Below are 70843 nucleotides of genomic sequence, written 5' to 3' on the forward strand. Positions count from 1 at the left end.
ATACGCCTAAATATTGGTATCCAATGTATCTACTGCAATTTCACATTGGATTGCTGGTTTGAAATTTACTTTCATTATTATTTTTAATAAACATTTATGTTAAAACTTGTCTGGTGTTTTATTCCTTGTTTTTATATTCGCCAATTAAAACATAAAAATCAGACATTTGGTTAACTGCTTTATATGACAATACGTGTAGGTACACCTCATGGACACTTCAATAGATACACTACACGAGGTAAAAAAATAAAATAAATAAATAAAGGGTTAATTGCACAATAAAGGGACATTTAGGTATAACCTCACACCTGGGATCGACCCATGTTCTTACCGCATAAGAGCCCGTGTCATTAACCAGTCAGCTATTTCGACTTGACAGCACGTGGTCGTCTGCACTAGTGATGTGCATTCCAGTTAAGAACTCATTTAGAATCGGTTCACTCAAAATATTTGTTCAAAAGAATCGTTCACCGAATCGTTCGCTACACTTTCTTATTTATTTATTCTTTTTTTTTTTTTTTTTTACCTCGTGTAGTGTACCTATTGTAGTGTCCATGAGGTGTACCTAATCCCAGGCCACTTCGTTAGGGAAAAAGCTTAAGTGAAAGTGAAAAGTGCCACACCCGCCCTCACCCCCACCTCCTGATTGGCTGTTTGATCTGTGACGTCACATGGACACTCCATTAGGTACAGCGCCATTTTCAAGTGTACCTAATAACAGGCCACTTTATTCGTGAAATATCATGGTCAAAGGTCACAGGTGTCAAACTCTAGTCCTCAGGGCCGCATTCCAACATGTTTTCCAAGATTCCCTCGTTAAACACACCTGCGTGAAAAGATTTTGGACATTTTCACGTTCTGCAGGAGCTAAAACTTTTCACGCAGGTGCGCTTAACGAGGGAATCACACGGACACTCCATTAGGTACAGCGCCATTTTCAAGTGTACCTAATAACAGGCCACTTTATTAGGGAAATATCATGGTCAAAGGTCACAGGTGTCAAGCTCTAGTCCTCCGGGCCGCGTTCCAACATGTTTTCCAAGTGACCCTCGTTAAGCGCACCTGCGTGAAAAGTTTTAGCTCCTTTCACGTTCTGCAGGAGCTAAAACATTTCACGCAGGTGCGCTTAACGAGGGAATCACACAGACACTCCATTAGGTACAGCGCCATTTTCAAGTGTACCTAATAACAGGCCACTTTATTAGGGAAATATCATGGTCAAAGGTCACAGGTGTCAAGCTCTAGTCCTCCGGGCCGCGTTCCAACATGTTTTCCAAGTGACCCTCGTTAAGCGCACCTGCGTGAAAAGTTTTAGCTCCTTTCACGTTCTGCAGGAGCTAAAACATTTCACGCAGGTGCGCTTAACGAGGGAATCACACAGACACTTCATTAGGTACAGCGCCATTTTCAAGTGTACCTAATAACAGGCCACTTTATTAGGGAAATATCATGGTCAAAGGTCACAGGTGTCAAGCTCTAGTCCTCCGGGCTGCGTTCCAACATGTTTTCCAAGTGACCCTCGTTAAGCGCACCTGCGTGAAAAGTTTTAGCTCCTTTCACGTTCTGCAGGAGCTAAAACATTTCACGCAGGTGCGCTTAACGAGGGAATCACACAGACACTTCATTAGGTACAGCGCCATTTTCAAGTGTACCTAATAACAGGCCACTTTATTAGGGAAATATCATGGTCAAAGGTCACAGGTGTCAAGCTCTAGTCCTCCGGGCCGCGTTCCAACATGTTTTCCAAGTGACCCTCGTTAAGCGCACCTGCGTGAAAAGTTTTAGCTCTTTTCACGTTGTGCAGGAGCTAAAACTTTTCACGCAGGTGCGCTTAACGAGGGAATCACACGGACACTCCATTAGGTACAGCGCCATTTTCAAGTGTACCTAATAACAGGCCACTTTATTAGAGAAATATCATGGTCAAAGGTCACAGGTGTCAAGCTCTAGTCCTCCGGGCCGCGTTCCAACATGTTTTCCAAGTGACCCTCGTTAAGCACACCTGCGTGAAAAGTTTTAGCTCCTTTCACGTTCTGTAGGAGCTAAAACTTTTCACGCAGGTGCGCTTAACGAGGGAATCACACGGACACTCCATTAGGTACACCGCCATTTTCAAGTGTACCTAATAACAGGCCACTTTATTAGGGAAATATCATGGTCAAAGGTCACAGGTGTCAAGCTCTAGTCCTCGGGGCGGCGTTCCAATATATTTTCCAAGTTACCCTCGTTAAACACACACAACCGATTCTAAATTCTTAGGAACTGGAATGCACATCACTTGTACAAAACAGTGCAAGTGCTTGTAGGCTGCCGGTCGAAATAGCCGACTGGTTAGTGACTCGGGCTCTTGCTCGGTAAGAACTTGGTTCGAGCCCAGGTGCGAGAATATACCTAGATGTGCTTTTGTTGTGCAATTAACCCTTTATTTATTTATTTATTTTTCTTTTAACCTCGTGTAGTGTACCTATTGAAGTGTCCCTGAGGTGTACCTACACATATAGTCATATAAAGCAGTTAACCAAATGTCTGATTTTTGTTTTAATTGGCGAATATAAAAACAAGGAATAAAACACCAGACAAGTTTTAACATAAATGTTTATTAAAAATAATAATATTGACAGTAAATTTCAAACCAGCAATCCAATGTGAAATTGCAGTAGATACATTGGATACCAATATTTAGGCGTATATATGCATACACGTTATTTAAAAACTACTATAAGTGTTATAAAATCAACATTACCCCAAGAGAAGCATAATCTCCCCGTTGTTGCATAACGGGCACAGTCCGTCAGTGGTATGTGGGGAGAAATTTGAGAAATATTACAAAAAAGATTCTAAATAAGATCCTCTCTAGTACCTTTAAGACATGTGACCAATTATTTCAGGGGTATAATTAGTAACCAAGTAAAATGTTACCAGCTGGCTTCTAGAGAGCAGCGCATAAACCTGAATGACATCACAGTCATGCAATATGGTCCATTGGTCCCTTTGTTCAGTGGCTTTAGGTTGTTGTTTTTTTAGGTCTGATAAAATTCTGTGGACCAATAAAATAATTGTGAATATGAAATGCAGGAGTCCTTTAAATATTTTTAATCTGTGCAGATTTACATATTTTAAATCATTCAAAATCATCTGAAGCACGATGACATGTGGTACAAAGACGTCACTTTTAGCAGTAATTACAATATAAATGCAAGCCCTGTAATAAATAAGCATAGCCTTTCTATAGGTACAGTGCATTTTGACACTTCTTTTGTAATATTAGTATAAGAAGCACAACATATAAAAACTTCATGGACCACCATTTTGTTCATCAGTAGTATGTGACGTCAGCAGTGCTTCTTTTTCACCTGGTTTGCATACAAACATTTGTTTACAACTTTTTGAGTATTCAAAATACATTTCTTTATGTTTTTTTGTGTTTAAGTCCACTAGAACATGAATGTAAACGTGTGTTGTTGCTGGTGATGGTCCAGTTGGCATCGTCTATGCCTTCCATTCGGAGAGCCTGAGAAGAAACGTGTGCTTGACACCAAAGTGCATATTTGTTGCTTGGGTTTTTAACTGGAGCACCATCCTCCGCGGTGTAAACAGCAACTCAATCCAGGTCCAAAACACTGACAGGATAAATCCCGATTGGCTCCTTTGGAGCAGTAATGGCAGAGGCGGCATTCAGGATCTTTTACTTCTCGCCAGCGACAAACATCAGCCATTTTAAACACTTGCCATAGTCAGAAAGGTTTATCGATGACTGCAACTCCTGTACGCAGCACAATGAGCAGAGTGGGGTTGAGGGTGGCGGAAGGGAGTGTGCACGTCAGATTAAATAAACCTTTTATTATTTGTGGGACGAAACAATTGCCAAGAGCAACTACAATTGCCTGGTTGAATCATTTAACGCTGCAACTCCAATAAACACATTCTGAGTGTGAAGTTAAATAAAAACGACTTGACTAATCTAAAAGTATCAATGAATGTCGACGCTCCAAATAAAGACTTTTTCTGGAAGGTAATAATCTTATCGTCGTGGTGAACGCTTACGAGGCGGCACGTCAAAGTATTACGCTTGCACCTGTAATATAACAGAAGAATCAAATGTCTTTCATATGCTTTATTTTACTTTTCAAAACGTAATGCCCTATCTCAAATAAACATCATTTGAAGTTTGAAAGTACTTATTAGATCATGAATAACAATTAATCATGTCAGGGAATTTGAATGAACACCTTATTAATAGTTATTATTTCAATTTCAAAATTATTATTTCAATAATTGACCACTAGAAGAAGTGAAGAGATGAAGTTTCTCAAACAGCAGCACCAGTCAGAAACAGGAAGTGAATAAAAGCTGTGTCTCACCGGCATAGCTGCGTCCATTGCTCATGTTGGTGGGAACGAGGCTCCACTTGTCCACGGCCGGGTCATAGAACTCCACAGAGGAAAGGTTGCACGAGCCGTCGTCACCTCCGATCACGTAGAGCAGACCATTGATTGTGCATACGCCTTAAAAACGGACACGCACGCAACAGTGCAACAATGCTACATGACAATGTTTATTTAACATTGTTGTGAGAGGACACCGTCGTCTCACCGGCATTACGACGACACATGTTCATGTCGCACACGGGCCTCCACGTGTTGCTGGCTGGGTCGTAAACCTCCACGCTCTTCCGCACTAGGGGCCCGTCGTGGCCGCCGGCCGCATACAGCTGCCCTCCCAAAACCCCCACGCCTGCAAAGACATGCGGGTGTGTTCATATGTTTCAAGTAGGATGACATTGTAGAATACACATGCAGTTGACGTGAGTGAATGTGTGTGCTTGTGACTAAGTTGGTGTTTTACCTGCTCCACTGCGGCGTGTGCTCATGTCAGCGACGTAACCCCATTGATCAGAGACAGGGTCATATTCCTCCACTGTACTGAGACACTGACGTGAAGCTCCGTCGTAACCCCCCACAGAGTACAGCTTACCTAAGACGCGTGCTCACACATAAGTTATGTGATCTCTCTCTCTCTGAGTCACACATACGCACAGAGAGGTGTTCATACCGTCAATCACGCCGACACCAACGCTACTACGCCGCGTGTTCATGGACGTCACGTACGTCCATTCATTATTTTTTGGGTTGTACACTTCCACTGTGGACAGACCTGTACGCAACACATGAGGACATGACACTGGACAACTTTCTAAAAGTCTACTACGCATGAATCTTGATGTCGGAGTTGTGCGCCAGTCACTACTGCTATTCAAAAGATGTTTAGTGACCACATGATAGTGAGTGAGTGTGCGTGCCTGTGTACCTATGCTTCCATTAAAGCCTCCCACAGCGTAGAGCAGCCCCCCCAACATGGCCGACCCCAGCGTGCTGCGTCTCTCCTGCATGCTGGCTACAGGGCTCCACTGATCCCTGGCGCCGTCGTACACATCCACCGTCCTTTCGCGCAGAGAACTGTTGAAGCCGCCAACCGCGTACACTCTGCCTGCTAGCGACACCACGCCTGTACATGCCCCCCCACCCACACACACACATATATCTTATCTTTTGGATCTATATATATTTCTTAGTTTCTTATTTTCAATCAGAAAAAAAATCTTAGAATCACTTTTTTTATACATTGTCATAATAGGGTACAGTGTGGAAAGTTTCCGATGAATCCTTCTTGTATTCGCAGTGGAGTCTATGACTACGTTCACACTGCAGGGTGTGATGCCCAATTCGTATTTTTTGTTAAAGCCAATATTTTTATGTACACATTGACTTTACGCAACACACCCACACACAGACACACACCTGCTCGGCAGCGTCTTGACGGCAGCTCGGCAACTTGATACCATCGATCTTCTTGGACATCGTAACATTCAACACTACGGATGGCTTTGGGAGCCTGGCCGCCCACCACCATCATAACCTGGCCACACACAACGGTAAGCGACAGATATGCACACATACATGCACCTAACTGGGCTTGTGTGAGCACCTTGGGGATGCTGACAGGTGTGCGTGGTCGCGTCCTGTCTGTCTTGATGAGGTGTCTCTGTTCCGCAGGAAGGAGGTGGTACTTCATGGCCTCAATGAGGAAATCCTTGCAGATGTTGTTGTTCTTGATTAGTGCCTCTTCTTCTACTATCTGAAAGGGAACCATATCTTGGCGAAGGACGCGATAGTCTATTTACATTGTTTGATTGTTTTAGAAGAGAAATGCTGTGATTATTTTTTGTTTCTTCATTATCACCCTGAACATTTTAAACAGGCACTACACAGCCACCTCACCCTGGCTGCAAACCCCACACTTTAAAAAACGAGTCTTTGGTCAAAATAATAAAGATGTAATGATTTCCACATACATTTAAATTTTCAATTCAGCTATTAATAAGCACAGGCCACATAACCTATCCAGCAAAGGGGGAAAATTTAAAAACATCAAGTGAAAATGGTTTGTCTGGTCATTCACGCTGCGCAAACACCTCATTTCTAGCATGGAAAGACTTCTGCTAACTGTGAACGCTGGGCTTTGACCCCTGAGTTGGACCTGCTGAGTTGGGTTGATTAAAATTCTGACAGAGGTACGAATTCCCTAATTTTTGGTGGGAAATGAACACATCACCAGTTACATCACCAATTGCAGCACAACATACGGCTATGCAGGCTCGATGGAAGAGGAACTTTTTTTTGTGTTTGAATATTAATTTTGGACACAAAAAAAAGAAAAAAAAATAGGAATACAAACAAAATAGGACATATTGTAAAGAAAATGTTTGTCTTGACTTTCTCTTTAACATAACTTCAAAACCCATACCACAAATGTATCCTTAAGAATAAATGGCTTACAAATTATTTGATCTTGTAGCAGAAAGTTTCTCCTAATAGCTCTTGTTTAAACTTAGAACCTCCCCAACATACAAAGCTTGTCTCTTAGTGTAAGGGGTATCACTTCAACCTATTTTCTTCACACCAACCTATTACCTACTGAGGGAATATCTTGTGGCATTTTAGGGTATTTCAGAAAGAGTACCGTATTTTCCGCCCTAAAAGGCGCACCGGGTTATAAGGCGCACCTTCAATGAACGGCCCATTTTAAAACTTTGTCCATATATAAGGCGCACCGGATTATAAGGCGCATAAAATAGAAGCTATACTGCATCAAACGGAGGTTGACTAGGGTTGCGGTATGCATCCACTAGCCAATAACCAACGAGCCCTCTGTAAACAATCGCGTTTCTCAAACGATCTCCTATAAAATGATCAGAACTGACTAAAGTTCGATCTAACGCATTGGTACTACTTACCTATGTTTCCCTTCCATATCGATCCGTAGATGTACTCGAAACATTAACAGAGCAGCCTATTTTGACATGAAATAGCCTGGTACGTATAGCAGCTATCGCAATAGCATTAGCCATCCGCAAAGTCTCACGAGCCTCAGCTCGCAATCTCCCATGAGCCTCAGCAAAGTGTAAACAATCGCGTTTCTCAAACGATCTCCTATAAAATGATCGGAACTGACTAAAGTTCGATCTAACGCATTGGTACTACTTACCTATGTTTCCCTTCCATATCGATCCGTAGATTTACTCGAAACATTAACAGAGCAGCCTATTTTGACATGAAATAGCCTGGTACGTATAGCAGCTATCGCAATAGCATTAGCCATCCGCAAAGTCTCACGAGCCTCAGCTCGCAATCTCCCATGAGCCTCAGCAAAGTGTAAACAATCGCGTTTCTCAAACAATCTCCTATAAAATGATCGGAACTGACTAAAGTTCGATCTAACGCATTGGTACTACTTACCTATGTTTCCCTTCCATATCGATCCGTAGATTTACTCGAAACATTAACAGAGCAGCCTATTTTGACATGAAATAGCCTGGTACGTATAGCAGCTATCGCAATAGCATTAGCCATCCGCAAAGTCTCACGAGCCTCAGCTCGCAATCTCCCATGAGCCTCAGCGAAGTGTAAACAATCGCGTTTCTCAAACGATCTCCTATAAAATGATCGGAACTGACTAAAGTTCGATCTAACGCATTGGTACTACTTACCTATGTTTCCCTTCCATATCGATCCGTAGATTTACTCGAAACATTAACAGAGCAGCCTATTTTGACATGAAATAGCCTGGTACGTATAGCAGCTATCGCAATAGCATTAGCCATCCGCAAAGTCTCACGAGCCTCAGCTCGCAATCTCCCATGAGCCTCAGCAAAGTGTAAACAATCGCGTTTCTCAAACGATCTCCTATAAAATGATCGGAACTGACTAAAGTTCGATCTAACGCATTGGTACTACTTACCTATGTTTCCCTTCCATATCGATCCGTAGATTTACTCGAAACATTAACAGAGCAGCCTATTTTGACATGAAATAGCCTCGCGGGTACAACAGCTATTCGGTGACGCCCCCTGACTACAGTTGCCGTAATGCTGGGAAGCGATGCGACCTTGTAATTTACTAGTCGTACTAAAACGTACTGAAACATTTTGGCAGAGCACTGTGTACAACCAGTATGGATCAACAAATTCATCAGTTGATCCATATCAAAGTCAAAGTCAGCTTTATTGTCAATCCCTTCATATGTCAAGACACACAAAGAAACCGAAATTCCGTTTCCTCCATCCCACGGTGACGAGACATACAAGTAGGCGACACAAAACAAAAACAAGAAGGCACAAACCATAAATAATAAATAATAAATAAAATAAAATGAGCGATGAATAAATAACAGACCCAATAACCCATTAAATAAGAGGGGCAAAACCGAGCCAGTGTGCAATATATAAGGCGCACTGGCCTATAAGGCGCACTGTCGGCTTTTGAGAAAATTTTAGGTTTTTAGGTGCGCCTTTTAGGGCGGAAAATACGGTACAAAAAACTCAAATAGTTCAGTGTTTCACAGAATAGCTAGGATAGGTTCCGCAGAACAATAACACCACTAGTTTAATTCACGAGTAGTGAATCTGGAATTTGCAAAAACGCCAACTGAAAGACCTTCTGTTCATATGTTTGAAGGTGTGGATGTTGTGTTGATGTACCTGAACCAGATAGTCCCTGGAGAGCAGTGGCAGGCGAACATGCTCCATTAGTTTGGGCATGTGCTCCACACGGGAGCTGTCTTGTTTGATCCACAAGATCATCGCTTCAAACACCTACGACAACCAGCAGGGGGCGACCAAGAAGAGCACAGCTAAATCAGTAAAGAGTTCTATATAAACAGGTAAGGGGTTTCAATGTAGGGTTTAAAGTATGGGCGTTTCCAGTCTATGCAACCCTAAACTGAGTCGCATCACCCCTAAAAGTTAAGATATCCAAAAAAGCTGTGTGTCCTTTTGTAGCAACTCAGAACAGTGTAAACCCATAAAACTGTTTTTGGAAACACGGCTCCCTGGCCGACTGCATCAAAATGCTTTTGCTCCATCGAATCCCTCCCGCCACGCACTCTATCTGCACAGAGCATTACGCTGCCTTCCACTGTTATGGCGTGAGTAAAGCTCATCTTTCATTGATTCATTCATGAATCCCCAGGCCGGCTAGTCAGCCTCCATTTTATATGATTTTTGTGTGTGTGCGTGTTCTCACCTTCTCTTCGGTGGGCACGGTGAGCTTGTCGCTGGAGAACAGGCTGCATACCTGCTGCAGAGACAGAGATGCAAACTCCTCACACTGGACCACCTCGGAGAAATGCTGCTCTGTGAGACGTAAAAACACAATTGATCAGATTTACAAGCGCATGATATGCAGTTGAAGCTCCAAATTGGAACCCAAGCCACTCTGACAGCAAATGAATAAATGAAAAATGAGCAAATAAAAATCAAACTACTCATGCACAAAAAAACAAAGTCAAAGAGAAAGGAAAAATACTGAAAGCAGTTTTGCAATGAAGTTGCATTTCTGGCTCCTTATTTAAAGTGACTTTTTTTAATGCATTTTTGGTTGTTTTTAAGAAGATGAGGTGTATTTCTTCAATATTGGTAGTACTGTGTTCTGTGGTCTACGTTGAAAATTCCATTTGTACACAAGTAGCTCACCGGCGTATGCGTGCGCCTGTCCAACAAGCTGCGTGCATGTGTGCACGTCTGCAAAGGCTCGGATACCCAAGCAGTTGGAAGGATGAAGCTCAGACTGCAGGAAGTCACAGCATGCCTGACGCACGTCCATCAGCTGGAGGAGGCTCGCTGCTGGCAGCAGAACCTGAAAAAAAAGAAAATCAAACAAATAAGAGCTCTCTTTCCACATGACGCAGAAAAATGCAGCATGTAGCTGTCATTGTGCTTCCTTTTCAGATTTTGTTTGTGTGGAGGTAGCACAAAATAGTGAATAGAATCCAAGGAGGAGCAAGAGGGCATCACAAACAACCACCAGACACTAATTGCATGTTAAACAAGGCCAAGTAAATAGGACGGCTATCCACTAAACACATTAGTGATGGAGGTGCACTCGCGAATGAGGCGCGCAACTAACAGTGGGAGGATTTCCCGTCTCGCTCCATGAGCACACTTCCTGGACTAATAATGACAGGAAGTGTGCAGGCTGCGAAGACGTGATCGCACGTGCGTACACTGCTGGAATGAAAAAAGAATTGGTGTGTTTTCAAGCTAAGAGGTTGAGGCTCTTTCATATGGAGCCAGCAAAATTTAAAAATAGTGGGTTCCCTGCACTAGGAAATTACATATGCCAATCAAAAACATGATGGACAAGAACAGTTTACAAACTTTACACTGATGATGTTACTACCGTATTTTCTGCACCATAAGGCGCACTTAAAAGCGTTTCATTTTCTCTTTTGTATGGACCGAATTCCAAAATCGGTAAATGTTATTGTGTGGTTGCCGCCACACAGGGATGTAATGTATAGGCGTAATATGAAGACCAGATGAACCAATCAGAGGACATTACATTTTACGTAGACCGGGGCGATAAACCAATCAGTTCACTGTACGACCTCACCTGTACATTGTCTTCAGTGACTTCTATCTGAGCCGTGTAGATGTAGTCCACCAGCTTGGTGAGAGTGGGGCCATCCACCTCACCAATTTCTACTCGCTGGGCCTTACTCTCACTCATGTCGCCTACATGTGCACACACATGTACAGACATGTACACACACATATACACACACAAACAGGTAAACAAACACATGACCATCAAAGCATACAAACAGAAAGGAGAGAGTACCTGTGAACATGGCACAGAAGTAGGGGCTGGAGGCTGCCAAGACCACCCGGTGCGCCGCCACTGTTACATGTCCTGCAACCAGCTGGACATCACAAAGCATTTTCTTCCTGATGGACACCCAGAGTTTTGTCTTTTATGGCAATGTCTCAAATTTGGTAGCAATAGGAATGAACTCTTAGGACCACTTTGTCTATGAAGGACACCTGAAAAGGGTCAAAAGACCAATTCTGTGCAAATTAGCAATCTCACTGGTATGATTGAGACTTTTGTGGGTCTACTAATGATAGACAAGCCTTTTTTAAAAACTCAACTGAGCCTATTGAGCCTAAAACTGTAACTTCGGAGCAAGATTCCCTCCAGTCTCTTTTCAGGCATGGCATTTGTAAACTTTTTTTGTAGGTCTACTCATGATAGGCATGCAAAATAATTGCCTGATTTTATGTTGCCAAGTGAAACCGACGCTGACTCTATGGAGCTGACATAACTGTTCTGGTTTATTGTTGTCGCAATCAGATAGGCTAGGTTCACGCTGCAGGGAGTGATGCCCCAATTCCGATTTGTTTATGTTTTCGTTCGATTTCCAAAAACAATTGTGATGTCTAAGTGAACGGAACACATCAGTGATGAGACACACATGTGCACAAAGTATGACTTTGAGTGACACGTACAGTACAAAAGACAACATTATGTGTCAGTGTTTACGGAAGTAAGCAAAAAAAATCTGTTAAACTACTATTACAATATACATCCAAATACATTAATTTAATTTATAACCGTTCGTTTTTTATTGCCCGTGTAAAATCAACTTGCAACATGTGCAAACACACATGGTTAAAACAAAAGGGCTGCAACTTCATGGAGTAGATGACAACAATAACATACTTTCTAAGGTCATTCATGAGCTGGAAGGCTTTCCTCATGTGCGTGTGGTTGAAAGTCAGCATTGTGCCATTTGCCGCCATGGACTCCTCTTCTTCTGGCTCGGCATGGCACATGGGATGCGATGGGACCTCCACACTGGGAACGCATGACACGACGGCTCTAGAACCAAGACACAGATTTATTTTATTTCCACAAAAATAGTTACCACAGGTGCTAATTTACTCAACTGCTGATGGGGAGAGTCATTTTCAAAAGGATGTTAGCAGTAATAGAGTCTATGTCAACTGAAAGAGGAATTTAAGAATTACGGCAGAAAGAAAACATGGAGGTAAACATTGCAGACTTCAGACTTTGTCTTTTTGCCCATGCGTTTTTGGGGCTTTTTGTAGTTCTAGCAATGCCTACCAAATTTGCTATGTATACTAACTGCAGGAGCGGAATTTACAAATTCGAATTGCGTGTATCACCCTAAAACGTTTGCTTGAAACCAAAATGGCAGACTTCCTGTCTTTTTGTGTATGGCTTCTTGAGACTTTTTTTCTTCTTGTACTAGTACTACTACTTTGTATTACTTTTTGGTGTATCTATGTACTCTTGATAAAAAATGTTTACCAGATTTCATTTGAAGTTTAATTCAAGTAAATGTCCCTCAAAAGGATGCTTCAAAGCAAAATGGCTCACTTCCTTTCTCATTTCAGTATGGCTGCTTGACATTTGTTTTTACTACTAAAAATTTCATCCATCCATCCATCCATTTTCTGTACCGCGTTCATCTAAGTGTAATGGGGGAGGATTTTTTAATTTGTGTGAATGGAAAAAAATGACACAAATGCTCCAATAACGTTACAATAATGCTATTAGGCTACATTTAATTCAACATCCAACGCGGTTTCTGTTTTTGTTTGTTTGTACAGAGTATAATGTGCAATGTAAGAAATAAGGCAATGTTAAAACAAAATTGACAAAATGCATATAAATACACCACGGGAGCACGGCATATGCACCAGTGCAAGCGACCAGAATGATACCACGTCTGCATCAATTTGAACCCGAAAAAACCGTTACCTTTGAAAATACTTACACATTGACTCACATCCTTAAGTTTGAGCCACTGGCTTTCATTATTTGTCAATATTGAACGTGTTACCCAGTTGCTTATGGGTCCAATCCCAGTTGGGACACTTGACGTAATATTTTTGTTGGGGGGAAAAAAAAAAAGAAGCCTTTTTGTTTATCAAGTTGAGCAACGTTAGCTATTAGCACATTCACCTTTACTACACCCACAACCTTCATTATTTGTCAACATTGAACGTGTTACAGTTGCTTATAGGTCCAATCCCAGTTGAGACACTGGACGTAATATTTTTGTTGAAAAATTGTCTTTTGGGGGGTCAAGTTGAGCAACGTTAGCGTTTAGCACATTTAACTTTACACAACCTGACAGGAATTGTCGATCGGCTTTTTAATGTTGGGCCGTGTCTAGAAAGGAGCGTTACGAGGCGACATGTGTCCGGAAACAAAAAGAAGTCACATTTGGGAGCAACTTACCACGTTAGCTCTCGTCATCATTATCATCATCAACAACAAAATGCTAGCTTATTAGTGGGAGGATGGGGGCTTGTACCCCAAGCAGGAAGCGCGTTTTCTTTGTACCGCATGACATATGATTTGAGGACGTATTGTCAAAATGAGGTAATATTGGTGTTATTTGGAAAGACATAAACAAGTATGGAGGGGAATTATGGTAAGAACTCACCCCGGCGACACATCGTCCATCCTGGCGGAGTCCCCAAATGCAACACCGCGGGAGCACAGCTGCCCACGGACACAGAGATCGTCTATTCCAGTTTTGTGACCACTCTGGCCACTTTTTTTTCTCTTTTCTTTATTTATTACGTACGCTGAATTCCGTTACATATCCAAAGACAAATTGAGTCAAAAATATATTGTACATATATATACATTTTTCGAAAATTACATGAATTATGTCCAAACCACATCACTTACTCAATAAATAACAGTTAACATACTAATTACTGATTTTTCATCGTAGTGTTGCATATTGGTCACAAATTGTTGATGGCACAAACAAAAGCAAGAGTACTTGCGACTTGAAAATCATGTACAATCTTTTAGATTAGCAATTTACTTTTGTATGATTTTCTTTACGAAATTGATAACCGTAGTTTGTGCCCTAAAAATAGCTTCATTGGCAAGTAAATAGCTACATAAAGTCCAATAGCATTAGCATGTGAAATAGGTGATGACATTGTCGATTTATCTGGGGAAATAGGACGTGATATTCCACTGAACCTATTATTTCAGGATTGTTGATCTTTTACATTAGTTAGTTAAATTTGCACTTAAATGTCAGTTATTTTGACTTTACTATTTTAATTTAAACTCATGCTACTATGGGTTTTAATTTCCAAATAGTAGACTCCATTTTTTTTTAATGTGATGACATGCATTGACTGATTTTGACTGCAACACAATTAAATTTGCCAATTTGCTTACAATTCCAAACTATTTGGTATGTCAAGGCATAATGAATGCTGGAATTGAGACTGCAGCAGAGAAAAGTGCAATTTCTTTCCATTTTGTTTCCAACTCAAATGAGCACGTTTTAAAATAGTGAACTTTGGATTTTATACACTTTACTTGAGATATCATTGACAATGACATTTAATAATTTTGGACAAACTGACTCGCACTTTTTGTATGCAAGTTAGGTAAATGTTCGAGAATCAAAGCACGTTACCACTAAAACATTCTAGTTTGTTGAGGTGGGCCTACTTTCCCAATACCTCGAGTTCTGCTCTTAACTCTAGAAAATAATTGCCACCTGTAACACTTAGTGGTCACCCCCAAAATATTCTTCTTAATTGGCCGAAGGGGTTTTATACAATCAACCAATCTCCATCTCAAAAATGGCGATCGATAAAAAGGGAGATGCTGCCCCCTGGGCGGCACTAGTTAAATAGCACCCTTTAGAAAATGTACCTTAAAAACGTTGAGATTTTCCGAACATTAAAAACTTTAATAAAACCAAACATATGTATGTGCTAAACAGGATTTCAGAACAGTTTTAATCTAAACAAACATTAAATCAAAGCTGACAGGGGGGGGAAGGGTTTGTCTGCTTCAGAGGGAAGAAACACAAAGTCAAGCGATTCAACTGTCACGCTGCCTACAAGTCGACATAAAAACCCTGAGAGAACTCAGGAAAGAAAACCAAAAACAATCAGACGCAAGAAAAAGTGACAAACGTGTCCGTAATCACACAGAGCGAATGACAATGTTTCATCAATAATTCACAATTCTGTTGTAGTAGTAGCGTCCGTGAAGAGGAACACGATGGACGGGGAGGAGGTTAATGGTGGGTAGACTCATTCATTCGTCGGGGGGGATGGACACTTCTCCCAAACTCAGAAGAGGAGAACCCCCCTTACCCACCGCCTCCGTGGTGGTATGTATTCAAGTTCTCTGGAAGTCTGAACCCCCTTTTCACCCCCACTCCACTCCCGTGACCGTATCAAAAGTGGAGGGAACTTTAATAGCCGCCTCCGTAGCCGCCTCCTCCTCCTCCTCCTCCCCGGCTATAGCCGCCTCTGCTGTACGGGGCACCGCTCCGAAATGAGGTATAGCTTCCCCCTTTCATGGCGCCGTAGCCGCTTGCCCCTTTCATGGCGCCGTAGCCGGAGTGCTGCTGTCCGTAGCCCTCCCCGAAGTCCCCGTTGCTATACCCGCCACTCATGCCGCTGTCGTAGTCTTCGTAGCCCCCACCGTAGCCTCCAGAACTATAGCCGCCGCCGTAGCTTCCTCCACCGTAACCGCCGCCGCCACCTCCGTAGCTCCCGCCGTAGCTGCTCGAGCCGTAACCGCCTCCTCTTCCTCCGCCGTAATTCGACATTGCTCTGCCGCGACCGCGGCCACCGCCACCTCGACCTCCGCCGGACATCTCCTGCTTGCTCATGGCCTTCTTCACCTCCACCTTAGTGCCGCTGATAGTGTGGAACTTGGTGAGCGCAGCCTTGGAGGCAGACTCGCTGTCCTCGAAGAAGACAAAGCCGAAGCCCCGCTTCCTACCGCTCAGCTTGTCGGTGATGATTTCGGCCTTCTCCACCGCGCCGTACTGAGCGAAGTAGTCGCTGAGGTTCTCGGACTCCAGATGATCCTTGACACCACCAACAAATATCTTTTTGACGTTGGACGACGCGTCTGTGTTGCTTGCCTCCTCCCGGGCCACGGCCCACTTGAGCTCCACGTTGCGGCCGTCAACGACATGTGGCCTGGACGCCATTGCTGCGTCGGCCTCCTCCGCTGTTGTGTAGGTTATGAAGCCAAAGCAGCGCGAGCGACCTAGCATCTGGTTCATGACCACCACGCAGTCGCTGAGGGTGCCGAATTGCTCGAAATAGCCACGGAGGCCATCGTCCGTCGTCTCCACGTTCAGACCTCCGACAAAAAGCTTTGTAAGTTTGGACGACATGACTAGATTCGAGCTAGGGAAGGTGCGACACACCGTCCCTCTCCTTCTTCAATGAGCGACGAGCGGGGCGGGACGTTTCGACTCGCGCTTTCATAAAACGTTGCGGTTGCTGATTGGTCAGTTTGAAAACTGGCGACACCTCTACCGCGGTGATGAGCCAATCACGTTCCGTGAGACTTTGCTTGGCGTCGCAAAAGATGTGGGAGCGCGAGTTCTTAGCAGCCTCGATTATTTCAATGCCTTTACGTAGCGCAAATGTTGCTGCTGTACACTCATCTATCATTTAGTCGTACATTAGGTTCCCACTTAGAATTAAAAGTGTCCATTCGTTCACGTTACGTCATGAGCACCAATTCATTTTTTAATTTCAAAGGTTTTACAAAGGGGAATCAGAATTGGGTTTAATACAATTACTACAGTTACATTTCCTTTTGGTATCTTACCGTTATTTCATTTCCAGTGTAACTTCACATTTATTCTAATCCCAAAATAATGGTATAGCCCATGTATGACATGGTGCAACCTGCTACACAACAAAGATATATAAGCAAGTACGATACGAAATGTAGACTTTCCATGTTCACATTGCACTTGGAAAACTTGCATTTCAGACATCACATCTCCAGATTTGTAGCCCTAAAGCAATATAACAGAACAGCAACATACTCCTTGTGTAAATAACTGACATAAGGACATCAATGTATTGGTCATAATTTATTCTCAGATATATAAAAAAGATTGTCATTAAAAGAAGATTGTTATGATGTCGAATCTCCTTGAGCACCACAATCTGTAATACAAACAACGACACGATTAAAGCTTTTAGCACAACGGTTGTCTTTGATCTGGCAAAGCACCACTAGTTAAGTCCCGAGATCACCTGAGAAGACTGCACCATGCACCAGCCGGCTCTGCTCCGCACCGGCACATTAGGGGGGTCTTTTGCCTTCTCCTTTGCCCAGGTTACCATTGCAACCTGGAGGGGGGGGAAAAGAGAGAGAAAGCAAATGAGATTGTGTGCAAATAGACTTTTCGGCAGGAGACACCAGAACACCACCACTTTTGTTGCCAGTTAGTTTTTAAATGGTGGGAAAATTTGAATCCCCTCCTCCCAAGTCATTAAAAACCTAATGAAATCCCGACCCACCCCCAATGGCGTTTTACATAAGGATTAGCTAGGATTTAAGATGGTATAATATTCTTCCATACATGGTTGACCAACACAGAGATAAGATAGGTTGTTTTTACATACCTAGTTGGCTGGATGTTGATATCCTAAAGAGATATTTCAGACTCCTATCACAACCGACCCCAGGTAATCAACAGGGTCCTGACGTAGCCTACAAACAAACCGCTACGGCTATTTTGGCTGGGATATCCTACTGGAATACGTGTAAGAACACCTAAATGTAGGGATAATCAACAGGAATGAGCAAAAATGATGTGTCCACATAAGATAGTAAATATATATTCATAAATGCGATATGGTTCATTAGTCACATTTAAGTAAGAACATGGTCAAACCCTACATAGCCTACATGCATTGGCTGTGGGCAGACGTGTATTTTTGAAATACACCCACCTGACTTTAAAACTGGGAAAAGAGGCCCCGTGTAACTACAAAGCTGACCTGTGGATAAACTTGATTAATGAGTAAAGTAAAACTAAGCTATGTGGTGTAACCTTTTATTTAAGAATGAACATACAGAATAAGTTTCTTCAAACAGTAATGAATTGTTTTCTGAAGAACATGAAAGTACACAGCATACATTTGGATATTGCTCTACAGGCTGAATGGGAGGAATAACAAATCGACGCAAAATAGCCGCTGAGACGCCAGCTAGAATGAATGCGTGGTCGGTTTTAGAGCATAAAGAGAGAGGGGGGGGGCTAAACAAAAGCAGTGCGTCTCCCGCCATCTTTACTGGGGGAAAACGTGAGTCTAGTCACAAAATGGCCTTGTGACAACGGTTAAAAAAAATATTTAACAGATCAGAATTTGCTCACGCCAACACTGGAAACAAAAAAAATGCATCTAAAATATTAAAATAATCATAATAAAACAAGCCTACATTCAGCTTTTAACAAAGGGTGAACGCAAAAGGGTCTAATTGTTTAGACGTCAGCTACACGAGTAGTACATACAAAATGGTGATAATCTGTATTTTATATATTGTATGTATTTTAAGTGTCCTAATTTGTTTTAATTTGGTATTTTTTGGGAAGTGACCTTCCTACCTGTGACGGGGCTTTGAGGTCTTCATTTTGTTTGGGGGTGGGGGATGACCCCCTCCACCATTAGTGAGTTTTGACTTTTGACGTCCAAATCCACGGCTGGAGGTACGGTCTGGAGGGATGTTCGGATGACTTGTCTGGTCTAGTAGCCGCTGTAGCCCCCCCTGGGGTAGCCGCCACCGCCGCCGCGTGAGTAGGGGGCTGGGTTCCGCTGGCCGCCGAAGGGTCCCTTCATAGGACCGTAGCCAGAGGATTGTTGGCCGTAGCCGCTGCCGAAGTCGCTGTAGCCGTTGCCGCCACCGTAGCCGCCCTGGTCGCCGTAGCCACCCCCGTAATGTCCGCCGTAGCCCCCGTAGCCTCCGCCGCTGTTGTAGCCTCCACCGCCATTTCCGTAGCTGTAGTTTCCGCCATAGTCTCTACTGCCGTAGCCATTTTGGTTAGCCCGCATGCCTCGGCCGCCTCTTCCTCTCGGGGACATGCCGCCCCTGTTGGCCGCTTGCATCTCCTGCTTGGTGAGAGCCTTCTTTACCTCCACTTTGTGTCCGTTGATGGTGTGGAACTTAATCACGACGGCCTTGTCGGCGGCGTCGTGGTCGTTGAAGTACACGAAGCCGAAGCCCCTCTTCTTCCCAGTGTCCTTCTCGGAGATTACCTCCGACTTCTCGATTTCGCCATACTGGGAGAAATACTCGCTGAGGTGTTCCTCTTCGATGTCGTCTTTCAGTCCACCCACGAAGATTTTTTTCACCTTGGCGAGAGCTTCAGGTTTGTTGGCATCCTCTCGCGACATGGCCCGCTTCACCTCGACTGTGTTGCCGTCGACGGTGTGCGGCCTAGCGTTCATAGCTGCGTCGGCCTCCTCCGGCGTCGAGTAGGTGACGAAGCCGAAGCAGCGGGAGCGTTGGAGCTGCTTGTTGACCACCACCACGCAGTCGGTGAGCGAGCCGTACTGCTCAAAGTGTTTGCGAAGCCCGTCGTCGTCGGTGTCAACGTTGAGGCCGCCGACAAACAGTTTACATAGCTGGTCAGACATGTTTCAAAATGGAGATTTACTATTACCGCGGAAGAATTGCTAGCCACGGTGCCTCAAATCTCAAAATGGTGGACGGGGTAACCAACGCAGTTACATTTATATTGAAGCACCAGTTACGTCACGCACGCTTCGACTTGGGTACCGCCCTATTTCCGTTTTTATTTTGTTGTTAAAGTCAACGTGCCCTTTAAAGATGATTAAAGGTACCTCGATGAATTGCCTTTATGATGTTTTTTTTTTTTTTTTTTAAAGAACTATCGTATGACATTTTCAAAAGTCAACTTAAATTGATTGGCTATTTAAGTAAAGAGATAACCTTTCTTCATTTTGACATTCTAGTTTAGCTGACCTGGTCTAGAAACCATAATTTGCAACTTTAACCATAGCTTGAAAACCATAACTTCAGAGCCTAAAGCTTTTCACTCAATCTTGAAACTGCAATTTGAAACTCTTCCCAACTCTGACATGAAATAATAAATTGACACTCTAAGGATTGTTTGTAACCTTAACTACACCCTACCTCTTGGCTGAAACCATCTCCCAGTCTTCAAGCCTTTATTTGAAACCCTAACTGTCTTTAAATCTTAATTTGAAGTCTTAACCTTGCATTGAATTTAAATCATATTTCACAACCCTCGTTTGAAAAGCTAACCCTGGCTAGAAACTGTACCCCTTATTTGCAATCCTAATTTGCTCTTATAAGACTGGGCTTGAAACACTAACCAAAATCTTATTTTAAAAAATTAACCCTTTCTTGAAACCCCTATTTGACACCATTTGGGGGATGCACAATGCACACACGAGTAATGTACAATCAGCATTAGAATGTCAAAGGGGTCCTCGAAAAAATTCTCCCCTGAACCCATAACGTATGAGAACTCCTGGTTTAAAAACAAAACGTTTGTGAAACATCTCAAAAATTGTTTCAATGTGATCTATAACTTAATTCAATTTACTTCATTAGCATGACACGGTTCGAGGTTTACATATTATCTCTATGACTTACTATGTCATGCCTCAATTGTAGGTTTCAGGTGAGAGACACAGCAGAAAATTCAATGTGAAACTGAGTCAAGTTATGAGCAAGGCACACCCTCAAATCACAGAGAGACACAAAGACGGCAGCCAATTGAAAAGAAAGACTGGTAAAATCTTTATGAGGCATATTTATGACGAAACAATCATCTTCACCTACGTCTAAGAACAGAAAGACACAAGACAACAGTCCACAAAGCAGCAACTCCTGGTTTGTCACAGTCCTTCAGTCAGAAAACTTGAAATTAAAAGTCTGGTTTACTTCTATGTGGTGGGGATTTGAAAACTTTTTAAATTTCATGCTGAATTTTGTGCTTAGTGTTTATCATTATCAATCGAAATGTGTCACATCCCAATCCTTTTTTCATTCCAAAATAACACATATAAAGTATTGGAACACAAACAATTAAATCAGTCAGAAGTTAGACCAAGAGTCCTATTGTTCAAGATATGTTGGGCCACTTGTTTGCTTCCGAGTGCACAAAACCAGGTCCCATGGGAGCGGTGTGAAAGAATGAGCCTGTTTGCCCCCAATGGCAAGCTCCTGTCCCCAATACCAAGTGTCTTTACAATTATCTACCCACCTTCTAGTATGGGAAAATAACAGTGCCCATATAGACATGTATCAAAACACCTCACTGGCCCCTCGTTTCATAATTTCCAAAGATTTGTCAATTTATTTGCTTTTTGTAACACAGTGGTTGAATTGTCAAGCAACATTATGTACCTCATTTAATTTTGTCCCACTATCATAGGACTCCCATCGCGAGTGAAACAAGTTAAGCCGGATGGTGAAAATGAATGTGAGAAACCTTACATAAGGCCAAAGAAACAAAAAAGGAAGATCAGTCTTATCGCCAGAGACACTCATGAGTTAGTGTGTGATCGTAAAAAATAAACGGTCGTTTTAGTGAAAGCAGGAGAGGAGTTAAACCAGAGGAGCAAAATACTTGTTCAGTCGCATCCCCCCCCCCCCCACCCCACCCCCTACACAATGATGGAGGAGCTGTGAACAAAGCCTATCTACTATTTACATCTCTAATGCAGCCCTGATGTGGCCTTTTAAAGCCATGTAGGGAGGTGGAGGCAATGTCAGAGGCAACAATGTAGGCATGTAACATCATCCAGCCTCCAGCAAGAAAACACATACAGGTACTTGCTACCTGGCAGGCATATTTGCCAAGCTAATCTCTGGACACCAGTCTTGAAGGAAGCATCCTGGTATCTGTGAGAGCCAGTGGCCAAATGATTGGAAGGAGGTGGTTTGGGACACGGATGGGATGTGCATATGTAGTTTGTGTGTGTGTGTGGGGGGGGGGGGGGGTGTTAAATCTTGTGGCATTTTTGTTGGGTTACAGCGCCTGATCACATGATGTAGACCTTCTCAGCCTGAGAGAAGGTGAAGACTTCTTTGGTTCTGGGGCAAACTACTTTGTCGTCTTGGCGGATGGAGAGCAAGGACTGCCAAAGAAAGACACAAAGAAAAACATTTAAATAATGTTTAGTGTACCTGTACCTGTGTAGAAGTACCTCTCTTATATACTAGGGCTACACAATATTGGGAAATAATCTAATTGTGATTTGTTTTCCCTCTCAAAATTCCGATTGGGATTTAATTGTTACGTTTTTTTTAAAGGACTTTTGGGGATTTTTTCCCCCAAACAAACTCAATTTATCTTTCTTCTAAAAAGCATATATATAATATTAGATCAGGGATTGTGAACCGGTGGTCTGCGACCCTCAAGTGGTCCGTAGCGATATTGCAGGTGGTCCACAAAATTGGAAATGGAAAATAATTGTAACATTTTTCAAAATAAAAGTGATTTATTATTTAGACTTGATTTATTTTCTAGCTAATTTTGGGAATCATTTACCCATCCAAATGATGTCAAATGTAGCTGAGATTCCCAAAATAGATGATGCAAGTAGCCTGTATAGGTCTATCCTCCGGTGTAAAATAAAATAATTTTCCGCCAAAGCAGCGGTCCCCGACTTGCTTCTTGGTTTTAATGTTGGTCCCTTGGACAAAACCATTTCAAAACCTCTGTATTAGATGACACTAAGAAGAAGGCTAATGAAGGATTGATTACTATTAGACAGTTTGTCTACAATTTACTACTTTACGTGCAGTTTTGTAAGCATACATCACAAACTACTTTTGAGATGTTTTACAACCATTTTGACTGATAATTAAATAAAACATAAGTTTATAAAAATTAAAGCTTACATATTTTTACCCACTAATATCGCACTTGCTAACGAGGAGTAAAATTAAGATTATACATGTTTATGGTGTAACATTTGATTACAAAAACAGGTAGATAAATATTGTGCATCTAATTGAATGTATATTCACCTCTAATGTACCATATTTACCCGTTTTATTGTCTTTGTAGCCATATTTAATGTACACAATCAGGTGCATTTCTAATCTACCATAAGTGTTCTACGTTACACACTTCTAATGTATCATTTTGACCAAATTTCCTGTTCCCATTCCAGGTTGTGTATGTACTCACATTGTATCCATACACGTATCCGTTGGGAAGCATCATGGGGGGGTTGTTCTCGTTCATGACCTCGCCGGAGATCTTGCACACGAGCCTGGAATTGGCGCAGTGGGCCATGGGCAGAGGCTGAGCCAACTTGTTTAAGGACTTGCTGCACACGGGGCAGTCAGGGTTCTTGGAGGTGCCATCCTCCTTGTAACACTGACTGGAAAAGATAATTAAGGTTCACACTTCTTTACATGCAAATAATTTAAGTATCTTCCCTCTCTTGCCATTAAAATCAGAAAAAGCCCCATTATGGGATCTCGCTAAAATGTAAGCCTTTAACGTGATATTACTAGTTAGTCAAAATAGCAATTACTATTATGTTTTACGTTACTTAGTAACATGCTACCAACACCACTGGTGATGTGGTGTGCTGTGTTGCTCATCTCCAGTAACCCACCCACTCTAAGAGCAGCAAGCACAAAAAAACAGTTTAAATCCCCCTACGTGTCAAGCCCACTAAAGGATACGGCGTTTTGATGGCCGACAGCCCGGCCTGTAGGGTAATGGTGAAGACGGAGTTGTTGCCCAGCTGATGCAGTCGATAGTTGTCGTACCGGAACTGCTGAATCAGCATCTTCCAGCGGGCCGGATCTAACAGATCCTGAGAGTGTCACAAGATTCTCACATGAACTGTTCGGGACCAGGTCGCATGACTCCTGTCCATCGTGTGAATGTTACCTTGTACGGGGAGATGTGTGTGTCTGAGGGGAAGGCCAGCATACCCATCACCTGCCGTACTTCGTCCAACTGCCCCCCCTCGGCTTGGCTGAAGTGTTTCCTTGCATGTCTGGCATGGAATTGGCATGTGGTATTAATGAAAGCACTTAATAATACCAATATTGCAGTAGCAGAATACCTGACGGCACTTAATAATACCAATATTGCAGTATCAGAATACCTGACGGCATCCATTCGTTTGTTCTGTCGGATGAGCTCGATGAACTCCTGGATTCTCAGACTGAACTCCAGACAACTCTGCACAAACAAAATCAGATCATGTCTATCAACGTGACGTTAGTGACACCTAGCGGTGAAATAGAGTCTATGTACTGCAACGGTAAAACATCTAAGTCAGGGGTGCTCATTACGTCGATCGCCAAGCTACTACTGGTCGATTGCATGACATTTATAAAAATAAAAGCTTTTTATTTTCCTTTTTTTTCTTCTATAGGCTAGAATCCATGCCATCGCTTGATTGACATACAGGTAAGCCTGTCGGGAGGCAATCAGAATGAACCGCACATGCGCAATAGACAGTGATCACACCCCCCCACCGCAGCATACACAAACCCAGCGCCAACGCTAACAAGCTAATCAATGCATTACGCATCAACGCACGCACTCGCTTTTTTGTAGTGGGTAGATCTTTGTGACATTTTAAAAGTAGCTCGTGAGCTGAAAAAGTGCGAGCACCCCTGATCTAAAGTGGTGAAATTTGGGGAAAGTTTTCTTTCTATACTTAAAGTTATACAACTTTTATTTACCACAATTCTCACGTAAGGCTAACATGTATCCTGCTGACTTGATTACGTGTGTTATCTAGTGGACAGTATGATGGGACTCAGGTTCTACTTATTACCTTCATCTTGCGAAGGCGAGACTTGTTGTCATGGCACCAAGCTAGGCAGGTCGCCGTCTCCTGCCTTTCCAGGGACTCCTCCACCTCCTTTGCTGTGAGGAACATCTCGATGTTGACCAAATCCTGAAAAATTCAAGACTTGAGTACGCATTGCCCAAGACTGGTGAGCAGCGCTTCAAAATAAAAAAAAATGGCTGACCTCGATGCCGCTCTGTCTCGCTAGCTTGACGGCTGTGTTGTAGTATCCACAGCGCAACAGGTGCTCCACCATCATGCGGTCCATGCGTTTCTTCTTCCACAGATTCACCGAGGCCGGCTGGTCGCTGCTGTGTTCCTTCAGATGCTCGATGCGCCGCTTGCACAGTTTGGCGCTCTCATCCTCTGCCTGGATGGACTCAGCTGCCTACAAAAAGATAGCGCATTGAAATGAGCAGGACTCATGGAACAAGTGTTATACAGTTCCTTCACTGCTTAAGTGGGAAAAAAAAGCGATTAAGGCAGAGCTCGATTTACTAGTGATAGCGAAAGGAGCCTTGTGAAGCATTGACAGCTCATTCGCAATATTGTCTCAAATGGTTCAAAGTGTCCAAGTTGGGAAAAACACTGACCTGCAGTGGACACATTTAACCATTGCAAATGAGCACACATTTTACCCATATGCTACTTTTCTTTATTGAAACATTCAATAAAATAATGGCTGTTTTTTTTAAGGGTGTGAAACATATTAATGGCATTTCCATTCATTTCAAAAGCGAGCGCTGATTTGAGATACAGTGGAAACTGAAGTCACAGACAAAATTATGGAAAAAATTACCTACTATTTGGTGTATACTAGATCTGTGCAGCAACGAGTCCTAAATTGTTTGCGCGTTCGATTGCGCATGTCAAATCGATCAAGTATCAGTACTTCTACTTCAGAACAGAATGTGAGCACTTTTGCCACCTCTGGTCTCACAGAGCAAATGTGGTGTCCACATAAACAGGCGCTTGTCACCTTTCGTTTCAGTGCGCTGAGCTTCTCCACGACGCCGTCCAGCAGGGACACCACAGAGTCCACCACCGGGAAGCTGCTGAGCGTCTTCTCCAGCTCAGCCACCACCATGGTCACGTGACTCGTCTCCCTGTCTATATTTTTCTGGGCTGCACGGAATCGCTTGTTAAGTGTCTCGTAGGGCACCTGAAGAATGGCAAACGGGGAGATGTTTGAGCACCTTGACGCAAGGATGAAAAATTCGTGTCAAGTCGGGATGGGCAAAACAGCTTCTAAAATAAAAATCTGTTTTTTTTCTAGCAAATATTTTATTCATTTTAATAATGACCACCCCTTGACTTATAGGAAAGGAAAATTATAATGATGCCATTCAAATATTTTTTTTCTCAAGCAACCATTGAGACTGTATTTTTACCCCAGCATTAACTTGCACCAACTTTTACAGAAATAGCGGGGAAAAAAACTTTTCTCTTGGGAGGAATCCCATTTTGATTGATTCAACCTGTAATATTTCCAACAAGCTGTATCCAAATAAATAAATAAAAATAAGTGATTATATAGATAATAAATACATAATAAACAAACGTCCGCACTGCCGGGCCCAAAAAACAACAACAAAGTTTTAAAAAAAGACTCATCAAAAAATGCATGTATTTGTAAGTTATAAATGGTGACCATTACATATTGAAAACAGCCATCAACTGTTCGGCTCTGCAACCCATACTCACACACACTCATGTAAAATCCTACAGGTGAAGCACTGCAACGCCGGCACACTATTTGCAGCTTTGAAGCATTTACTGCAGGTCAAAGGTTTCCAACATTTGCAATGGATATGGTCTCTTTGACTTTGTTCAGCATGATTGACCCTCGTGAGTTCCTTCCGTCCGCTTCATTTTTTGTCATATACAGTACATACATTGTCATATACATATGCACATACATCAGTTTCTGACTTGAAAGTGAGAATTCTGACAATTCTGAGTTGAAAGTGAGAATTCTCACTTCAGAATGTGAAGATTAAAAAAGAGAATCCTGCCAACAATTTTCTCTTCTTCCCTGGCCCTAATCCCCTTCCGTAATTATGACTATACTACAGTATATCGCTTAGTAAAACGCACACCTTTGCAACCAACTAGTGACGCAAATGGTAAAATAATCTGCACTCCTGTATCTGTACCTTTATGTGCATTGTGCTGCCTGTTATGAAAAGGGTACTTCATAAAACAAAGCTATGCATTTCATTGGAACATTATGGAAAAGTGTAGCTAAATATCTGTTATGTAAGAATCTGAAGTTCAGATTTGCATGGACACGTGCAAGTTCATTTTGCACATGTGTGTTTTACACAAGTCTGATTTTCTTTCATTGATGAATAAATACACAGACAACACCAAGCTTGGAGAAAATGCAAGGAACAAGAGTAACTGACGTCCACCAAAAAAGGTTTGTAATTTATTTTTGATGCCACAAGATGGTGGACAAAATATTCTAACATTTAGAAGAAGAAAAAAAAAAGGCTATACTAAATGAACCTCCTCCCCTCACTTCACTATTTGCTGGGGGGGGGAACCTCACCTGTTCACTTATGTCACACTAGCTGGGGCGAACAAATATTTTAGTGCCCGAATGTGTTTATTACATGTTTATTTTTCAATAAACCAGAAATGCACTGTGGCCATGTCTATCCTTGACCACCTCTGGGAACATTAGCTATTAAACACTGGACATTGTCTTTTATAGGTTTTCTGCCTGGCTCAGCACCATCATACAGACTAATTTCTACTCGAGTCTGTCTTAACATCAGTCGTGTGGAATAAATATTATTACAAAGCTCTGTGGCAGATATTGCTTCAGGTTTGCTTTTTTCATGAACATATATGTGTAATTTGAATAATCATTGCAGCCCTACAAGGAATCACATTGAACTGAAAGGAGGAGCTTCATTTAGTCAAGCCATAACCTTGTCTAATAGAAATAATGCTTAAAGCATCAATAAGCAATTACAAACCTTTCAGGGTGGGCGACACTTACTCGCTGACTTTGGCTGTAGGTTTTGGTACCTATCTTCTTCCACATGCAGCAAGCTCCATTCTTTAATCCAACAAATAAAAGCTAGGGACACTGGAATAGCATTCGACTTCATTTCAATGTCTCACACATGAATCAGCATGTTAGAGCAGACTGTAACAATTGCCACAAATTTCAACTACTGCATTCCAAATGCAGTTTGCAAGGCTATTTGTATAAATGCAGATTAGCAGCCGTGATGACAATCTGTTCCTGCAACATGCCTGCAGACGTGTAGCCCCATTAACTACCACTTCTACTCCTAAAATGGATCCCATCATCGCTAACATCCCTCTGACTGCAGCATCGACACAGACACAGTAGACCCAGCCAGCCCTCCTTCAACATAACACATACAAAGGCTGATTTAACATGTGATGCATGAGCTTGATCATGTACTTGCTACTCACAACGAGAGATCCAGACTTGTGTGCGAGGGGCGAGAATGGGAGGACGAAGATGATGATGATGATGAGGGAGGTAATCCGGGTTTCGTGTCGCAGCGAGAGAAGACCGGCTGCTTTCATTTCCTCTCGTTGGCCATTTTGTGAGGAACATTCGCGGAGAACAGGGGTCGTACCAGCCCCCCTAAAACCGGAGCTACTCCACTACCCACGCCCCCCAACCAGACTAACACGAGTGATTTCAACCGATCTCCCTTTCAGATGGCTCGGATTTGTATGCCACGAATGCTTGCTCTTTGAGCCCTAGATGATAGCCCGAGATAGATGGTTCGACCGCGCTGCCGTTCGCTTTCCAGCTGACTGTCAAAACGTTTCAGCGTGACGCCATTTTACGACAAGAAACACATTCCACCCCGTCGTCCATGTTGAATAAAGGGGGGGACGCCATGTTACACTGACATGTCATTTTAAAGTCTTTATTGTACAATTTAGTGACAAGGAAGTCTCCACAAGTTTGTCATGAGAAATCGTGGCACCTGTTATGTGGGTAAGACAGACGTTTGATAGCTTGGCTAAGCTATCTCGGCTAACGTTGAAATCCCGTCAAGATTGGTGTCAAATTAGTCAGAAACCAGCGTCTCTCTCCATTACCCCCTGCTACATCGTGATAAGCGCCAAGGGGTCGCTCAGTGTCACTCGACATCGGTAGTTTACCTTGAGCGTGGGGTATTCTTGTACTTTAAGAGCCATGGAGAGTTGAGATGCTGTCTCTTGCACCGCCATCTTGGTTTTGTGCGTGGGGCTTTCAACTGAAGGCTTGTTTGTGTGTGTGTGTGTGTGCGCGCGTGTAGTGTACGTGTGTTTGTGTATGTGTGTCTTTTTTTCTTTTTTTCTAATGCGTCAGCATGGCGTCGATCGCTCGCGACCGCCATCTGAAGGAACGGTGGCAACATTAACACCGCTGACCAACTAATATTTTAATTTGACTAGTTTAAATGAAATTTTACTAATGGAGCATCGGATAACCCAATGTTAAGGTAGAAAAATAGAGATCCATTTTAAAATGTCTGCACTCTATATTTTTATTTTTTTTCTCTCCAATTCCCCCAATTCTGCCTTGAAATCATAACCCTGACTTGATACATTACTTTGAAACTCCAATCCTGGGTTGAAAATGCACTTTCAAACCTTGACCCTGACTTAAAACCCTTCTTTTGAAACCCAAACCCCAGCCTGAAACCCTACTCCAACTGCCAAACCCAGCTTTAAAACCCTACTGTAATTTAAAACCACAACCCAAATTTATAACCCTACTTTGACACTCCAAATTTGACTTGAAACCCTACTTTGGGACTTTAATTCTGATGATCTATGACCTTGCTTGGGAATCCCAACTGTGCCTTGAAACACCATTTTGAATCCCTAAATCTGCTTTAAACCCTAACCCTGTCTTGATACCTTACTTTGAAACCTCAATTGTGGCATGAAAGTCTACTTTGAAATCTTAAATCTGACATCAAACCCTATTTTCAAACCCTAAACCTGACTGGAAACACTACTTTGAAACCCTAACCCTAAATTGAAACCCTACTTTGAAAACCCCAACTGAACTTGAAACCCTACCTTGAAACAAATCCTGCCTTGAAATCGTACTTTGGAACCTTAATGCTGACTTAAAACCCTACTTTGAAATCGTAACCCTGTCTTGAAATGCTTATTCAGACTTTAAACCCTACTTTGAAACCCTATCCCTATCTTAAAACCATGCGTTGAAACCCTGACCTTTTCTTAAAACCCTACTTTGAAAGCTTAACGTAGCTAAAGAAGGAATCCCTCAGTATGATTTTGTACTACACAATTCCGTTAGAGCAGGGGTCTCAAACCCGTTGCCCAATTGCGGGAGGATGGTTTGCGGCCCTCACCTTAACATCAAAGTTTTGTTAGTGTGGCCCACGATTTTGATATGAATGTTTGTGTGCGGTGCTGATTCGAATGTGTCTTTTTGGGAGCACATAGTACTTGTGCAAAAAGCTCTTTTCTACCTTGAACTTCAATAAGTCCAAGTACAGATCCAGACTTACTGATGAGCATTTTCAAGCCCTGCTGAGGGTCTCAACTGCTTCCTCCCTCACGCCAAATGTGGCTCAGCTATCCAAGAGGAATCACTGCCAGGTCTCTAGCAGCAAGAAGTAGGCAGAAGCCATGGTCAGAGCAATGTTTCTTCCAAGGTTAAAGAACTGTTAATACAGACAATGAGTCTGAATAATAATAATCTAGTCAGCAACTATATGTGGTTTCTACAGCTTTCTATATCTGCTGTATTAATATTGTTTTCATTATATCATTGTTTTTATTTATTTATTACTGTTTGATAATTCTTTTTCATTAAACGTTTTTATCCAAACCTAAACAAAAAAAACAATGCGGCTCACCCCAGACTGTACCTCCAGTGGCCCCCGGGTAAATCGAGTTTGAGACACCTGCATTAGAGCATTTGATTTAACATAAGAATCTGTTAGTGTGTGTGTGTGTGTGTGTGTGTGTGTGTGTGTGTGTGTGTGTGTGCGTGCGTGTGCGTGTGTGCACTGTGCAGCCAAGCATGCTTGTAATTAGCTTGTAAGTGCTCCTGTCAGTTGCTTGCCTCAGCACCACTTTAGAGGAGGCGAACAGAGGATCTTCAAGATGAGGAAACAGCAAAAAACAGTGGTAGGAGGGGGGGCGTCGCCCACAGGTGGGGATGACTGCAGTGGGTACGTACACACAAAACACACACACACAAATGCACACGCTGTCTTTCAGTGTGTATGTTCAGAACAGTATGACGTGTTTTTAGTAAACATGTAAAAAATGTAATCAGAGGACTGTGTTCAAGACTGAATGTCTATTTGGAGCTGTTTCATTGGTTGATAAAGCAAGTAAATTGATTTTGCAATGATCATTTCTTCTTTCCCTTCACGAGTTGTGTTGCAACCCTAACCTCTCTGCATCTTCAGCTCCTTTCACCCTGCTTTAAAAGTCGATTTTTATTAATTTTATTTAGTTGATTTGTTAGTTGGCTTGGCTGACGCAAAGTTAAACGTACATATTTTTACAGATTTCAAAAACAAGTGGGAGATGTCAAAGAATTTGAACATGGAACCTTGCTGCTGAAAACTTGAGTGCAAGCCACTTACCTAGATTTGTCACATTTTTATGTAGCAATGTCACACATTGTTTGCGTTCTCATCTATGTACTTAGTAGTACATGCTGTCTTTACTGGACAATACGCTGTCGTGAAGAATGTCATCACGTTTTATGAGTCATTTTCTTTTTTTAGGGCTTTTTTTGCTTTATGATTCTACATGTGGCCTTTGTTGTAGCAGTAGAACATATTTGTGCAAGGTAGGGTGTTGTTTAAGATGTAGTTTGGCCGGTTTGGTTGCATAAACTCAAACACAACAAAATTAAAACACATAACTATGCAACATCTACTGAGTGGGTCAAATGGAGCCATTTGGAAATCCATTGAATAAAAAAAAGCTTTCCAAAGCGTTACTGATGGCCTTGTTATGTTTCTTGGTGGTCTTATTTGTTTTTATCCACCCAATTTTTCAAAATCGGATTATACTTTTATTGAATTTTGCAATGATGTTTTTTTTTCTATACAAACCAAATTGAAATTAAATTTGAACGTTGTGAAAAAGGCACGCTCCTATGCACTTTTCGGGCTGTGCAGATTCTCCCATCGACTTAATAGTGGCAGTTGCATGCCTTCATGAAATTAATATGGCCACACCCCTTGCTCTCCCTTGCTGTTTTTGTGGGATACAAATTTACTTGCTTTATCGACCAATGGAACAGCTCCAAATAGACATTCAGTCTTGAACACAGTCCTCTGATTACATTTTCAACCTTTACATTGTTTACTAAATACGAAATGCAAATACACATGCTCCTTCAAAGTAGCCCGTTAGATGAGCCACATAAATCACTGGTTCGGCCATCTTAGAACAAATGACTGCTGTGGTGCGCTGTGCTGTAGTTGGCGTTAAATCGGGTGATTTACTCAATTAAATGCCCGTAACTTGCGAAATAATTGAGGGATTTACAAATGGATTGGTTTATTCCAAGCATTAGTAACATGGGTATGATTCAGACCGAATGTTTAAATCTCAGGTTTGTTTTTGTTTTTTTGGAACGCGGCATAGTTGTTTGTTTCATTAACTACATCCCTAACTTTTACCCGACAACATAAGCCGTTTAAAAGTTGGTTGTGTTGGACAATCTACAGTTATTTCTAAATCTGCGCTCCATTGACAGGACTATACATACGTGATCAACCACCTCTATCTCAAAATGGCCGCCCTGTGGCGATGTCACTTCACATTGGCTCACAGCTCACATAAAGCCATGTAGTATTTATTTATATGACGATCAGTATAGAACTTTCAAAACCATAGCAAGTGAATTTCACACTTGAAGTATGAAATGCACTCAGGCTCGTCACCAAAGGCGGGCCACAGGAGCCCCTGCCCACTTCCCAAGTTGCTTGTGCCCTTCCGCTTGAGGATTGAATCTTGAAATAGTATTTTTTTTTGTTTTGATTAAATTTGTATTTTATTTTATCATTGTAGAAAATGTAAAAAAGTCATAGTGTAACAATGGTTACTATTTTTCATGCTTGTATGTTCTGTATTTGTGTGAAAAGCGCTTTCACGTGATTTGCACGATGCTACATGTGGCTCAAGTGCAGCACAGTAGAGTCTGGGGCTATGTTGTGCACGGTGTTGTGAGTTTGCAATGTGCATTGACGACCAGTAAGTTGAGTCATTCTTATTTTAGTGTCTGTAAGCACATTGACTGCCAAAATGTTTTGTTAGTTTTTTCTGCAACGTTTTCCATGTGTCCACGTTACCGCGCAGTGATCGTTAAGTTGTGTACAAACGTTTATTCTTTCTTTAGGAAAGATACATGACACATCCATACCAAATATTAATAGCCCACAATACTGTACCATTGTTGTATGACGATAGAAATAAAGTGATTGGGGAAAGCTGGAGAAGAGCAAGGAAAGACAAACACTTGTCCTGAGTATTTATTGGGGAGTTGGCCTCAAGTGGTACACACTGGTGTAAAAGCCACTAATTTACCTCAATCAGTAAATAAGTAGTAGAAGTAGTCCATATAAAGAAACAATGGCATTTTTGTTTGAATGATGAGACTAGTATCTTAGTCAAAAAACATGACAGTCTGAAAACGTGTGGCCCAAATAAAGGAATATTTTATCTTAAGCGTTGCCTTAATAATATACATTCGGGTATTAATGCTTCCAATGTGACTATCTTTCAAAATGTATTATTGCGTAGTAAGTAATTGGCATACACTTTTCTTTTTAAAGGTAAAACAATACAATTTCTATTATTTTACAGACCTCCAAATTAAGGCTCGCAAATCCTAGTTTGAGAAAACTAGATTAAGGTGCAGTTTTATAATCGGACATTAATGGATTTAACATGAGGCAGCTTTTCTTTTTTTTTTTCATTCTCTTTTCTTTCCACAAAGTGTTGTCGCTCAGAAAGCAACATGCCAGAAGAGATAAATGACGTTCGAATCAGGAACAAGTTGGTCTTCTTTTGCAACTGCCTTGGCATTGCGTAACTTTTTTTCCCCCAGCTTCAGGAGACAAAAGATGAGCTCTGCCCCTTTTCTACTGGTTCTGATACACATACACACACACACACACACACACACACACACACACACACACACACACGCACACACACACACACACACACACACACACACACACACACACACACACACACACACACACACACACACACACACACACACACACACACACACACACACACACACACACTTTCACATTCTTCCTGCACTCCCTTACTGCCACAAACAGAAAGGGAGGGATTTGCTGTAGTGGAGAGAGAAAAACGTGAGGGAGGGGGGGAGTTGGTAGAACGGAAGGGTTGAGAGAGACAGCAAGAGAGAGAGGGGGGGGTAGCACATGTGTATGCGTTTGTGAGAGAGGGAGGCGAGGAAGCCGCCGCCATATGCCGAGTGGAGTCTACATGAGAAAACCATGGGAAGCTCACATCTCCTCAACAAAGGCATGCCTCTAGGTAAATGTGTGTACTTGTGTGTGGTAATGTTTGTGTGTGTGAGTGTATACGCTTCCCTTCCCCCCTCTGTTTTTCCTCCCCTTCATTCTCCCACACTACTACATTATCTTGTGTTGGCCTTGCAAGAATGTGTGTGCGCGTGTGTGTGCGCGTGTGTGTGTGCCTGTGTGCGTGTGTGTGTGTGGTGTTGGCAAGGACAGAAAACGAGGGCTAGCGATAATAAGCATGCATGCGCACACACACACACACACACACACACACACACACACACACACACACACACACACACACACACACACACACACACACACACACACAGGTGGCTTCGAAAGACTGTTCTAGAAAACAAAAAGGGTGATGAAGGTAGCGCCGGTAGCTGAGTGTAAAGGCCCAGCGTGTTATTGTGGGGACCACCGCGTACGCTCCCCCCATCGTCTCCCCTGGGGAGGCAGCGAGTCCAAGGTCATGGGATATGGCATCCATCACTTTCAGATCAGGAAGAAGCAATCGATAACTAAGGCATCAGGCTGCTCAGATTTGATTTTGTGAGAAATAGATGATCCAGAGCACAATCCTCTTAGCATTAGCTGCGGGACTTGAACCCCATACAGCTCACTTGAAACCCTAACTCAATACCCTAACCCTGATTTAAAATCCTGCCCAGACAGCAAAACAATGATTTGAAACACTAACCTTGTCTCTTGAAAGCCAAATCTGGAACGCTAGACCATGTTAACCTACTTGCTTACAAACACCAACCCTGGTTTGAAACCCTAACTTGAAACCCTGATTTGGAACCCTAAATGCAGTCTAAGACTTCTTCAATATAGTAACCCAGATTAACCAATTGTCAAAACCCTGATTTGAAACACTAACCTTGGTTTGAGACCCTAATTAATACTCACTTTTATTTTGACTACAAACCCTACTTCGAAATTGTCACCGTTACATTAAATCGTAATGCAGGCTCGAGACCCTGATTTTAGAAACCTGGCTCTTGTTAACCTACTTCCAAACACTGACCCAGGTTTGAAACAATAAATCAAAATACTAACTCTGGATCAACCACTTATTGAACCCACTCCAACCCTACCTTCAAACTTGCAACCCTTAACCTAGTTAAGTAGAAACATTAACAGATTAAAACCCCCACTTTGAAACTCTAATTCAGATTTTAAATCTTAATTTGAAACCCTAACCCAGCCTTGAAACCCCAATTTGAAACCCAAACAAATCTTAAACCCTATTTAGGAACATTAACCCATGTTTAATTTAGAACCCTAAACTTTGTTTGAAATCTTAAACGCCCAGACTTTAAATTCACTATTCAAACCCTAACCTCTCTTGAAACTTTCATTTAAAACCCTAGCTCTGGCACAAAATAGAAAACTTTAATTTAGCTTCATTCATAACCTGACTATGATACCAGAAACCAGGTATGAAATCCAAATTTGAAATCCGTAACCTTGACCGGAAACCCGTACCTATTTTGAAGACCACTAGATGGTCACCCTGATTATATTTGCCAAACTTCTGCGTGTTGTGAAGTGAGTTGAGTCATCTGCCACCATAAAGTATCTCAAGTGATGACAGACAAATAATTAGTTTTTAACATTAACCACAGAGAACTTGTGGTATTTTTTTTTCTTCAATAGGTTCAGACCTAGTTTGCAGGCCTTGAGTTTTGATACCTAGGCTTCTGCTGGTGGCCCAGTCATTCTGTCAGCGACGTTCTTTTGATTCTCCATTAAGTGTGTTTTACACCGCGTGAACACAGCACAGTTGATCATCAGATCAGGTTTCACATTGGAATCCAATGTCACCGATAAGTAGGCAACAGCAGGCTGAGGTTGTGCTGAGCTGGTGCTCAGCTGTCAGAAGACAACAAGAAGCGTTTTGTTGGTCATTACTTGAAAGCGGCGTGTAGGAAAGTCAGGTCATAATGGGACATAGTGATACCCCTGAGCATATATGACTTTCACTCATACGCAGCTCCTTTTTCATCAAACAGGTCAATTCACAGAATTTCAAAGCTGGCTTCAAATTAGGCTTTGAAATTCTACCCCAGAATTCTACCCCAACTTGTTGTGAAACCCTGATTCAAAACTCTGACCTCATTTTGCAACCTTACTTCGATACCCTTTGAACTCTAATCCTGGCTTGAAATTGAAAACCTAATTTAAATTTTTTTTGTTGGCATAAAACCCTAATCCTGTCAGGCTTGGAACTACTTTCATACCCTACTATAAAACCCCACTTTGAAACACTTACCCTGTAATTAGCCCAAACTTTGAAAAGCCCTTGAAACTCAGACTTGAAACTCTGACTTTAAATCCTAATGTGCAATTCTTAGCCGAGCTTTATACCCAAACTTGAAACTGTATCTGTGCCAATATAACCCTAACCTACTTTAATCCTATCTTGAAATTTTAATTGGAAAAAATTACAATTATACATCATGATCCAAAGATATCAATTATCTCCGGGCACTGCTCAGTACAATGTAGGGCTCGCCTTCTGGAAAAGACGTTGCTTAGTCAATGTTTTTGACAGTAAAACTAACCAAGGCAGTGATTCCACAACTGACGTCTCATCCGTTTCTCGCCGAAGGACATCAGACCTCAAGAATGTCATCACAAGAAAATCTCCATTTGGAATCTTCTCCCAACAAGTCTGATTCTTCTGAATATTTGAAAAATAGCGATTGTGAAATCACTGCTTTAACAATTTCCCATGATGTGAGCTAATTTAAACAGGAAAACTGAGCCGTCTAAACAGAGGAATTTCCACTTGTGCATCCTCCATCTGAAGGACATGAGAGATTTTAGACTCTCTGGGAACGAATCCAGTGGAAACAGGGTTGGGAGGGTTACTGTTAGTAACTGATCCAAGTACCATATTATTAATGCAACATGAATACTTCTGATTCTTTTTAAGGACTCGCGCTTTGTGGGGTATTGGGACTAGGCCAGGCCAGCCCTCAACTAGCAAAAATACATAGACAGATTCAACCAGTGTGCCACTGCTGGGGCACATCAGTGTAAGATTATTTGTGTGCTTGAGGAAATTATAAAATTTTACTGAATTGTCCCCAAAAAATAATTATATATGATGCAAAAATAGTGAGAGAAGTGACAGCAGCAACTCAGGAGAGATGCCTGCATTATTCTCACTCGCCTCTAAAAGCACCACGTAAAATTTAGATTATTCAGGAGAAAAATGACGATAAACATTTTAACAGTCTTAAAATATGAAGGGGCTGCTACAATAAAATAAATTGTGAGTTCTTTTACCACAATAAAGCTTGTTAGTTTGAATAAAGCAGTGTAAAAAGGGGTCAAATTGAAGTTGCCCTTCTCTTGCTTTTTCCTGCAGGAAATGTTTTTGTGTCTTGTCAAAGTAGTATCATGTTTTATACTTACATCACTTGACATCGGCTCACTTTTACTATTTCCGTTGTGTTCAAGGCATTAGGCCCCCAATCATGAATGGGCCTATGCACCCACGCCCCCTAGTGGCTCTGCTGGATGGGCGAGACTGCACAGTAGAGATGCCAGTCCTGAAAGATGTCGCCACTGTGGCCTTCTGCGATGCCCAGTCGACGCAGGAGATCCATGAGAAGGTGGGTCGTTACACAAGAAAAACTATGGCACACTGGGTTTTTTACATTAAAGACAAGACAAATTGTATTATGTGCATGTGCACATTTGTATGCTTGCTCTTGAGACATCATCGTTTATCATGCCATCCACAGTTTGACATTGACTGAGAGAATCAAGTCAAGTCAAGTCAAGTCAAGTTTATTTGTATAGCCCTAAATCACAAGCAGTCTCAAAGGGCTTCACATAGACAAAAATTGACAATTATTCTCAAAGCATCCCCTGATCTTAAGCTCCCAAAAGGGCAAGGAAAAACTCAAAACCCCTGCCCGGGGAAAATGAGAAACCTTGAGAAGGGACCACAGATGGAAGGATCCCCCTTTCAGGATCACCAGGTTGTAATGGATGCAGAGAGGGCACAAATAATACATAATATGAAAATCAAAAGTGGATGTCCAAGTCAGAGCGAAGGGCCGCCGGAGGAGCCCTCTACTATCCTGGCTGTGGAGGTTGAGCTGCAGTTCCCCCAACCTGAATTAGCCCACAAGAATCCAGATAGCCGCTGTCAGCTTGGGTGCCACCTAACCACCTCCCCGGCCGGGGAGGGGGGGGGGAGAGAAAACAAAACAAACTCCGGCCGAATCGGCCACTCCAAGTTAGTTAAAGGCCATGTCATAGAAATGTGTCTTTAAACGTGTCTTAAATGTTTCTACTGAGGTAGCAGTCCTAATATCCATTGGGAGGGCATTCCAAAGCTCTGGAGCCCGGATAGAAAATGCTCTAGACCCTGCAGACACTTTCTTGGCCCTCGGTGTCGCTAAAAGGGTAGCGTTTTGCGAACGAAGGTTACGAGACGGAACATAAGGAACATCAAGTGTTCTTTACTGAAGACAGATTCTTTAACAGTTCACATTTAGACCAATTAAAATCTGTAAAAACGTGTTCTTGCGTCTTGATAGAATCGTTCACCCAATTATATGTTGATTGGTGAAATTGGTGCCAGGCGCTGATTTAATCCCTAAGTTTTGGTGGGGCACTACTGACTGAGACCCTGTCACTGATAAGGAAGGGGAATACTATCTGATTGCGTTTAATCTGTTTCCATGGCGATATTCAGTAAGTGCAGCCAACCATTGCAGGCAGGTATATTCAAACACAGGATATTAAGAGGACGCAGACAACAAATCCAAACAAAGCCATTATCCATTCATAGAAATGCATTCATGTGCTCCATACAGACGGACCTGGAGTAATTCACGCATTCTGTGCGCACAGGTGCTGAATGAAGCCGTGGGAGCGTTGATGTATCACACCATCACTCTGATGAGAGAAGACCTGGAGAAGTTCAAAGCTCTCCGCATCATCGTGCGCATCGGTAGCGGCTATGACAACATTGACATCAAGTCTGCGGGCGAGCTTGGTGAGTGAGCCCTTGGCCCCTTTCATAATGCCTGTTTTCCAGCACCAACACAAAAACGGGCGGCAAGTTTTTGTCGTCTCAAGCAGCATCGGAATGATGCTGGGACAGGGGTCTGAAGTTTTGACACGCTTTCGTGGTCATTTATTGTGATTGTGGATTGTAATCATTGGAAAGCTCACCCTAAAATCGACAGTTCAAAACTGAGTTTCCCCAAAAAATCTGTGGACTGCAGAAACAGCCCAAATCCTGGCTCAAACACATACTCGATGTTTTCGATGGATGCAGATGTTTGGAAGAGTTTGTAAAGCTCACCCAAGATAAAATGAGGGAGGAGATCCATGTCTGTACCGCATTCTGTTCATAACAATCCATAGAGCAGCGAATCAACCAAAATCCCGTCTTGGACACGTCCGACAAACGTAGAAGGATGTAGGTAGTACTGTTGGAGCTCACCCCAACAAACATTGTGGGAGTCAAGTTCCAAAAATTCTCGAATATGCACCCCTACTCTTATCTATATGCTATGCTGATTAATATTAACGTTATGTTTATAGAATATGAATCACGGCTCACCTTTTTTCTGGATTTGGTCGCGTTTGCACGAGGCGACCTTGAGCACCATGATCTCATTTTCAGTCGACAGCAAGTGACCGTACGAGGTAGAATGGCGGCCCCCTGAGATAGATAAAACTGGTGGAGGTAGATTCATCCATCGCGGGCGTGCCGGAGCCTATCCCAGCCGTCATCGGGCAGTAGGCGGGGGACATCCTGAACCGGTTGCCAGCCAATCGCAGGGCACACAGAGACAAACAACCATACGCACTCGCACTCACACCTAGGGACAATTTGGAGTGCTCAATTGGCCTACCAAGCATGTGTTTGGGATGTGGGAGGAAACCGGAGTGCCCGGAGAAAACCCACGCGGGCCCGGGGAGAACATGCAAACTCCACACAGGGAGGGCCGGAGGTGGGAATCGAACCCACACCCTCCTAACTGTGAGGCGGACGTGCTACCCAGTGCGCCACCGAGCCGCCCTGGAGGTAGATTATTATTCATAATACCTTGCTTGGACTAGTGGTGGCACATTGAGCATATTTCTGTAAAGGACCAACGATAAGAATTTATTGAAAACCGAAACATTGAAATCCTGACTCGGGTATTTGCTGATTCATCGAAGGAATATGTGCGACATCGTTAGGAAACTCAACCCAACAAAGGTTGGGGTAGAAGTTAAATTAATTTCTGTATGATATTCCTTTAAAACGTTATTCATACCGATATTGCTTTTTGGACCTCTGAAATAACCCAAAGCTGGCTCAGGATGCCATGAAGCTGTTGCCAAAACGTTCTCATCCTCTATTCCAACAGGAATTGTTGTGTGTAACATGCCAGCCGCCTCGGTGGAGGAGACAGCTGACTCCACGCTGTGTCACATCCTCACCTTGTATCGGCGTACCACATGGCTCCATCAGGTTTGTGGCTTTTGACCTTAAGAAAACCCATAACGTCAAATTGTTCATCACATACCGCTACACGCTACGCCAGGCTCTCCGGGAGGGCACACGGGTCCAAAGCGTGGAGCAGATCCGAGAGGTTGCTTCAGGAGCAGCGAGGATCAGAGGGGAGACGTTGGGACTCATCGGACTAGGTCAGTCAAGGCGAAAAGCCAGACAATGTACAGCTGAAGCTCAATCTTACGCGCTTTGATTTGCAACTTTCTGTCTCACGGGGTTTGGTCATGGACCCCAATTTTTTTTTTCGTCGTATATACATTTTCAAGTAGTATTTTATATGGCCAATATAAAGACCGTACGAACCTGAATGACTAGGGCGTAAACCTTAGCGCTTGTGATTTAATTTCTGTGACTAATTTAAAGACATTTGAGAAGTAATTGGGCTGTTTGATCTTTATGACTGCTTTATTACAGTCTAACGGATAGCTAGGATTGTTTTTGATTCGGAAAGGGGGAGGTTCACGGAAGCACCTCATCCACAGTCACTCACAAGTCAAAGAGCGTGGCCAGACACACTAGTAAAATAAGTGGCCGCTTTAATCTCTCTTCCATCCATTCACATAACATCAATATGACTTACTTAATATGCCCGATATTGTCATCTGCGCATTGCTTCTCTTTTAATATAAATGTCAACAGACGTCCTTGTAGGGGGGAGCCTTATATTCATGAACGGCGAACGAACCCCTTAGCTGACGTAAATTAACGTGATAAAGGACCCCTTTGGCTGCCTAAAAACATGCCTTTCTAAAAAAACAAACAAGAGTTTCTATATAATGCGCTTTCGTGGTTAACGCGATTCCCAGATTCTGGACCCCAAAGTCAGCGTAAAATGAAGCTTTAGCTGTACTTTGACCCCCTGCTATTCACGGGGGACAGTTGCAAGTAGCAAAAATTTGAAAATTGACCCTTCCTCTCAAAAGGCATATCTATGTGTATAGATGCCACACAATGGCCGTAAACTTAAAACAAAATTAAATTTGAATGAAATTAGGCGCAATGGTGAAGTGCATCATGGGCCGTTGGTAGGGGCATCAGTGGAGAAGCAGACCCATAGTTTTAGTTCCACATTGAATGTGTACAAGCCAGGTGCATTCAATGAATGCCAAAAAATAGGGTATCTCAAACAGTAAAAAAATTGATTCAAGCTAACAATATAAAGGTCGCAACCAAGATAAAAATTACTATTTAATTCAGACTCAAGTGAAACCACCTACTCTACTAACTACTGCCTTGATATATCAAGTGTGTTAATGTGTGCGCATGTACATATGTGTGTGTAGGTCGAGTGGGCCAGGCTGTAGCCTTGCGAGCTAAGACGTTTGGCTTCAATGTCATTTTTTATGACCCCTATTTGGCGGACGGCGTGGAAAGATCCCTGGGCCTTCAAAGAGTCACCACGCTACAGGTACGTTTGATTTGGACAGATTTGCTCACATGAAGTGTTTCCACCCTCACTATTGAATATGTGTCCCATTGTAGGGTAATAGTCAATTTTATTATGCCGTACATATCCTTTCATATTGTATCGTAACTGGAGCAATTTGTTTTGTGGCAATGGGTATGATATAAATGTACTGAACACTATGGTGTGTATTCATAATTACTGCAGTGAATAGTGTGTTGGGTTTGGAAGGCGGTCACCAACCAATTATTATTATTATTACTGCTACTATTATTATTATTACATGCACACACACACGCACGCACACACAAACACACACACACACACACACACACACATATCTAATTAGCTTTATAACTTGCCGGGAGCCTTTGTAGTATCGGCTCACTTGTGAATATCTTCTAATAAAAATTAACATAATGGCTAGCACACCACAGAGTTGGCTGGAGGAGGTATTTACAGTCGTATGCAAAAGTTTGGGCACCCCTGATAATTTTCAAGATTTTCCTTTATAAATCATTGGTTGTTCAGATCAGCAATTTCAGATAAATATATCATCAAGCAGACAAAAAAAGTGACATTTGAGAAGTAATATGAAATTTATAGGATTTACAGAAAGTGTGCAGTCATTACCTAAACAAAAGTAGGCAGGCGCATACATTTGAATATAAACCTACGTGAACACAATTTTAAAAAATGCGTTTATTTGTACGTTTCAATGTATCAGAATCGAAGTGAATACCATTGTGCCATATAGTCTAGTAGTGCAAGTGGAGTGAATAGCATTGCGTTGCGTTGCATCAAATTGTGTCTCCATGTATTGTAGTTACTATGAACAGTATTGTGTCACATCGTGCTGTATTTTGTATCTTAATTAGAGTGAATACTATCGCATTTGAGTTTATGAATTTATGAATGTATGAGGTCCGTATCCCTAATCCCTTTGCGTTTTTTTTGATTGTGTTGTTTTGTTGTGTGTTATCCCAAACAGGATCTGCTCTTCCACTCCGACTGCGTGTCGCTGCACTGCAGCCTGAACGAACACAACCACCACCTCATCAACGACTTCACCATTAAGCAGGTGCTGAACCAGACCTTCCTCTGATTTCACTTTGATTTCAACAAACAATGTGAATGGAGGCATGTGTTCCAGATGCGTCAGGGAGCATTCCTGGTCAATACGGCAAGGGGGGGTCTGGTGGATGAGAAGGCCCTGGCCCAGGCCCTGAAGGACGGAAGAATACGTGGCGCTGCCCTGGATGTTCACGAGACGGAACCCTTCAGGTAATATCAACTCTGGTTGGTTGTCAAAGTTGAGTGTTCAATACGGTAACTGTTGGGAAGGTATTTACATTTTTGCGAGAATTTACAGTATAAAAAATCATGCAATATTTGTTGCATCAATTTACCTGCCTCCCCCTAAAATTGGTGCATGTAAATGGGAAAGTGTTTACATATTTGCGAGAATTTACATTATAAAATATCCTGCTATATTTGTTGCATTAATTTACCTGTCCCCCCCCCTATAATCGGTGTATGTGAATGTTGTTATTCCTTTTATGTCTCATTAATTTGTTTATTAATGAAAGAACGACTGACCTGGACTTCATCATTGGCATTAAAAATAAAACAGGCCCTTGAGCATAACATTTTTCATTTTTTGTTATTCCTTTTATGTCTCATTAATTTGTTTATTGTAAACAATGAAAGAAAATGAGTAAACTAAAACCTTACAAACAATGTAATGATTTTATTTATTTTCTTCAGTAATTGGTAGTTGTAAATAGTGAAATATTGAACATAAGAAAATGAAGGATTTTTAACATTTTTTAAAATGAATTTTAGTTGATTTTTGATTTATTTATTGTAAGATAAAAACTAATTATAAAATTACAGTGGACCTCTGCATACTCATGGGTTCCCATACTCAAAGATATTCACAATGGCTCGTTTACATACTTGTGAAAGAAAGAACGACTGACCTGGACTTCATCATTGGCATGAAAAAAATAAAACAGGCCCTTGAGCATAACATTTTTCATCCTGTCATTTCGCCCCTTTCACACTGTTTGTGTGTGTGCTTCCCCTTTGTAGTTTCAGTCAGGGTCCCCTGAAGGACGCCCCTAACCTGATCTGCACCCCTCATGCCGCCTGGTACAGCGAACAGGCCTCGCTAGAGATGCGGGAGGAGGCTGCCAGGGAGATCCGGAGAGCCATCACCGGTCGGGCCCACATTGATCACCAGCTTTACTTCCATAAATTCCATTCGAAAAATATTGTTTCTGTGTTCAGGTCGTATTCCGGACAGTCTTAAGAACTGCGTCAACAAGGAATTCCTGACTCAGAACAACCACTGGACGGCAGTGGAACCAGCCAACGTCCACCCAGAACTCAATGGAGCCTACAGGTAATGACACATCGTAGACTAGAGACATGGTCGTCATAGCAACAATATAGCTTTCGTCGTGCCACTTACACCTAACCTAATTTGAAATGCTCTTGAAACCCCAGCACTGGGTTGAAAATTGAAACCCCAATCCTACCCTGAAACCCAAATGGGAAACTGTATCCCAAATCCTAATCTGATTTGATAATCTAACCCTGTCTTGAAAGCTAAATTTGCAACCCCTAACACAGGTAGGCTCAAAAGCTTAATTTACAAACTGAAACTATTTTAACCCCTAATTTGAAACACTAGTCCCAGTTTGAAACCCTAATAAAGGTGTGAAATTTGAGAATTCTAACCCTGCCTTGAAAACCTACCTTGAAACTGGAGTTCTGCTTTCAAACGCGATTTTAAAAGTGAGACCTTAACACAGGCTTTAAACCCCAACTTGAAACCCTAATCCTGGCTTTAATCGTATTTTGAGAACCCTCCTCCAACTTGAGACCTTAACCCTAGTTTTGAAATCATAATTGCAAACACTTGCACATTTTAAACTCTTGCCCAATTTTGAAACGCTGATCTTATTCCTTGTTTGAAAATAACCAAAATAGGGTTCATAAATTCAAGTGGAGCACAAGCCTAATGCAAACTCCTCTCTCCCCGTACTAGGTACCCGCCAGGCATAGTGAGCATGACCAGTGGTGGCCTCCCGCCCCCCGTGGAGGGCATCGTGCCCAACACAGTGCCCGTCACACACCCCCTCCCACCTGCAGTCGCACACCCGCCACACACCCCGTCACCCGGACAGAACACAGTCAAGCCACCGGAGGGTGACAGAGAGCAGCATCCAAACGAGCAGCTGTAGTCTAAAAGCGCGGTGGGAAGACAAAGTCCAGTAAACAACTACTGATCCCAAAATTATGTACAGGCACCCGACTGCTCGTCCAAACTCCAAAGAAAGCCAAGAAGACAGCAGTGATGGTCAGCAGACGGAAACAAAGAGGTTGGATGCTCCATTTGTGCAAAGACTGAGGGAAAACTAATCTTTTTGACAGTCGCGTGTCCAAAATTTCACTTAGGTTGCTATTTTAACCACCCCCCCCGCCCCTCCTAGCCCCCATCATTCCTTGGGCATGGAAGTAAAAAAAAAAAAAAGCTGTTGGCTTTGAAATGAATGTAAGTTGTTCAAGCAGAACAGTGTTTTTCCAACCTTTTAAAAATCAAGGTGAATTAATTTACATGAGAAAAGTCTTACGGCACACCAAAGAAAGATGTCACAAAAATTAGATACTACAGTGGTACCTTGACTTAAGAGAGCCCCAATAAAGTTAGATTTTTTTTTTCTTTTTGCCTCGTGTTGCGAGCCAAACTTTGAGTTTTTGCCCCTCAAGTCAAGTGAAAAAAATTCAACGCTACAGCTGAGGTACGATAATGCTCTCGCATGTCAGGAAGGAGAGCCGCAGTCAGTGATGCGCTTTCACTTTTTACAGACTTAAACATAAAAATGGGTTCACTTGAACAGTTTGAAAATATAGAAATTCTCTTAAATATTATCTTTGGCCATTCAATTCCTTCAAACTTACAATTTTTTAATCGCTTTTTGCATCGTGTGCAAAGGTGTGTTTTAACAGTCAAACCGACCAGTTTGAAAGTCTACTTTAAAAATATATGCTATATTACAAAAAATTGGATTTCAAAGATTTTTGGCTTTATTTTTTCTGTTTCTTTTTAAAGAAGTTTTGAAATATGCGTAGTAGGTATGTGAGTGGACTATTTGTGGATTTCCTTAACGACATTTTAAATGTTTTTTCCCCTTAACATATTTTTATATTTATTTATATTTTATTATGAACTTTTCAAAATATTGCTTAGGGTTAATCTGATCCACCCCCAATGCATTTATAATAGCCTAACCCTATTCCCGAGCTGGTCGGCCCCTATCCCTAATTTAGAATCTGTTTGTTGATTTTAAGTACTATAAAGGTACAGTGGTATATTGACTTAGTTTTAATTTACGAGTTTTGAGAATTATGAGCCTTCACTTCATCGTTATATTTTTTCATGTTGTGAACCAAAAGTTGGGTTTTGCGTGAGCTTCTCATATGTTGTTGCTCCATTTAAGTGGAAAAAAAAGAAAAAATAATTAAGAAACTGAAAGGAGAGGCACGGTCCCCTATGTAATTTGAAACTTTAATTAAACTGCACAACAGACTTCACCCAGTGGGCCAGACCCCTTAAAAGCACATTAAAAGCACACATCTAACAAACATATACTATATTATGTACAGTAATTATACTTTATGAAACCAGTTTATTTCTTTAAATTCAATCTAGTGCTGTTTTAGGTCGGGTTTTTTTTGGGGGGGGGGGCTGGGCTGTAAAAATAGCATCGAAATTCATTTATATGGGGAAAAACTGATTTGCCATTCAAGTGAATGGAGATACTGTACAAGCTCAGCCAAGGAATAAACTTGAGAATGAAGGTACCACTGTACATCGTTTCCATTCACCCACAAATTCTTTGGACATATTTGGTTCAACAAAGATATTTTGGCATCTAATCGAAAAACGAAGAACTCAAGTCACTAATACATCATGATCAATGTTGTAAAATAAATCATTTGGGCCAGAATGAAATGGGGGTGGAGATGTGCAATTTCCTCAACTGATGATCTCTCATGGCATTTTTGGCACAGAGGTAGGGAATCACGGTTTTAAACTGGAGTGGAGGCCAGAAGATGCTGGAAACGAACTAGATACATCTGTGAGACAATTTTCCGAAACAAGCCACCCTGAAAAAGAGGCAGCTATTTTTTTGCACACCATCTCAGGATCTTTAGTTTCCGCAGTTGGTCTACTGTTGACTTCATTTCCTGCCGTTTAGTGCTTCTTTTTGTTGTTCTTTCTCTCTTTTCGTTGCAACTTGAATTGCTGAGGGTGTTTGCTGTAGTTTGTACAGAGCCTGCAATTTCTGAGATTGCACGTTTGTTGTATGCAGGTGGCGAAATATTGTGCTTGACATTGATTTTTTTTTAAACAATGTTGGGAAGATGCAAAATAATGCACTGAGATTCTGTACTGTAGCAGACTTAAATGTATAGCGTTAAACTTGTAAAGTAGTCCCCCCACCCCGCTATATTGCGTCCATCTATCGCAGCCTGGCTACAAAGCACATTTTTTGTGTGGACCGCATTCACCTGTCTACCGTGGAAATCCCCTCTGTATCGCAGTATACTGAAAAACTGTAATGCCCTCACATGTGGAAAAGTATAGGAGAACTATTCTCCGATGCACTTTTCAAAAAAACACAAATCCTGGTCACAAATCATACTTTGAAACCATAACACTTGTTTGAAAGTCCAATCAAGGCTTAAAACCCTAATTTGAAAGCCTAACTTGAAACCCTTACACATAGCCTAAAACCTTAGCATAAAATAATAAAGCTGGTTTAAAGCCTAATTTGAAGCCCTAACTCTGTCTTGAAACCATAATTTGGAACACCAACTTTTTTGGAAAACTAACCTTGGATTTAAACCCTGAAATGAAACTTGTTTTAAATTATACATTGGGCTTGAAATCATAATTGTGCTTTAAAATCGTACACCAGGTTTGACACCCTATTTTAAAACCCTAACACTGTTTTGAAACCCTAACCATGAATTGAAACCATAATTTGTAAGCCTAACGCTATTTTGAAACCCTAATTTCAAAGTCTAGCATTTGTTGGAATCCCTAATTTGGTTTTAAAACCCAAATTTAAAATCCTAACCGTGGTTTAAAACTCAAATTTGAAATCCTGAAACGCGTAAGAAACACAACAGTACACAGAATAACAGCATTCACTCTTGTAAAAAATGTGTTTTAACAGATATGTTCAATGTGTTGCAGGTGAAAAACTGTCTTTAATTTTTTTTGGGGGGTGGGCAGTTTGTCTATATTTAAAACTGGGTGAGTCTGAGATGTGTTCCCGGCAATAAGAGGGGGTTCACCATAAGATATATTTTTTGTGATCCAGAGCTTCCACTGTAAATACGACAGCTGTGAAGTTTTGCACAAGCTTTGCTTCCTTCAAAAAAAAAAATCAAAATCCCCCGCGACCTACATTGGTTCCTTACTTTGAATCATTTTTACAAAGCACTAGAGTGAATAGCACAACATTCCCTTTAACATTTCATGATGAGTCCTTACTAAGTGTACCATTTGGCCACCGCGGGGCTCTCCGTGTCCTTATATGTACATAATGTGGTGGTGTTTTTCTGCCTGCCTGTGTCAATGTGACTTGGTTTGTATCTGTGTCTAAAAAGCAGCGCTGCGAGTGGGAGCACTGGGTTCCTAAAGGTATCGTCACTGAGGGCGCAATCAACTGAAACGAGCTACGGTGCTCGGCTCATACGTTTGTTTTGGTCAAGCATTCAAATCCATAGCCTAGTGTAAACACAGACTTTCGTCTGGATTTATAACCAAACTGGATCAATGTGTGGTGCTGCAATTTGCGACTATACCCACCAAAATATGCATGCCATGGCCAAAAATGCATGGGAAGCTTAATTGTGAATCACTGCTTATGGGAAGAGCTGAGAGTTTGATGACGCGACGAAATGTTAGTGAAGACAATTGTTCACCCAAAGAGGCTAAAGTGCCAACTGACAGAAATGTATACAGTACTTGTAGATGCAATAACTTTGCTCCTGAGTCCACTGTGAGACTCGTGTATGTTTATCTCCATGTGGTTTACAGAAAAATACAATTTAAATGTTCAAATCTGGAAGTTTGTCCAAGTGACGGTGCTTTCAGGATCCCACTCCAGATCAGGCATTTTGAGTAGTAAACAGTTCACTGTTGCCTACCCGTTTTACTTTGAGGTAGCAAGCGTAGCGACCAGGGATGGATATTTCACATCGATGTTACCAATTCTAGACCTGAGTTGAGTGCCAAGTCCTCGCTGGGCCAAACTCTGAAATGTGTACGTTCTAAGGCCTTGGGAATTTTGCAGGAAATTCCTGTGGACTACACATTCCTCACAAGATGCCTATCACCTTTGCTGTTTCTATGGCAACCTCTACAGAAATTGTTCATCATTCACAAACAAAAACCGCACTTTGAAATTCCTTCCCTGGTAGTGACAAACAGTCCACTGTTGCCTACACGTTTGTCATCTTTATGGTAGTAGTAGGTGTAGCAATATACAGTACATATATATACATATTCTATATTCTACAGTAAATATTATTTTTGGCCTAAACCCTAATGAAAAATGTTTGTGCCTGTATGCATTTGTATGAATTATTTTAAAAGGAAATAAAATTGTGGATGATGATGTTTTATTAGTGTGGTTACTGAGGTAATGATCAGGAGTGGCAATTGAAAGATGATAAACACCCAAAACACTTCATTTGCACTGTCAAAATAGTTTCTTTACATTTAGGCTCTTCACTAAAGCCACACACCTTTTCCACTACACTGCCTTTAAAGAGAGTATATGATGGCAAAATGTTCTCACACACACACAACTGAAATGCTTTCACACACACTAGTGAAATGTTGTGTTCTCACATACACAACCCTCTCATAAATACTAATGAGATTTCAGTGTAAAAGGAAGGTGTTTCTGTCTAACGGCACCTCATATGTTCCTGCTCACTGGCTATCTCCCAAAATGATCTTGGACGCTGAACAATTGCTCGGGACCCCACCTGAACCAACCATGATTGCTTTGACCCGACTACGAATTCGCTGTGCCTTGCCTGACCTGGCAACACTTGTTCTCCTCCCCATATCCCCTACCTGCCTGCCTTTCTGCCTGCCTACCTACCTGCAAAAAAACAAAAAAGAGGTTATTTCGTGCACAACGACCCAACTTCCCCTTGGGTCAAACGAGCCCAACTTCGAGGGTCGGTCTAATTTTTAACCCAACATTGTTAAGATTCAAGATTCAAGAGTTTTTAAGGGTGTACGGTAAGAAAAGCCGCACATGCTGAGTGTCCCACCATCTTTACAAAGGTTTACTTTTTGCCACACTATTGGTTACACAGTAGCGGAATCATGATACTGGATCACACCCTGGATTACAGGAAAATGTTCAGGCAGTTTACATAATGGTTTAGTATGTTGGTATGTGAGTGGGGAGGGGTAGATAATGTGTCTTCCTTCATAATATACAGAGGAAGAAGTTTCTACTGTTTGAAAATGAAACTAAGTTTCCTCGTTCACGTTTATAGTTACAGTGCGAGCGAGCCACTAGAGGGCACTAGCTGCTACACTGTAGCCAGCCTTGAAAGTCATCTGTCATCTGACATTGACATTAGTTCTATTCTTTGAAAAACTTAAGTTGTAGGTCAAACTGACCACTAAAGTGGAATGTGAAACACATTCATTTTATCGCCGCAATCTTTCAATATTAACACACAAACAAAGATTAATGGCGTCGAAAGAAAATAAGTGCAAATGTTTTTTTTGGATGGTTTAACATGCATGCTGACCCGTGAAGCTATTTGGTGTACCACACATTAGATGACATGTTTTTCATTGCTTTAGTGAGTCAATAAATAATTTCTTTAAGCAATGTAGTGCAATAAACCCATCAGCAATGAAAAGGTCCTCGCATCCCGTGATTTCATGACAAAGTCTCAAATTGATCCTCAAACTTTTGATGAGGCCAAGCCTACAAGAGATGACAAAGTAACAAAAGCTTCATAATTTACAGACTGGCTCAAAATAATTGGGGCAAATTTCCTACTAGGAGTTTGCCAAAGTACGAGCTCTGGAATTCATCCAGAGCAGTTGTTCCAAACTAAAAAGCCAACTTCCTGATCAAGTTTGTGCATTTCGTGCTCAATTTCATTCATGGTTCCTTTAGACTTTTTTGTCAGATCTCTTATGATAGATGTCCATGCAATTTGAATGGTAAAAGTGCTGAGGATGTTCCAGAGAGTCTTCATCACTTATCATGTCAGTTACTCCTATTTGTTTCACAATTCACTTACTTGTAGAGCTCATAAAGAGGAAACAAATCTTTCCAAGTAGGTAAGGAGTAGAAGACATTGCTTAAGGCTGAAATTCTTTTACTCTAAAAACCAAGTCTATGCTTTTTTTTTGGGAGGGTGGGAGGTATATGAAAGGGCAGCATTCATGGTGTAGCCCACCGAATGGCTCACATCCACCAAGTTTACTTGGAAGCGGCTTACCAAGAGCAGCTGGGAACTCAAAATGCTTTTCAGCTAAAATACTTCCGTGAGCTCAATGGGAACCAGATGGAGGGAAAGAGTTGTTTACTCAGCGTCTCCGATGGGGCACCGTGCAACGAGGCCTTGGAGGAGATCAAAAGCTCAAAATAAAACAGATGAGGCGGGAGATCTGTCAGAAGTGAACATAAGGGATTTAAACATCTCAATATGGATGGAGATACTTTTTTTTGCTGTTTATGAGTGCAGATTGTTATCAGAGCATTCTAATACAATGTTTACTAAGTGGTTTAATGTTACATATACATATGATCTCGCAAAAAGAATTTCAACTCCATTGAGTCTAAATCCAGAGAGACCTGGTTTGTCCAATAGTCAGTCTGTTAGTTAGCAAGATTTGAGTGATGGGTCACAATTACATTTTGGTACTGATCCAGATAAAAGTGTAGATGAGGAATTTATCTGCGTGAACATCTTAACTATGAGGCGGTGGTGGTAACCAGTGATTCCTGACCACGGAGCCGGCAAACTTGTACTTTCTAGGTTTGGATGTGACGTTCGCAATGCGAGCCTAAAGCCACTTGGATGTCAAGATTGGTCGACAGCAAAAAGAATCATGTTTTGATTGGTGGGGGCATATTGAAGATATTATCGCAAAGAAATTTAGCTCCTGCTCCTCACATTTTATGTAAAGCTACAGCTATTCTTTATAAAAATGTATATTTTAATATTTCTGAGTGTCTTGAATGGATTAGTTGGATTTATATTATTTCCAATGGGAAATATTGCTTTGGAATTAGTACAATTTGATTGTAGGCAGACTTTCTTACAAAAACTGCAGTTGCACAATATAAAATTTTTGTTAAATTTTTCATCACAAAGGTGAGACATGCAACCAAACAAAAATCTTATTTTACATGTTGAAGTGATCCTCTGAGCCAAGAGTCACAAAACGCTGGCTGCCAAGTCCATTAGCAATATTGGCAGGTCACCACAGCAAGTAAAAGGTGCTCTACTTCTAAGTTTACAGACATGCAGTCAGCCTAGGTGTGGAAAACGTGTTATCACGCCAAGCCAAGCGTCATTAAATCGGTTCATTAAAAGGCAACAATGGCTGGATGGATGCTGAATGTTGGAAAAACATGTTTCCATCCAAACTAATCCTAGTGTAACTCACATTAAAATCTTTATATAGGCCACTTCTACTAAATTTAGGAAATCTCATTCAATAAATGTGACTACAAGATATTTTTGAGACTATATTTTGAAAGACTTATCAATGTGAACTACCAATGGAAAAATCTACCCCAAAAGAATCGTAATGGCACGACCACTCCAACCATCAGCTGCCATCGATCAGGAACCTTCACACTGATTTTAAGGGTTTGACAAACTGCAGTGCAAGGACTGGGCCGGACGAAAATCTGCGTTTAATGGGTCATTGAAACGCATTTGGGGGGTCTAGTCAGAAAAGGTTCATAAACATTACATTTTAGGTCTCCAATTTCTTCTTATCGACTGCCTCTAGGAAAGAGGCAAGATGAAGAACCCACTGCCCTTATTTTGTTTCAATGAGCAAAAGAAAGGTTTGTTTTAATGAAGTGTGTCAGCAACCCCCAATTGAGTGTTGAGCTGCAGCAAAGTGGCAAAACAAGAAACAACTTACTTTTTTGATGAACCAAGTACTGCGCCAACAACCACCCAAAGATGGGGTGAAAATTTATGCTTGTTAGTACTTAAAATTAACCTCAGTGTGACTATAATTATGTTTAAATGCAGTAGATAACCCTCTTAAATCCCAAGTATTGACAGTATTCAAATATTTGAGGCCATGTGAACGCACGCAAAAATCAGAATTCTAAAAGCTTTTAGAAACACCAATAATAATCTGAGTTACCCCTTGACCAACCCGAATATTTGCTCATATAAACTTGAGTGTCCATGATCTAAAGTCAAAAGGAGAAAATAAGTACCAGGACTTTGTTTTTATAACCGTTTTTGTGACCGTGGTGTGGACGACGTTTGGCATAGTGTGAAAATAAGATGTAACCACCTCTTTTAATAAAGTGAGCGTTGACGGCTTGCCAGCAAATCAGCCTGCCTTGGTTTGTTTTAATGACCAGATAGACGACAACCACCCACAAAGTGGTGGAAACAAGACCAACTGCCCTTACTTATTTTATTAAACTAAATTTAACAACCAAGCAACGCAGCAAAAAGAATAACTGACAATAACAACTCTCTTATTTTAATGAACAGTGTCGACAACCTGAAATAACCGGCCATTCTTCGTTTTAATGAAGCAAGTGTCTCTGGGCAAACTATGAAAAACGAGTCGACCACCCCTCCTTTGTTGAAACAAACCTCTTGCTAAACTTCAATGTTGGTTACAATAGCTGGATTTAATAACGTAAAAAAAAACATGGGAAGAAACCGAGTAAAAAGGTAGACTATGTTGTTGCTGCTGGTTTCCAGCCAGGTCACGTTTTCCCTCAACGTGTTGTGTGCGTGTGAGTGCTTCCAACACAATTCTGGGAAGGTGCTGACCCACTTTCAGCTGCCAGGCTTCTGGGGTTTCCTGCGTTTGATTCTGCCCACGTGCCTTTTTGGTCTGGGAGGACCTGAAGGCTGATAGGTGGCAGACGCCATGCGGCACGCAAGTACATAAACACACAGTCAGACGGGGTGGGTGTCAGGGCTACACGTGGACTGCAAATGATCAACAAAAGCAATGAAAAAATGGCTTTTCCGTGGCTTAAATTTGGATCGCAATGAACTGCATGAGTTGATCTGTGTACAACATTCTGATATAAACACACTGTGCTATCTTGATTTTTGAATGGCATAAATTGAACAATTTTGAGTTTTTCAAACATTTTGAGCTGTACACTTTGTTATACACATGTAATATTTTCACTTTTTGATAGTTTCAATGGAGGCATCCACCCGCGGAATCCTCCATGAATCAGGAAGTAATCCTCTAACAAACAAACACAAATAAGACGCTTTGTAATTTTTTTTGGTCATTGTTGGTTGTTTTTTTGCAGTATGTTTTTGGATCTGTTGTGGGACCCCAAACCTAAGGCAAATACCAATAATCTTGAAATTTCATTGTACCCAGCACAGTCAGGACAACCTGTGTCAAATTTGGCACGAGACCCAAATGACAACAGACATTCAGTCTCTCTGACACTGGACAGCATATCCCACTCCAGAATACCTTCACAGCCATGAATTTTCACTGTAGCCTACAGTGCACAGATTTAACGTAAAGCAAAACGGAAAATAACGGAGCCTCATCCATTAAGCAAGGGAATAGCACGTGTAAATGCCCACTACGTGAACAACTACAGTGCGGCTCGGCCTCTGGTGAGGTGATGTCACCTTCGGGCTCTTTGGATTGAGCAACTACTATGAGAAGTCACATTTTCGTATCACAATGAGGCATACTTGTCAAACTAAATGTTATTTCTTCATTTTCTAAAAAAAAACTACCGTAATTTTCGGACTATAAGTCGCGGTTTTTTTCATAGTTTGGGTGGAGGGGCGACGTATACTCAGGAGCGACTTATATGTGTTTTTTTTCAAAAAGTTTAAAAAAGAAAAGAAAAAAAAAAAAAAAAAATGAAACCGCGATAAACGAACCGCAATGTAGCAAGGGATTACTGTAATTTGAATTTCAAGTGACGTCAGCAGAGCGACGTCGCGGTCAGCAGCGCGACGTCAGCAGCGCGACTCAGCAGCGCGACTCAGCAGCGCGACTCAGCAGCGCGACGTCAGCAGCGCGACGCGGCGTTGTTTACATAAAGGACAAAGATTGACTCGACGGAGCTCTCTTTCACTTCCGTGGATTGAAGTCGGGGGCCGGCGCTCGGCCGGGTGGCTGTCCAGGGACGGTGGATGGGGCTCGGTCATGGCTTTTACGCACGCCCGGTCCTATTGTATGGAGCTCTCTTCCACTTCCGTGGCTGGAAGTCCACGCCGCCACACGCCTGGAAGTTTGTTTTGTTAAATAAAGAGCCGTTTACCAAACCCACGTCTTTCCTTGAACTTTGTTAATGCTACAATATAGTTATATAGTAGATCTGTGGAATAACGACGAGGGTGACGTCAGGGCGCACGCACGCGCGGCGTTGTTGACAAAGGACGAGGAATTTGATCGATGGATTTAATGATTTAGAGTGCACAGATGGTTTGATAACATTATTGCTTATATAATAGTTATTTGATATATAATTTATATATCGTTATATGGGCCTGTGGAATATTTTGAAGTGCAAGAGCCGTCAGCGGCGCGCACGCATTGTTGACAAAGGACGATTGATGGATTTAATGAATTGGAGTGACACAGATGGTTTTATTAACGTGTTATTTATGTAATCGTTTTTTGAATAACTCTGAATTTTACGTCAGGGCCGTTCTCAGCTCTTAGTTTGTGTTTATGTCACGTTAGCATACCTATCGTTTAGCCTGTTGTTGCTCGTTCATGACTGTTCTTGGTTCTGGATTTTGTCGAATAAATTGCCCCCCAAAATGCGACTTATACTCCGGAGCGACTTATATATGTTTTTTTTCACTTTTTTGGGCATTTTATGGCTGGTGCGACTTATACTCCGGTGCGACTTATAGTCCGAAAATTACGGTATTTGTGTTGCACTTTCCTAAATAGACAATAAACTACAGAAGATAGACGATGAAACCAAGATACTGAACAGACCAAACCCTGATTTTTGGCATACCACTAGACCCCTAATAATGTCCATCACTGCTGATATTATTTTGCTGTCATCGGGTGGTTGACAAGTAAAGAAACAAAGGTGTAAAGAATTTCCTTCTTTCCCCGATCCCGTTGTCATATTCGTCATCATTCATTCATTAAATGAGAAATCTGAGAGACAGGGGCTGGCAGAAGATAATTCATGCAACACGTTGTACTGCTAAGTGCTTGCACCTATGAAAACAAACCTTGAAACACATTACGCCTGTCTAACCATCATCGGAAACTCAGGGAGGAAGAGAAGAATTAGGGTGTTATGTTAATCTCGTTCACTGGTAAAATGAAAGATGTTGTAATGTTTTTAGGGGGTACTTTATAAGTGGTCAATAACTTAACAGCCATTTAAAATTAGGCATATGTTGGTTCTCATTTGAGGCTATTCACTTGATACAACACAGAGTATGACATATTGAAGCCTTTTTTTGTTAACCACGAGGTGACCCTAATAAACCACCACGGGGAATCTAGACTAAGAATGAGCACATCAGCCCTGCTTGAGTCTTCATTTAAAATAAAAATGTAGGATATATTGTTTATTTATCTTCCGTTTCTATTGTGACTCGGATTCTTAGACTTTTCAAATCTTTTCCAAAAAAGCCTTGTTTGCATTGAGGAGGCCGCCGATCCATGACAACAAATACATTTTCAAATATCCATCTTCATTCCGAAGTGAAGTCAATCTGTTCCCTGGAAGGATGACCTCACTTTCACAATGTCATTGCTATTTAACAGCGAAAACACTCTGAGATGGCCCTCACACATTTACACCTTTTTTCCGCTCTGCTCCAAATTGTCAGCCATGCAATTCCTGCGGTGTGGAACCGTATACGTCTCCAGAGAGTTTGTGTTTGTTTTGGACCGCTGGCAATGTCCCTTGTTTCTTCATTTCCACACGCTGAGTAAATCATCAGCATCATCGCCTGAGACGGTGGTCGGACAGATTGCTTTCCACTGCTATGATACAGTAATGAGTGGACTATACAGAGAAGGAGTGGGCAAAGTATGGCCCGCAGATCACATGTGGCCCACTCTGTTCTTTAACATGGCCCACTTGCCTTTATTTACTCTACAACTTCAACATTATGGAAAGAGTTGCTGCAATAATTTAGTATTTTTTACCATAGAATGGTGTATTAAATTGCATTATTTATTTATTTATTTATTTATTTATTCCTTCATGCATTTATTTATTTATTCATTCGTTCATTCATTCATTTAAATAATTGATTGACTTGTTTATTCCAAACGATAACATTTTTTGGGGAAAGATTTAGAGATTTTTGCAAGCATGTGTACGGGTTGCTGAATGCAACTTGCTGAATGAAACTCACTCTTCATAATTTGATGAAAACTGGAAAATGAAAATAAAATCAACCTCTGATGCCAGTTTAACTAATAAACACCAAATTGGGTGGGCATGTCTATCATGAATGAACACATTAAAAAGTCTCAATGACCCATACCCACAAGACGTCCACCATTTTGGTTTGAAATATCGTTTTTTTTTAGTCAATTTGGCCACTTATGTAAACTTAAAAGATTTGCCCCAACACAAGCTTTACTGATTAACAATAAAAAGCTGCACAAATCTCAAGGACCTATGCAATATTCTGAACAGGACATGTCAATTTAGTTTGAAGTAGGGCTTTGATCTTGACAATTATTTTAATAATTTGATTATTTTTCTATGCCTTTGATAGTATTAATTTTTAGTCTTTAATATTTTATACATTATATATTTTATATATTTAGACGGTATGGCTCAGGTGGTGGAGTGGTTGTCTTCCTTTGTCTTGTAGGGTGGTTCTTCAGCCCTAATTATGTGGCCATGTCGAAGAGTCCTTGAGCAAGATACTGAACTCTCAGACGCTCCTGATGCCGTATCATCTGTAGGTGAATTTGGAGACAGTGCTAAAGCGCTATGAGTAACTTGAAGTCAGAGAAATGCTATACAAGAGAAAACCCATTTACCATTGAAGAAGAGGATGTTATTTAAAAATACACAGAGCTGAATGTTCACAAACACAAATAGATTATGATTCAATTGAGAAACTACAATGGGTAACACCTTACAGGTATTGCTGGTCGATCATGATCTATGGCTTGTACTCTTACGTAACCTGTCATGGTTAGCAAATGACTTTAAGCAGAGAAAAACCTTTGTATCAGCTTTCAGAGAATCTGTTCTTATGATGCCAATGGCAAGGTGGAGAAAAAGGTATAAAGAGGGGAGCCAAAGCCATAATGCCGCCGTCCAAGGCTACCGTTCCGGCCGAAAAGATGGCCAACCTAATAAAGGATGTAAAGCATGAAGGCCGTTCAAGTTTGAACGGCCAGAAGACTGAAGACTCTGACAGAAGTGTAACCGCGTTGTCGTTTCACACAGTTAATGTTCTCGAATATCCACTTTTACGTTATGATCTCTTCAGTAGCTTTGCAGTATTATTCACAACTCCGGTTATGTAAGCACAATAAGATATATTTATGGCGGATTGAGGTTCACTTTAGCACTTGGGGACAGATGAAGGCTACCGAGTGTACATCAAGTAGTAAAAGTCTGTCTACGATGTTGCAACCCAAGGGATGAACGTGGGAGGCAGCTTGCCTTCTTTCACTTTAATAAAAATGAAATAAAGTCAAACCACTCACAAAGATGGGCCCCTGTGGAACTTAATGTTCAATGTAAAAGTTACATTAAATTACATTATAATGAACTTGTAAAAATGGGTTTGGTTAAACAAAAATCTATTTAAATACCAAGAAATTATATTAAAATCAACATTACATTAAAATTACCAATACATCGAAATAACATTAAAAGAAACAATACTGGTTTCAAGGTTTCACAAAACACATCAAACTATACATATACAATTCCAAAAAGTAAAGTAAAAGAAGCAGTTGTAGAACCAAACCTATCTACGTCATGGTTATCATTTTCAATCAAAATTACGGTTAGGTTTCCTCTTTTCTAGCTCAGGTATACTTCTGTCGAAAAGCACAAACGAAAGGAAAACCTAGAAGCAATTCTTAAAAACTGATTTTTTTCTAGATTGGATAAGATCAGTTATGATGAGAGATTCAACAAAGTGTCAAAACTGCCATAAACTAGTCAACGTTGAACAAAGAGACTGTTCCCAATGTAGTCCAGTGAATCTGCGACAATGAAATGTAAAAAACTGGGGAGCACAAAAGAAATGAATGGTGCCTCCACACCATGTTTGCTACCTTATTTTTCACACACTTTATTAGCTGTTACGCTACATCCTCGTCTAAAATCATGTCGGGCAAAACCACTGTACTGGAAAACTGATCGTTCTCCACTTTCTTTTGCTGTTGTGTAGAGACACAGTAAATCACATCCTTAATACCTCCGGTCGGGGGCTTGCCGCCTCCCTACATTGCATGATGCGAAAAACATGATGGGATCACGTTTGAGTGGGTCGCGGCGGATGAGGAAGCAGAAGAAAACACGGAGACCTCGAGGCACCAACCAAGAAAACCGGCAACAAACATGCTACATCTACCTGATGTGTGGCAGGTGGACGGTGCGCTATGCTATGATGTCACACTATTAACGAATACAGTAGTGACCCTCTCACAGCCTCATGCATTCTTCCTCCCCCATCTTAAAACAATTAAAGACAATCAAATAATTTTCACTCAGAGGCAGCACATATGGTGGTGGCACAGTGTGGCACTGTTATGCACGTCTGCCTCACAGTGCAGAGGTCATGGGCTCATTCCGGGCTCCGGCCCTCTCTTTGCGGAGTTTGCAGATCTACATGCAAACACAGGACTGCAACTTAACTTCTGCACACATACTTTAAAATGACCTTTACCCGAGTAGCAATGTCCTTGGTCCATCAGAGTGAACAATAAAAAGCAAAGTCAGCAGTTTCTCCTAATGGATAATTTATACATGCTGTGTTTTAATACTCTGTAGTCATAATACCCTGACCAGATTTAGCTAATCCATAATTCTTGAGGTATAAAGCATGTTGCTCTTCAAAATTTCACGTTGGCTCGCCGGGACGCTGGGTTTGCCGTGATTGATGGTGCAAACCTTCATCGAGGTCGTTTATAATGCCAACGTAAGTCTGTTTCGGCAGGTTTTGGGTAATGCATCAGGCAGCCGCTTTGACTCACAGTATTTCTACTGGATTTTGCAAGCATCTGTGATTTTCTGACAACTTTTACTCCCTGCATGAAAACGTACATTCTACCCCTCATTAGGTCAAAAGGAGCTTGGTACTTTTGTCAATCTCTACGAATGATGACACAAGTTGTGACAAATAGTCACAGACATTGCTCTCCAGCAAACTAAGCTAGCATTAGCACTGTACACCATAGTGTTGCACGAGATACCGGTACATGTACTGTACCTCAATATTTCGGCGTCAAAAGCTGCTCGACGATACCATTTATTTTAAGCTCTCATCACTTGTCCACACGTATACGCACGCAAGTACGCACGCAATAAATAAGAATTAAAAGCTGAATTAAAAAGAGTAGGTCTTGAGCAGGCGGCATGGTGACGCACTGGTTAGCACCTCCGCCTCACACTTTCACCCTCCCTGTGTGAAGTTTGCATGTTTTCCGGGTCCTCCGTTTTGATCGCACATTCCAAAAACGTGCATGGTAGGCCGATTGAGCACTCCAAATTTCCCGGAGGTGTGAGTCTCAGTGCTGGCAACCAGTTCAGGGTGTCCCCCGCCTACTGCCCTATGACTGCTGGGATATGCTCCAGCAAGCCTGCGACCCCCGTGGGGACAAGCAGTACAGAATTTATTTTTATTTTGTGAATCCAAGTTAGTATAAACTAGTATTTTCTATAACTCACAGTACAAAGTAACTTATAGCTTTTACTTTCAAACATTTTAGTCAGTATTTGTTTGTACTTCTACTTGAGTACTTTTACTTTTACCACCTCCGTGTGCACATGCACATGCATATACACACTGGAAGGATCTGTGTGTGCAGAAATGTGCAAAAAAAAACACACGTGCTCTGTGATTGCTCCCACACAACGGCGGAAATTACTCGGAAATCAGGGTGATTATCGGGCCCCAGCGGTACGCCGACTGGAGGATGAGCGTGGAGAAGGCCCAATGTTACCACCAGGTGTTAACACAATATATAGAGTATATGCATACTGTGCATTCATTTTCCAATGATTCCAATTTCCTACGCCTCACAAGCAGCCAAGTGACGAGCACACCTGCATCACAATTCAGAGGTTTTGGGATCTATGTGGCATTCAAAAATACATACATACATGCTACCTTCATTAAATTGGCCAAAGGTCTAAACGTGAGCCGCGATTTCAATTTAAAGCACGTTTTCCCAAATGCTATGTTCAAAAAACAGCACAGGAAAAGTCACTTCTTTATGTTTCAAATAAGAAAGCAAAAGTTGACTCAATTCTGAGATACATGCTTTTCTTTGGACTGCAAATTTATGTCTTTTTCCATTACCTGACACAATGACAACACTTCCTGTCGCCACAGCAACACTGGCGCTGCACGAAAAGTAAATGCTGTTAAATTGTCTGAAGCCGGGCGCTCATTTAGCGTGACCGGCGGCGGCGGCGGCTGTGGGGCTTTGTCGGACGTCGCCACATTTTGAGATTTGCTTTCCAAAGAGCGTCTGCTAGCTGGATCAGTGTCTTAAGATTGCTGGTAAAAAGTTCAATGATGTCACTTTATTGCAGCAACTAAAAGTCATTTTTTATCATTTGTTGAAGGCCAATTGAGAATTGTAATAGCCGTGACACGTGTACGGTGTGTTGGAAATGCTAAGAATAGCAACATTGCAAATCATTGGGGCAGTGGCTCATTTGCAGAGACTTTGGCTTTTGAGCCAAAGTGTCACAAGTTTGGATTCCATTGTAATCAGAAATGGAAGAATAGCAACGAGTCGGTGGGGAGACCCTAGTCTGATTTCTGGCTACTTATCAAGGGCCTTTGTGCAAGGCACCCCACAAATAGTGCCGATAGTCCAATTCGTTACAAATAATTTTTTTATACCGCTCCTTGAAACCCATATAAAATCTGGTTCCATTTGTTGAAAATACTTTTTAGGTGCTTTTAGGTGTAGCTGTTTTGGTTAGCAAAAGAGTTACAATGGTGTAGTCTTTCATGCCCAAGTATGAACAAATAACAGCAATGAATTAACACCAGATCATCTTTCCAACTCTGCAGGTAACTTGTTCATAACATGGAGTTCAACTACCCTATTTTCCGGACGATAAGTCGCATTTGTTTTTCATAGTTTGGCCAGGGGTGCGATTTATACGCAGGAGCGACTTATGTGTGAAATTATTAACACATTACTACATAATTTCACATGTAATTTTCACACTAAATGGCAAGAGGGCGCTCTAGGCCTGTGGAATAATTGGAACTGCAACTGACAATGAGTCTGACACAAGTCATGGAGAAGAGGAAGCGCCACATCTTCTACCTTCGGAGTTATCGGAGTTGTTTAAAAGTGACACAGAGGATGAAGATTTCATTTGATTTAGTGATTTGGAGTGACATGGATGGTTTGGTAAATTTGTTAGCATGTTATTTATGCTATAGTTATCTGAATAACTCTTAATATGTTACATCAGGCGCATTCTCAGTTTGTTGTGTATGTGTCATGTAACGCTTGCATACCGTACAATTATTCAGCCTGTTGTTGCCTCTATTCTATTTTTATTTTAAATTGCCTTTCAAGATGACATGTCTGTTCTTGGTGTTGAATTTTATCATATAAATTTCCCCCAAAAATGCGACTTATATATGTCTTTTTCTTCTTTATTATGCATTTTATGGGTGGTGCGACTTGTATTCCAGAGCGACTTATAGTCCGGAAAATACGGTAGTAGCAGACTAGTAAAGCTTTGCTGTTTTGGTAAGCAACAGAGTTGGAAAGTGAGGCCTTAGAGCAACAGCCAATATTTAGGGAAACACAGTGCTGCATTCATGATACTGTGTAAACTATTAAATGAACAAATCAATCTTGTGAAATTGGAGGTCCAGTGAAAAAACATCTTAATGCGACAACCAGACGAAGAGATGACATGTCAAAGAAATCAATCTCCCCCCTTCAGACGTGCACCATGCTCGCTCATCTATCAGCGATATCACCTTTGATGTTGACAACCTGTCCGTCTTGCCGCCACAACGTGCACTCACATCTTTCTCCCACCACCGCCAACCAGCCACGTGCCTCACTCACTCACATGGCACAAGGCCCACCTCACATTTCCTGACCAATATTCATGAAAGCCTTTTGTATTTTGCTGTTGTTTATGGCTTCAAAACAACACAGGACTGTGCTCAACTCACATATGGCTAGTAACGTCATCGTTCACGCACTTGAAAATGGTACTGTCTTACCGGTGTCTTGTCTGCAAAAAAAAATTATGAAACCACTTGTAACAATAATAATAAAAGGCTACTACTGTTCTAAATGTTGTGATTAATGTAGTGGCACACGTAAACAGCAGATACAAATAGATCACATGACGTAAACAGTTGACCAGATGTCTTTAGTTGGAATGATTTCAATCATAACGACAAAATAAATCTCCTTGCAAAAAGGCTATCCTCACCATTGTGTCGAAAGCAACAAAAGAAGGAACGGGGCAGTTTTCCAGATCCGAAGAAAGCGATTCCTACCAGTAATATTCTGGCTTCTGAGGTAGAATCAGCGCTATAACAAATGCGGGATGCTGTCTACCTGTGTGTAAGGGAATTCCACAATACCGGGACATTGGGGTATGAAGTTTAATATTCACTTTTTTTCCACTACATTGTTTAAAAGCAATCTAGGTGACCAAAATGGGAAAAAGTCACCAGTCTAAACAATAAATTGTGAAAATTCTAATAAGGGCTTGAGTGCGAGTCAGCGGCCGCAGCGTTTGAGTGTAGGTGTGTCAATGTGTGTTTTCAAGAAGAAACGTGACCATATGGAAAACATTAGATGTGGGCTGTGTCAGCATGCTGGTATATTTGTGTGTTTGCACGTGAGCATATAGTGTTGTCTGCCACCTCTAGGAACCGATTTGAGCCAAGCACCACACCCGGCCTCCGCACACGCGCACACACAGCTGGCTGACAGCTTACCAAAAGATACATACACAAGGTTTCGGAGAAGATGGAGGAGAAAACAACAGCTGCTATTGTGGCTTCCTGTCGGTGTAGAAGACAAACATCATGTTTTACAATTTATGTAGCTCCTGCATATCTGTTCTTTAACCTCTCGTGTGCCCACTCTTGGGTGTGGATACTGCTGGTAACCTACCTACCTACCTGCCTGCCTGCCTGCCTGCCTAACCACCCGCCCGTCCGTCCGTCCGTCCGTCCGTCTAATTGCACAAGCGTTTTTTTTTATCCTCATTGAAAAATAGTGATTTTATTTTGAAAATAAGATCATTTCTAAGTGAGACTACACTTTTGAACAGTAGTATATGTAAAGTGCTTCTTTACAGCGGCAGATGTTGTGAAAGGCGCTATATACGTAGTATATAAAGTTGTATTTGTATTCCATTTGTATTGGATTTGTATTGGGTTGTATTCACTCTTTCTGTGCAGCATTTGGTCACAGTTGTGGTTACAGCATACTTTACACCAGGGGCATTCTTCTGATTAAAACTGTCACATGTCAAATCACATCCCCCCCATTGAAATTGAATGGAAATGTCATTTGGGTAGCATAGTAGTTGAGATAGATGTCTTTTGTGAAGCTGGCACAGGATCAATCAACCAGCAGATAGGACGAAGTGAAGCATGTTTAGGAGGAGAGTGGAACCAAGGGGGTTTGAAAAGGGGATGGGGGTTGTAGAGAAGGAGGGGTTGAAGCGCCTGAGAAGGCATAAAAAGGTGAAACTGGACGATGGAGCTTCGCAGTCACTTTTGCCGGCAGCCACAACCACTGCTCTCCACCCCCCTCCTCTCTCTCTTCCTCAACCCTTCATTCACCCTCTGCAAAATCAGTGAGTATTAATTAACTACTGTATTTATACACTCACAAATGCATGCAGACAATGTATGTATTCAGAATTGAAAGTAGTACCAAAATGTGTGTCCATTAAATAAGGATATTGGATATTATTTTGGCAAGGAGTGACTTTCATGTAATTATGTTTTCAGTGTGAAATGTAGAAAAATGGTGTCATGGATTTTTCAGATTTATTTTTTTGTGAAATCTGCAAATAGATTTAAAAAAATCTCTAGCAGTTTCGAAATTTAAAGTTTATTGTATTTTTTCACATTACAATAGAACCCCGGATCTCAATGCTAACTCGCTAGCTCTCTGGAAGCGCACCGCACACGACCGCAGTCAGGCCGCACAATGGTTTAAAACTCGCTGAACAACAATGCCAACTCACGTCGGATTCCAAAGCTTTGTTTAAGATCAGAGGCAAAGATTTCCCGACATTTTGCATCGAAGTCCGAATATGTCGAGTACCGAGGCTGTCGAGTTCCGGGCTTCTACTGTACATAATACATAAATGTGAACAGCAGCAGCAATAGGCATTCTGTGCAACAAAAAAATGTACAGGCGTCAATCGTCTAAATTAATGAGGGATTTAGAGTCTTCAATGAACTTCACATAGATTTGTGACAGTCCATTTCTATTAAAACTATTCATCTTCTTGTCCTTAGTCTCCTTTCCCACTTCTCCCGCCTCATGATCATGGACACCTCGACAAGTATCTCCTCCACCAGCGATGCCATTCTTGGCCTCGTGGTGGTCACGATGCTGACACTGGGCCACGGTGTCCATCCGATGCCCGTGCCGACAAACATCCCCATCTGCACTGCCGTAGAACCAGCCCAGTACAATTTGACCTTCATTGGCAAGTGGTCACAGGCAGCATTCCCCAAACAGTATCCTGTCTACCGCCCCCCTGCACAATGGTCCAAACTTGTCGGTGAGTACATTCATGATGAGGAACTCTGGTATATTGCAATGGTGGAACCCTAACCTATCTTATAGACCAACAGTAACATTACATATTGTATGCTACATTGTAGAGATTGCCAAAGCGAGTTTCGCTTAGCAACACATAATTCATGATGATACTCACCAATAAGTGTCAAAAGGCGATTTCTCGTCAAAACACAAGATACGAGTGATTTTGTTTTGAGGTGGGCATTTTAGGGTCGGTTTCACTATTCCCAGGGGCCATCCAAACAGAAACACATCAAGATTGTGTCTAATTGCTACCGATTTTGAAACGTGGAAAGATAGGAAATGTGAAATAGTGACAAATGTGGGTTTTCATCTTTGCGTGTAGTTGGAATGGGGCGGCAATGTTAGTTGCCTCGTCATAAAACATGGTGCCAAATGTTGGTGAAATTTTTTAGCCTGAGCCAGTTTTATTAAGCAAAGCTCTCATGAGTATATCCACAAAAAAAGCCTCAAGAAGCCATGCCTGAAAAGACACAAGTCAGCAAATTTGGTTTGCATATTTCCAGGTACCCGCCAAAGACAGGCTTTCTATAGATTTTGCTACGAAATTAGAAGCACATACACCAAACAGACGTATGATGCAAATAGATTTAGCGACAAAGTTTGCTAACATGGAACCAAAAATGAAGATCTTTTTTTTATCTCTGTAAACGCTGTACTTATACTCGAGTAAAGTCCATTGTTTGCTACTTGGTGAGTGGTTTATGAGCCTTATAAACAACCATTGCTCCTCATACCGTATTGCTGACAGTAATTACATGGTGGAATGGTAAAATCCTCATGAAACTTTGAAATGGTTGAACAGATCCAAATAACTTTAGAGTTATCAGGTTATTACTCGAATAACACATGAAGGCAAGCAAAAATAATTGTATAATAACAACGAAATGAAAATGGCCATGTGAAAACATAACCTCAGTGACGTAATGAGCATCGGATCCCATCCTGTATGAGAAAACCATGTGAATTCCTGAACCCGATAACCTCCCAAAAAATTATTATCAGGGATGAAAGCAAATTAGATATAAAGTTATAAAGATAAAATAAAATGACTAATTTCAATAATAAAGACACAGTGGTGATCCCTTCCTCTCTCTGCTCTCAGGTGTGACCCACAGCTCCGACTACCACATGTGGCAGCGTAATGGCTTTGCCAGCAACGGAGTGAGGGAGTTCACAGAGAAAGGCGAAGCTTGGACGCTCATGAAGGAAGTCGAGCAGGCCGGAGAAAAGATTCAGAGCGTTTATGGCATCTTCTCAGCTCCTGCTGTCATAGGAGGCACCGGCCAGAGCAACACTGTGGTTGAGGTCTTTGCCAGACACTCTTATGTAAGTCGCTCACAAACCTGCTTTGCTAAGACTAAGTCAGGGCTTCACTCAGAGCCTCTCCGAAGTCAGCCTACAATAGACGACAGCGGTCTAGACAACCTTCCGTTTTCTGTCATTCACTGAAGGTTATTTTTTAACCATACCTTCGATGAAGACCCATGTAAAGAGGGGCAGAGGCAAGCAAAGTGTGTCTCAGTACATGAGTAAAGCTACTTTCTGGCAAGGAATACACAACAAGTGAATTTCTTGAATAGCTTAGAACATTATTAAACCATCTCCTAATGTGGTGAGCTTTCTCTATTTGTCAATTCTCCAGCTGTCGTTTATTGTGCGCCTTGTTCCGAGCCCCGACTGGTTCGTGGGAGCGGATAGTGTGGACCTCTGCCACGGTGACCAATGGAAAGACAGCGTGTCTCTGGAGCTCTTCCCATATGATGCTGGGACCGACAGCGGCTTCACGTTCTCCTCACCCAACTTCGAGACCATGCCACAAGACAAAATCACTCAGGTAGGACATACTACAACTGTGGGCAACAACACGAATGTAAGATTGGCATGCTGCTGGCGTTTTAGATTTACTGTCGGTCTTGAGCGCTTGGTGCAAAGGCCCTCTTCGACATTACTATTCTGAGGCCAAACCAACAGCAATTTTCAAGGATTTTCCATTTTCAGCCTAGTAAGATTTTGCAGGGTTACTAGAAGTTTATCCCCCAGCACAACCATCACTTGGGAACGCAAAATTTAGTAGAAAATTTAGTACACCGTGAGTTGACCCGTATAAAGTCATTTTGATGATTTTCAGAGGTCCTTCACAGATTAACTCTACCCAGCTAGTTTCATTTGGCAACATCAAATTTGGTAGCCATGTCAGTCATGACTATAACGACAAGAAATAGGGCCATATGGGTTTAAACCTATATTTTGGGGTCATTTTGTCCTTTTCAAGGGTCTTTCATAAATGGATTCTTCATCAAGATCTTGTGTAATTGCAACCAAATGTCAACAAAATATACGAGACAACAGATGAATGCCGCTAAGTTGAACTTGTTAGGTTGTTCCCTAACGAAATGTCTTGGATCTGTTTGGTAGTGAGTTAAATTTCAGATCATCTTTATGTATCCAAAGTCATTTCTTGTCCTTTTCCATTCCTAGATAACCTCTTCCTTCCCCAACCACCCCGCCAATTCCTTCTACTACCCCCGACTGAAGCACCTCCCACCAATCGCCAAGGTAACGCTGACCAAGATAAGGAAGACCAATCAGATAATAAGCCTTCCAGCGGAGCCCACCCAGTCCAACCTGCTGCCAACGGGGAATGAGATTGAGGACAACCTCATAAGTAAGTCAAAGAAATAATAAATCACGCATGGTCGTAGATTAGCATTTGTAGTCACGTACTGTTACGCACAAATTAGGTATTAAAGAGTAAAATTATGTATTAAAAAATACATGTCCTCAACACAAATGTGCAGATGTAAAAACATTTGTTGACTATGGGTTCATGTCGGATATAATTAATAAGACATTAAAGAGCTGGTATTCAAAAAAGCATGTCTTGAGCCTTTTTGATTTCAATTTTAACACACTAAAACTACTAATTATTCAGTAAGAGATGCATGTTTCATGAAAGGGCTTGTTGGTAACAATCCAAACACTGATTAACTGCCTTGACAATGTATCAACAAGTGTACGCCAAATCTAGAAGCTATAGACTGACATGTTCCACATGACCTACTACATTCTTGAAAATGTTAAGGACACGCTTAAGGTCATCACTAAAACGCAAAGAGGACCAGAGAGAAGTGGAAAAGGAATTATATATAGAAAAAAAAACAACAGCGATAATATGGGTCAGCCACCCAAAATGGGAGGAGGCAGACTCTTATATTTCAACAGGACCACTATTAATGAGGTGAAGTTCCATTCAGTCTATGTTGAGTCACAGACAGTTACTATTTATGACTCCCTGTTGCACGGATTAAAAGCGAGCCAAAGCAGGAAGCTGAGAAAAATACAGCTCTTTTTACGAGTTAAGACAACCACACGGTGGTCCAGTTGATGTTGGATGGGAGGGCCATGAGAGTTGTCCATCTTTAAAATACTAATCTGACAAAGGTTTTACAGAAGGAAAACTGCAGTAATTAGATTACACGACAGGTTTGTTCCCGCTGACAAGGCGTCAACGAACAGTCAGGGACTAACAATCAGAGATGTTGTCCAGACCTGTTGTCACACTCTGTGATCATGTAAACAAAGAGTCCAAACAAGAAATTTGATTGGCTTTCAGTTCCTGCAAACAGCCCCGAAGGTCTAATCCATTGTTAAATCTTTCACTTAATCGTCAATATTGCCAGAGAGTCAAAGAGATGACCTTCACGACCAATTCACAATCACCTTATTGAACCTGTTTCTGTGTAATATATTCACAGATGTCAACTAATTGAGGCCAAGTTTGGCTGACGGAATTTCCTCCTTTAGCCCATTAATGTCTTTCCTGTGTCCTAAATGGACCGGCAATATGATGCCAGATAGGACATAACGCAATCTTCCAGCAGACCATCCATCCTTCAGTGCCTCGCGTCATCCTTCTGCTTTTCCACTTTATGCTGAAGCAAATTTGGACTCAAACTGACAAACTAGGTTGTCAAAGGCATTCCCTTGCTTTCATTCTGATTCTCAAAAG

General features: G+C 41.6%; 5 protein-coding genes across 9 annotated transcripts in view; 2 read left to right on the forward strand and 3 right to left on the reverse strand.

Moving 5' to 3' along the window:
* Nucleotides 1-3078: 3078 nt before the first annotated feature.
* On the reverse strand, nucleotides 3079-14290 carry klhl3 (kelch-like family member 3). 2 transcript variants are annotated; one of them, XM_037262544.1, is made up of 15 exons: nucleotides 13816-14290; nucleotides 12060-12218; nucleotides 11178-11284; nucleotides 10950-11071; nucleotides 10031-10193; nucleotides 9582-9691; nucleotides 9038-9151; nucleotides 5986-6135; nucleotides 5799-5916; nucleotides 5308-5505; nucleotides 5053-5154; nucleotides 4846-4974; nucleotides 4594-4734; nucleotides 4362-4505; nucleotides 3079-3763 (listed from the first exon to the last, which is right to left on the reverse strand). In XM_037262544.1, exons 1-15 carry the CDS (start codon nucleotides 13833-13835, stop codon nucleotides 3735-3737), a joined length of 1806 nt encoding a protein of 601 aa, XP_037118439.1. In that variant the 5' UTR covers nucleotides 13836-14290; the 3' UTR covers nucleotides 3079-3734. The 2 variants fall into 2 exon arrangements, with proteins under 2 accessions (XP_037118439.1, XP_037118440.1); XM_037262545.1 differs by lacking the exon at nucleotides 5308-5505.
* A 788-nt stretch (nucleotides 14291-15078) lies between these two features.
* hnrnpa0a (heterogeneous nuclear ribonucleoprotein A0a) lies at nucleotides 15079-19909 on the reverse strand. The gene is made up of 4 exons (XM_037260079.1): nucleotides 18932-19909; nucleotides 17432-17527; nucleotides 17238-17341; nucleotides 15079-16597 (listed from the first exon to the last, which is right to left on the reverse strand). The coding sequence occupies exons 1-4, from the start codon at nucleotides 19817-19819 to the stop codon at nucleotides 15613-15615; spliced, it is 2073 nt and encodes a 690-aa protein (XP_037115974.1). The 5' UTR covers nucleotides 19820-19909; the 3' UTR covers nucleotides 15079-15612.
* Nucleotides 19910-20948: 1039 nt separating this feature from the next.
* On the reverse strand, nucleotides 20949-29336 carry maea (macrophage erythroblast attacher, E3 ubiquitin ligase). 3 transcript variants are annotated; one of them, XM_037262547.1, is made up of 9 exons: nucleotides 29171-29335; nucleotides 25986-26168; nucleotides 25191-25394; nucleotides 24992-25114; nucleotides 24311-24387; nucleotides 24091-24199; nucleotides 23880-24013; nucleotides 23374-23569; nucleotides 20949-22315 (listed from the first exon to the last, which is right to left on the reverse strand). In XM_037262547.1, the coding sequence occupies exons 1-9, from the start codon at nucleotides 29237-29239 to the stop codon at nucleotides 22220-22222; spliced, it is 1191 nt and encodes a 396-aa protein (XP_037118442.1). In that variant the 5' UTR covers nucleotides 29240-29335; the 3' UTR covers nucleotides 20949-22219. The 3 variants fall into 3 exon arrangements, with proteins under 3 accessions (XP_037118442.1, XP_037118441.1, XP_037118443.1); XM_037262546.1 differs by lacking the exon at nucleotides 29171-29335 and adding an exon at nucleotides 28463-29121; XM_037262548.1 differs by lacking the exons at nucleotides 24311-24387; nucleotides 24992-25114 and having other exon boundaries at nucleotides 23374-23565; nucleotides 29171-29336.
* Nucleotides 29337-34307: 4971 nt separating this feature from the next.
* Nucleotides 34308-47934, forward strand: LOC119128820 (C-terminal-binding protein 1). The gene is made up of 11 exons (XM_037261621.1): nucleotides 34308-34579; nucleotides 38047-38201; nucleotides 39454-39598; nucleotides 40968-41071; nucleotides 41145-41247; nucleotides 42397-42521; nucleotides 43510-43599; nucleotides 43672-43802; nucleotides 44613-44740; nucleotides 44811-44925; nucleotides 45574-47934. Exons 1-11 carry the CDS (start codon nucleotides 34540-34542, stop codon nucleotides 45767-45769), a joined length of 1332 nt encoding a protein of 443 aa, XP_037117516.1. The 5' UTR covers nucleotides 34308-34539; the 3' UTR covers nucleotides 45770-47934.
* Nucleotides 47935-65754: 17820 nt separating this feature from the next.
* The window catches only part of spon2b (spondin 2b, extracellular matrix protein), a 6363-nt gene continuing 1274 nt past the window's right edge, over nucleotides 65755-70843 (forward strand). The window contains exons 1-6 of one of the 2 annotated variants that reach the window (XM_037262456.1): nucleotides 65755-65848; nucleotides 66522-66790; nucleotides 67937-68160; nucleotides 68477-68668; nucleotides 69313-69499; nucleotides 70693-70843. The exon at nucleotides 70693-70843 is cut by the window's right edge and continues 19 nt beyond it. In XM_037262456.1, coding sequence (XP_037118351.1) covers nucleotides 66547-66790; nucleotides 67937-68160; nucleotides 68477-68668; nucleotides 69313-69499; nucleotides 70693-70843 — 998 coding nt within the window. In that variant the 5' untranslated portion in view covers nucleotides 65755-65848; nucleotides 66522-66546. The remainder of the gene's footprint in view (nucleotides 65849-66521; nucleotides 66791-67936; nucleotides 68161-68476; nucleotides 68669-69312; nucleotides 69500-70692) is intronic. The other variant, XM_037262455.1, reaches the window with a different exon arrangement.

This window comes from Syngnathus acus, chromosome 10, assembly GCF_901709675.1.
Source record: "Syngnathus acus chromosome 10, fSynAcu1.2, whole genome shotgun sequence".
Taxonomy (NCBI): Eukaryota; Metazoa; Chordata; class Actinopteri; order Syngnathiformes; family Syngnathidae; genus Syngnathus; species Syngnathus acus.

Excerpts from the sequence above, each read along its gene's own strand:
- LOC119128820 (XM_037261621.1), top strand. The coding sequence starts at position 34,540 with ATGGGAAGCTCACATCTCCTCAACAAAGGCATGCCTCTAG. Across the intron at positions 41,248-42,396 it reads GTTGGGACTCATCGGACTAG|GTCGAGTGGGCCAGGCTGTA; the intron begins GTCAGTCAAGGC and ends ATGTGTGTGTAG. Across the intron at positions 43,600-43,671 it reads ACGACTTCACCATTAAGCAG|ATGCGTCAGGGAGCATTCCT; the intron begins GTGCTGAACCAG and ends CATGTGTTCCAG.
- hnrnpa0a (XM_037260079.1), bottom strand. The coding sequence starts at position 19,819 with ATGTCTGACCAGCTATGTAAACTGTTTGTCGGCGGCCTCAACGTTGAC. Across the intron at positions 17,528-18,931 it reads GGGGGGGCTACAGCGGCTAC|GTTGCAATGGTAACCTGGGC; the intron begins TAGACCAGACAA and ends CCCCCCCTCCAG. Across the intron at positions 17,342-17,431 it reads GCATGGTGCAGTCTTCTCAG|ATTGTGGTGCTCAAGGAGAT; the intron begins GTGATCTCGGGA and ends TTTGTATTACAG.
- maea (XM_037262546.1), bottom strand. The coding sequence starts at position 28,579 with ATGAAAGCAGCCGGTCTTCTCTCGCTGCGACACGAAACCCGGATTACC. Across the intron at positions 24,014-24,090 it reads CACACATCTCCCCGTACAAG|GATCTGTTAGATCCGGCCCG; the intron begins GTAACATTCACA and ends TGACACTCTCAG. Across the intron at positions 22,316-23,373 it reads GATACGTGTATGGATACAAT|TCCTTGCTCTCCATCCGCCA; the intron begins GTGAGTACATAC and ends TTTCTTTGGCAG.
- klhl3 (XM_037262544.1), bottom strand. The coding sequence starts at position 13,835 with ATGGACGATGTGTCGCCGGG. Across the intron at positions 11,285-12,059 it reads CTCATGAATGACCTTAGAAA|GAAGAAAATGCTTTGTGATG; the intron begins GTATGTTATTGT and ends GGTGTCCATCAG. Across the intron at positions 9,692-10,030 it reads ACAGGCGCACGCATACGCCG|AGCAGCATTTCTCCGAGGTG; the intron begins GTGAGCTACTTG and ends TACGTCTCACAG.